A 72,089-nucleotide genomic window follows, 5' to 3' on the forward strand; every position below is an offset into this window, starting at 1 on the left:
TTTTGTGTCCTCACTCCAACACTTTTGGCCACTGATTTGGAGCATGACTGAGGTCTACCCTTTTGGTTTAAGTCCATTGTGTATGCTATGTATATTGCATTGAGTATGCCACCATTGCATTGAGCATGCTAATTGACATTCGCATTGTAAGCATTAGCATTGTGCATGCCATTAGCTTTGTTAAGTTAATCATATTACATTGCATTGAGTATGCCATGTAGTTGCATGTTTGCATACTTAGGACATATTGCATGTTTGCCATGCTTGTGTGCATTGTTGTTTGGATTAAGTATTAATCCGAGCACGAGAAACGAGGGACGTTTCATATGTCAAGTGATGAAACGTGCCTCAATTCTCGATCGACGACACTCTTGATGACACATGATAGAGTTTTAGGCTTTATATGTTTATTTGTGCATTCATTTTACATTGATTTGCACGAGTTGGATCTTTGGCCATCATGCATCGGGATGCGTGATTAATGGTCATGGATCCAATTATGCCTCTCCCTTGATGTTTCGAGGTGATATGGGGTGGCATAGTGAGTACATACCCTTGGGAGACCCTCCATTTTCTCTATTTTGCGCTCTGCAGCAGCTTGGTGTCCCAGCACATCAGTGCCCGGCAGTGCCTTGCAGATGGCCGACAGTCCTTCATTCTTGGTCGGCAGTGCCCACTCTTGGTCGGCAGGATGGTCGGCAGTGGCTTCCCATGGCCAGCAAGCCACTGGTGTATTCCCCAGACTGGTTTTGGTAAGGTTCAGCAGGAATTCCTTGAGGACACCCTGCAGACAGAGCCTCTAAAGAGCAACCGGAGAGCTTTTCAGGGCGGCAACCGAGCATGCATCCTCTTCTCCCCCAACCAGAGCTAGAATAGCATTGTTTACAGTTTTGCTTACTTGTTAGTTAGCATTCGAATTTGTAATTTAATTAGTTAATTTGTTAATTAATAAAGTTTTGTAATAATTAGTTGTAGCTAGTTATTCATTTGGTTATGTAATAATTAATTAGCCTGTTAGTTAGTTAATTAGTGGGTTTGTATTATTTATTCGGACCCTCCGTTGAGAGGGCATATGTTGTAATAAAGGTGCGTGTGTGTGTGCATGTCTTCCAACCCCTATTTCTTTCTCCCTTTTACTTACCCGCTTTCAATGGTTAGTTTAGGGTCATTTTCAAATTAGCATCCTTATGCTATGCATGTTTGCATCCATTCATCTGTCTTGCATGCACCGGGCTCGGCGCATCATACTAACTGCATCATATTTCGATTCCAATTTGAATACATGATTATCAATTGTTGTATCTCACATGCCATTTTAGAATAGCTGAGCCTATTTCTAGTTGCATTTTGCATGTGTTGCATTAGCCATCTCAACATGAACTAGGATCATGCATTGATTACTAACTAATTTATGTTTTGGCTTGGAGTACACTGTGAGTGTTTACGCTTTAGCATATTGCATGTGTGTGAGTGTTGCCATGATAGCATACTTGCCATGAGGCTATTTGCTTAATTGATATAACTGCCTGAATGCCTGTGGGTGAAGGTTGGATTACCTGAATTGGGGCAATTCATCAAATCCGCATTTTAACCTACTTACGAGTAGCAAACTTCAAACCATTTTCCAAACATACGGATATGCAATGCTTTGTTCCAAATTAGGTGATCTAGTCTATACTTGTTTTACTGTGCGCATCACATAGTAATTCTAGCTAATTAACCGGAATAAGAACACATGTGTTTTCAAAAACAAGATATCATGTTTAGTACAGGCTGATCTTTGATCAAGCTGATCTTTGATCAGGAGAGCGGGGGTGCTCATAGATGACCTTCCCCAATCGTACCCAAGTTTCTGAGCCGAGGCAACTTTGGTGATGACAGACACGTGGCCTTAGGCACGAGTCAGGGTTTCCTAAATTTCCAAAAAATAAAATATTTAGGTGGCGACTCTGTATCTGGCAAAGCAGTCCATGTTTGGAACTTCTTTATAAAAATCAATTTTCCAAAATGATTTGCCAGATTTGGACTCTTTGGTCATTTATCGGTCTCACATCGCACATTGTGAGATTAAATTCAGAACCGTGACATTGAGTCCGAACTGTAGTAGCTCAGAACAAAACGAGATTCGTGCCTTCGCAAGAAGCGCGGATATCAGAGATTTCCCGGGAGCGCGTCTACAGTTTCTGGCTACTCTGCTGGGGATTTAGAGAGCTTGACTCGAACTCATGACATCTTGTTTTGATTACAGTTATGTGTCTCTTTGCATTGCATTTGCATTGGTGCGCCTAGGACACCGTGTTTGCCGTATGCTATTCCTGAACGGTTTACCAGAGGCTTGCTTGGAAAAGCATGCCATAAGGCTGACCGGTTGCGGGCTCTGCCACGACGGGAACACAAACCCCGGTTTTACCGGGGCACCCTTTTTGACCATTCGACCTAGTGCATATTCAGAATCCATAGTGACTATTCCACACTAAGACAGGTGACCGGTTGAGGCTTTGAAAGCCGGGGGACTGAATAAACAGCAAGTGCTCGCGGTTGCTGCAAAAACTGTCAATGACACCTTCCCCGCTCAGACTAAGGGCAGTTCAAGCCAAGGGGAGAACCGGGAGAAGGGCCGTCACTGGAAACGATCCTGTCAGATCTAATCCTGCACCTGGAAAAGATCAGTACCTGCTGACCACTTTGCTAGTGTGTCCAATAAAAATCCGCAAACCTCGAAGTATTTACCTCGAGGTCGTAGGGTCTTCCATGCCCTCTACACGCCTTTGTCCAAGGTACTTCAGATCCTTGCTAAAAAGGGGAATCTTAAACCCCTCGAGCCTCGACCTCTCCCTAATCGTCTTCCACCTAGCCATGACGCTACCCAGTACTGTGCGTGCCATCAACAGACCGGTCATACTACCGACAATTACTTCCGTCTTCGCCACGAAGTACAAGATTTGATTGACAATGAGGTTATCCTCCCACCTAGCTCAGCAAAGTCCGTCATCACTGGGTCAGTGAACTTCGAGGATAATACAAGTATGTGATCAGGGAATGAACCACCTGCAGGCGGCACTCGGTTTACTTCAGATGTGGCGTATGGCACGCACTATTTTGAGCATTTACGAATGCCAATTTTTGTACTTTCTAACTTGGGTATTCAGTCAGTTTTGTTATCTTGTATATAGTCAGTCTTTTTGTACTATGTCAGTCGGGTTTGTCTTGTTGTATCGAGTTAGTCTTATTGCATAAAAGTTGGGTGATTCCGGGGTTGTTACTTCAGATATCACTATTTTGTTTTGTGTTTGTCTTTTGCTTTCTTTTGGGTCTGTTTCTGCCGTGGAGCCAGTTGCACTAGAAGATATGAATGAAATAGTAGTGATTTTCACACTCTCGTATTTGCTTCTGCCTTGTGAGGGTTTGCCAAAAGTCTTGAATGAAACGACAGTGCTTTTCACCTGCTCTTTTGTCCCTTGAAATCATTACATTGACCTAAGTTTTTCAAAAACTTTTTGAACATCGTGGTGAAAACAAAGAGGAAGGAATTCCTCAAGATTTGCAAAATTTGATTAATTGAGAGAAAGAGAGGCATGCTAAGCCCTTAATGAATGAGATCATGTTTGTTAACGTGAGTACTCAGAAGGATCCTGGCTTGATCCAGATTGGTTCTACATTGTCTTCAGCGCGAGCGACTAGTCGCTTTCTTAAAAGATTTCAAAAAAAAATGTTTTGCGCGGTTCTGCGAAAACCTCTGTAGAATCGCTCTTGAGATTGTGCAGCCTAGGATCACTCTCGGCCTCGAGACTCGACCCCTCACTTTCAAACCTTGAACTTGGATTTGAAATGTTCAACAGTCAACCACAAAGTAAGGCTTGTATGGCCAGATTTGAAGCAACCCATGAACTAAGGGCAATAAGGTTGTTTGATGTCAAAGGAGGCCCGCCAGGCCAGATTCGAAGCACCCCTTGGACTAAGGGCAAGAAGGTCAGATATAATCAACAGAAAGCTTGCAAAGCTAGATGAGAAGCAGCCCTTGAACTAGGGGCAAGAATATCAAATGTGCTCAAAGAGTCAAAAATTCGGACATTTCTCAAGATAACGAAGATCGGCAAGAATGCCAAATCCCAAAAGGAAGGAAAGAAGAAAGTTTTTGCTGAAGGACAACCAAGTTCCTATCCACAACACTAGGGGTAATTCAGCCCCCATTGGATGGACTCCTACATCATCAGCGAACAGCAGCCATTCTCCTGGATTCAGATGGCTTCGAGATCTCAAACCATTCAACATGGACAAGTTACACTTTTACCCTTGAGAGGCTCGCTGGGTCGAAAACCTAGAAGGGCGACCCAGGCAAAAGTTAGAGCAAGAAAAAGAACAAAAAGAACAAAAAAGAAAAAATGCAAAGAATGAAAAAAAAAAGTGAAGAAAATGAAAAGAAAATGAAAAAATAGAAAAGAAGAAAAGAAAAGAAAAACAAAGCTCGCAAGGTTGAAAACCCAGAAAGGGCGGCCTTGGCAAAAGTTAGAGCGCAAAAGGAGAGGTTAATACCCGAGTGTACCTTAACCGGAACTACGTAAGGCTTGATTCCCATGTTTGGGATACGTAGGCAACTTCATCTGAAGTCCAGCCATAAACACTTCCAAATTGATTGTGTCCATGTAATGGCTCTGATCATCTTTGTCTTCTCTGTATTCGAGAGGTCGGTTGTGATTGCCACCTTGAGGGCTAGTTACGGTGTGCTACGGTACTATTCAAACAAGGGCAACTTTCCGTTGCCATTCAGTGTGCCACGGTACTATTCAAACAAGGGGCAACTTTCCGTTGCCGTTCAGTGTACTGTGGTGCTATTCAAACAAGGGGCAACTTTCCGTTGCCATGCAGTGTCGTTCAGACAATGGGGCAGTTCTCCATTGTTTTGGATCCGAGGTTGTGCATCTCAAAGGTAGGTTCCGTGCTCGTTGAGCAGTGGCCGTTTGCAAAAATAGTTTTTGAGAATTTTTACTGAGGTTGACTAATTTTCTCGAAAATTACTCCATTTTTCCAAAACTGGACTGTAACTTGGACCCAAAAAGGAAAATTTTCAATGCTCATAACCTAACTTGCATGATTTTAAATCAGAAAATCGAACAAGTGTGTTAATCTAACTCTCATATTGGTCAAAATTGTTTTAGTAGACAACAAAAACAAAAAATGGTCAAAATGATGAACTAGGGGCACAGTTGAGTCAGGTGTTCTGTCTTTTCCCCATTGTCAACATACTTGCCAGGAAGGGCACTCTACCTGCCAAAAAAGGAGATTTGGACTCTTTGGTGATTTATCGGTCTCACATCGCACATTGTGAGATTAGATTTAGAACCGTGACATTGAGTCCGAACTGTAGTAGCTCAGAACAAAACGAGATTCGTGCCTTCGCAAGAAGCGCAGATATCGGAGAGTTCCCGGGAGCGCGTCTACAGCTATGCAAGTGCACAAGTTAGTGCGAGTGAGGGTAAATGCACAAAATAGTGCCAATGCAGGTGCACAAAACAATGAGAGTAAGGGTGCACAAGACAGTGCAGTACAAAGTGCATAGGATAGTGCGATGTAAGGTGAATGCACAAAACAATGCTATGTAGGATGAATGCACGAAACAATGCGATGCAAGTAGAATGCACAAAACAGTGCAATTTGGGGTGAATGCACAAGATAGTGCTCTGTGGGATGAATGCACAAAACAGCGCGATGCAAATTGAATGCACAAAACAGTGCGATATGGATGCACAAGACAGTGCGATGTGAGGTATGTGATAACCCTGTTCCGTACTATGCTAATTAGTCCTTATTATGAATATGATTATGCGCTTGATATGTTTATGGGTACTATTTATATGAAAATATGTGGTTTTGAATTTCTTTCTATTCACCGTATGAATATCTGTTTGATTATCTGCTTTGGAAATTAAATTGAAGGCCTTATCGGCCACGAAATCGGAAATTGACTACGCCATTGTGATTAGCGTAATTTTTAGAGCCTACGGTGAAATTTGATTGAAAATCAGATCAGATTAAATTGATTTAATTGATGAATTAGTGCCCAATTGTTTATTATTATTAAATTGATTTAGTGGGACTTGTAAAAAAGGGGCAATACACACTCAATTCCTCTCCTTGTTTCATCTTTTGGCTGTTTTAGCTCTCTAGAGGGGGAGAGACCCGAAATTAGGGAGAGAGAGGGGAGAAAATCTATGTTTTGGTCTTGAAGCTTGGAAGTCTTGAAGTTAAACTCAAGAATTAACCATAGATTGGGAAAATTGGGCTTCTAGGTAAGCAATTGATTTTGAATTCATGAGTTTAATGTGTAATATTGTGAATTCAAGTTTGATTAATGGTCAAGAACATGAATTAGTTTGATTATAAGGAAATTGAGTTGTATTTGTTGAATTTAAAGTCGATAGATGCATGCATGTAGGAAATTACTATGAATTTCCATATTTGAGCACAATGTGTATGATCCATGTTGGGTTTTTGGTTTAAGTCCATGTATTTGATCATCTCTTCACCAATTAAGTTGAGGATATTGTGTATATTTCACATGCAAGTGTAAACCATGGGAGTTTGAATCTTGCATGTTTGAATCTAGTGTGTTGGTGATGAGTTTGAGTTAATTTGAGACATGCATGTGATTAAATTGTGAAATTGAGCTTCATTGTGTTGTAATTTGGTGTTTATACCATGTTAGGATATGTATATGTGAAGTTTAAGCCAAAATAAAGCATTTGCAACCTTTCAACATCAAATTGAAGCTCAAGAACATGTTCTGGATTTTCCAGAATTTTGATGTCCGCTCGAACGGGGAAACCACCGCTCGAGTGTGAAATTCGTGTTCCCAGTATTTTCTGCAGACATGGTGTCCGCTCAAGCGGGGAAGTACACGCTCGAGCAGGGATCCATGTAGAGAGGCCTTCCGCTCAAGCGCCAGAGTTCGCGATCGAGTGTAAATTTGACATATCAAGCACTTTTGCAAGCCTCGTGGGTCCGCTCGAGTGAGGAAGTCCACGCTCGAGCGGGGACCCTATTTTTTGAAATTTTGAAAATGCATTTTGTGTTCCATTTTCCATTCTCTTTCGCTTGCAAACACTCTTAGGCATACATTGAGCATTATAAATGAGTTAAAGAGATAAGAATGAAGCCTAAAGAGGAATATGTGGATTTAAGAACGGATTGCATTGTTTGTGACCCTTTTGTGTTCATGGAATGTGTAGGGTCGAGCTCCATGGAAAACCAACCAACCGATCACTGTGAGTAATATCTTAACAAAGATATCTGAAATATGTTGTTGTCCAAATTACTTACTTCTATGTAAGTTTTATAAGTTCGTTGATTCAATTGGTGGACAATGTTGCTATGCCAAATGAATAGGCCAGGGGCCAGTTTGATCTGAATGATAGAGTGAATGGGCCAGAGGCCGTTTTGACAAGAATGAATGGATGGGCCAAAGGCCGTTTTGACATGAATGAATGGGCCAAAGGCCGTTTTGACAAGAATGAATGAATGGGCCAAAGGTCGTTTTGACATGAATGAATGGGCCAAAGGCCGTTTTGACAAGAATGAATGGATGGGCTAGAGGCCGTTTTGACATGAATGAATGGATGGGCCAGAGGCCGTTTTGACATGAATGAATGGGCCAAAGGCCGTTTTGACATGAATGAATGAATGGGCTAGAGGTCGTTTCGACATGAATAAATGAATGGGCCAAAGACCAGTTTGATACGAACAAATGAATGGACCAGAGGCCAGTTTGATCTGAATGATAGAGTGAATGGGCCAGAGACCATTTTGACAAGAATGAATGGATGGGCCAGAGGCCGTTTTGACATGAATGAATGGGCCAAAGGCCGTTTTGACATGAATGAATGAATGGGCCAGAGGTCGTTTCGATACAAATAAATGAATGGGCCAAAGGCCAGTTTGACATAAATAAAAATATGAATTGGGCCCAAGGCCGTTTGAAGCATGTTGTTCTACATACTGTTTGTATAACTCCTTTATTTGATATTATTCATTGGACTTTCGCTCACGCTCATTCATGTGTTTGTAGGTGAGCCAAGAGAAGTCCAAACCCAGCCCCAGTGAAGTCTGTGAGGAACAACAAAGGTTTTGAAGAGTCATCCCTTGCGTCTCACGCACGAGACCCGTCTTCGCCTTTTTGTCATTCTGTTTTATTTTGGGTCATGTGGGCGAAGTCTTTGAATATGTTGTATACAGTTTTCTTGGGTTGACTTAGACTTATATGATCCTGTATGTACAGAACCTTGTGTAGTACATATTTTGTTGTGAGTTATTAATATGCATATGTATGGTATGGTTTGTTATGATATGCCATGTAAGCACAGCTCTATGGACAAAGTTTTAAACTGCTCCGTTTGGCGCCCCCATTAACTCTGTTAACATACATTTTGGTTTGGTTTGAGGCCGTAGGTAATCTCATGATTACTGGCCGGTTATGTCCTCAACCCACGGGGGCAGGTTCGGGTCATGACAAGGTGTATGAACAAAACAGTGCTATATGGGTGTACAAGACAGTGTTATAAAAGGCGAATGCACAAAATAGTGCGATGTAAGTGCACAAGACAGTGTATCATGTACCTTATGGAATAAGTGTAGGGCAACTTGCCACAATTTATTGAAATATAACTCAAAAACACTGTGGAAGGTGACTCAATGAAACTGTGTTTTTACTAGTACAAAACAAAGTCAAGAACAGGAGCAACTAATCATGTAATTCAAATCAATCAGAGTGTATGAGCATGCATGCATAATCCAAAGCACATGTATTAATCAGAGGGAAGATGACAATGCTGAGAGAGTTTTGAAATGGTCGAAGACAACTTTCGAAAGCTGAATGACATCAAAATCATCATAGGGGTGAGCTACCCTAATCTAGGGGAAAATGCCCGGCAAAGGGCTTTGAACGGACTGAGAGAAAGGTTGGGTTTATGCCCCTTGTTCAATTGATGGTCTGATCAGATGTATAGAAAATTGCCCCTGGTGTCTAGTCACTGGCCACCTTTTTTAACATTATGTAGGCACGTGTGATGGCGATCATCAGATCCCAGAACAGTTGCCAATCAATCCGACTCATTCTTCTCTTCTGTTCTAGCATGTTGAGAATCTACTCCAATCCTCTCCAAAGTAGTGACAGATTCCTTACATACACTTTGCAATGATCATGAATGTGATGCCCCTTGTATGGGCACTCTCAGCTTGTTTATAAATTCCACACATGGACTTGTTTTTGAGTTTGGAGCGAACATTCTTGTATGGAATTTTGACCATGCCACTTTGTTAGACTTTGAGTGACAGACAAGTTGTGGTGACTCGATAAAGAGCACTTCTAAGCGACAGACACGCTATGGTGCCTTGATGAAGAGCACTTTTGAGCGACAGACACGCTACGGTGACTTGATGTATAGCGCAGACTGAGACAAACACTAGGCACAACACTACAGAACTCACAACTAACCCAAAAAAAAAAACCCTCAAGGTAATTAATCATTCACAGTGCCCCTAGTATTACTTATGCTCCCTTTAAAACTTAATTTCGCAAAACCCAAGTTTCGATTCCTTTTTTGCTCAAGTTAGACATTCTACTAATAAGTTCAATTATTGAAAATTTCTCCACTCGTGGATTCATGCTAGTTCTTTCTTACCTAACGCAAGTATGATATACATAGCAGTCAATGTAGCTCATGGATTAATGCGAAGCTGACGACGTGAATTGGGCAAGGTGATTGGGTTGAGATGAATAAGATGGACATGGTTGAGACAGAACTTCAGGATGAAGTTGCCTACGTATCCCAAGAATGGGAATCAGGTCAACGTAGTTCATGGCTGAGGTTTACTCGGGTTGTTGACACTCTCCTTTTGCGCTCTAACTTTTGCCAAAGTCTCCCCTACGGGTTTTCAACCTTGCGAGCTCTATTTATTTGATTTCTTATTTTTCATGCTTTAACTTTTGCCTAGGTTGCCCTTTCGGGTTTTCGGCCTAGTAAACCTCTCAAGGATAGCATTACAACATTTGTTGTGAATTAGATCAATAGTCATCCTTGCCCTAATACTGGAACTGGCCTCGCCTTGATTTTAGTTTGGTTCTCCATTCTCTTATGCATCTCTTTGTCCTTTTCTTTCTCTCCATTTTCAAAGTTGGTTCTTTTTGCAATGTAGTACTTCCTCACATTGGCTTCCCCAGATTCAGACTCAAGTTTCCTTCCTCACAATTGATTGGATTTCATTCCAATGAATACCCCTGTCTTGATGGTGGACTTCTTTTACTTTTCTTTTTCTTTTCTTTCTTTTTTATTTTTTTTCTTCTTTCTTCTTTTTTTCCTCCTTTTGGCTTCTTTTATCCATTTCTTTTTGAAGTAATGAAAACACCAGGGGAAGAAATTCTATAATGCTAAGGTCTGAAAGCCATCATGTGCTTTGCCAAAATGATCGCCTAAAGGTGTAGAGAATTTCTAGGACGGTGTAAATACCATGCACAATTCTGAACCTATCATCGCAATTTTGCAAAAGAAACAATTTATGTGAACTTATGAAGGACTTTGCGCCGATAATTCAGAATCCCCTCAAACCATTTGGGGGATCCTTCTCAACACTCAAGCTTATTAACGAAATCTCATTCAAAAAATAGTTTCAATGTTTTCCCACTTTCAAAACATCACACAGGAATTACTATAGGCACAATAAAATGATCAGAAATTTGACTCCCGCTTTCTTATTTAGAAAAACGAAGACCTGAGGGTACACAAAAGCGACTCAAGGGAAATGACGCCACTGACGCAACAACGCAAGAAAAGACAAAGAAAATAAAACTTATAACTCAACTATTTACAGGACACAACTCAAAACAAAATCAATACGCTTGAGACAAAAAGGGTTTTCACTTTCCTAGTCCATCTGTAAAATTCAAAAAAAAGCTTCAAGTAGCCCATGGGAAGGTCCAAACCTACCTTCAATTCAGTAATACGGACATCCACACCCAGTAGGATTGATTTCAGACTTTCAAACTGAGTCTCACATATTTAACCTTACAACTACCCTGGTTGTCCCCACACATCTCTTTGACCAAAACAATTTCTTTTTCACACCATGCCCTTAGTTCAGCAGGCCCTTTTTCAAAAGCTTTCAACAATTCGCCTAGCTGAGACTGAGGTTCATCATTCCAACCATCATTGTTGGCATCAGTTAAAAGAGCCCACAGCTTTATTTCAACATCATCAGATTAAGATTAAGTAAGTTTTCCACCTCTCCAAAGAATTTGTTCCTTTTGCTTTTCTTTCTCAGAATTTTTAAGGAGGTAGAGATTGGAAGATTCAGGAATGAAAACAAAGGGTTTGGGCTCATTGGTGGATATGATATGCTGGCTAGGGTTAAGGTTGGTCGTTGGCAAGCCATAGGTGAGATTTATATTATGAGGTGGCAATCTATTGCGGTCAGGGAGAGGTTTATTAACAGCTTTGGGATTTTCAGGCAGGGTGATGACCTTATTGTCAATCAAGTCTTGAATTTCATGGCGAAGGCGAAAACAACGGTCAGTATGGTGACCGTAATGCTGATGAAATGTGCAATATTAGGTAGGGTCATGTCTAATTGGGAGAGGATTAGGGAGAGGTCGAGGATTGAGAGGTTTGAGATACCCTTTTCTCCGTCAGTACCTTAAAAGTAAGGGTTGGGCTTATATGGAAATGGGCAATGGCTCTTTTTTGGGAGCAGGAAGCATCAGTGTTAGAAACATTGGCAAATGGGTTGGCGAGTGTTGGTTGGGTATTCATGGGCTTGGGACTGGAATCGTAATGGGTGTTTCTGGTAAAGCATCCATTTTCATTGTTTGACCATCCCTTGTTTGCCAACTTGTGATTCAAAGTACCCACAACCTACCTTTTCTTATTAAATTGATCCATAGTAACCCCCACTTGAGCATTGGTGTGTTGAGTGGCAAAAGTTTCATCCACAACCCTTTCAGCAATTGCAAGGACTTGCCGTTTGTTCAAGCCTTTGGTTTTTAGAGCTTCGACAACCCATCAGAGATGTGCACAAGGGTCAATAGCTACCCCAGACTCATTCTTGCTACTTGCTTCGGCCCTGTTTGCTTTTAATTAGCCCATTCCACTTTTAGCTTGTTCTAAGATTGAAGAATTCTTTAGTACAACCTCCCTAGCATGAGGTGTGGTAAAGGATGGGGTCGGAACCCCAAAGGTTAAATCTGCCACCGTTCCTTGAAGATCTTCGATCATTCCTAACATCTTAGCAATAGTGGGTATGGTCATTTGGTGCTCTTGGTACATCTGAACCGAATTGGGTGTATCCATCATGCACAAATCGGTATTTTTAAAAATCAACAGCTCTGGCTTGGGCAAATGGGATGGAGTGATATATATATTAGGGTTGAAGGTAGGAGGTAGTGCATAGATGAAGTTATGGTGAAGAGGAGGTGCTTGGTCATGGATGAGAAGTGGGTTAGTGATAACATTGGGTTTTTGAGGTGGAGCTATCGTCTGGTTGTTGATAAGATTCTGAACCTCGTGATGAAGGCAGTAGCAACGATCGGTACCGTGACCATGTTGTTGATGGTATGCACAGTATTTGGTGGGGTTATATCTAGCAGGGAATGGGTCAGGAAGAGGTTGGGGATCAAGGGATTTGAGATACCCTCTTTCCATCAGGACTTTTAGTGCGCTGCTTAGGCTCATATGGAGGGGGTGAAAGTTCTACATTGAGCTCGAGTTGAGCTAGTTGTTTGTGGGCTGATATTGGCAAAGGGGTCAGCAGTTTTGGGATCGGTGGCGACGGTATTGATTTCAGTGGGTTTGGGAATAGTGCTACTGCTAGCATTGGTACTCCTGGAAAACACCCTCCTTGTTGGTTCGCTTGTTCTAGGAATAATTCCTTTGTTAAATGCGCTCTCAATCTGAACCCCTAATTTATGAAAATTTTTGAAAGTGAATAGTGGAGCAACTATTAACTTTTGTAACATATTAGGCTCAAGGTTTTTCACCACTATCCGTACTTGGTCCCTCTCAGAAGGTTGATCTATCATTTGTGCTGCCTTTGCTATCCACCTTGCAACAAATTCCATAAAAGGGTCTTTAGGATTCTGGTGCGTCGCTTCAAGCTCTTAGGTGGTTATCTCAATTTGGGTATTGTGAGAGTACTGATTGACAAATGCCTCAGCCAAATCTTCCCAATTCTGCTTCACTTTATCCTCCAATTTGGCATACCAAGTAGCTGCTATACCCGACAGGGTTCTTCCATACAGAGAGAGTTTCTAAGGCTTAGTCTGACCCGTCAGTTTCAGAACGTCCGAGCTTGTCCCATAGGATCTCCAGACCCATCGAAACGGTCAATGTGTGGCATTTTGAATCTGTTTGGGAGTCTTACAGCAGCCTCGGTGTACCCATCCTCAATTATGGGAATAGAGTTAATTCCATGTGCCTTTTTGAATTGCTTCTCAAGGTCGGGTTGAAATCATTAATATCAATGGGAAAAAGCCCTTCATTAGGCTGCACCGGGGGTTTGAAAAGTCGAGCTTGAGCCAACCCTTCCCGAGGATCTAGATCCTACAAATCTTCAGCTAGCGGAGGTGGGTCAAAGTTCGGCTGGAGGCCTGGGACCGGATGTGTAGTAGATGCCCCAGATGGGCGTTGTATTTCAACAATGGTCTCATCCTGTATGGTAATTCTCTGGTTTAGTGTATCTATGGTTTTTTAAAAGGCTGTTATCATGGCCACAACTTCTTCTGGACTTTGTGCCATCACGGGACTGCTGAGTTGGCAATTGGGGAAATGGATGGATATAAACTAAAAGCTGACTAACAAGGATTTTGTCCCAGTTACACTTGATGTATCTGAATTGGATTCATCTACACAGGTTTGACTGGATTGGGCTTTTTAGAATGGGTCTTTTGGCATTGGATGGATTTTTTCTGAGTTGGCCTTTGGGGATCAGATGGACTAAACCTTTGTTGAGTGGGTTAAGGCTTTCCAAGTCTGATTAGGTTGGGCCTTTGCTGAGTTGGGTACTACTCCTTTTTTGGCTCAAACAAACCTAGCAAACAAGTGCCCCATCAGATCAGGATACCGGGTATGCTAATCAAAGAAAAGATATAATTTTTGGCCTAGTTATGATTTTGTCAAAAATTCACCCACTCTGATACAAACCCCAGATCTTAATGCTTAAATCCCACCATATCAAACACAAACCCCTAGATTTTGACCCAAATTTTGATTTTGATATGACCCTCAAGTTTTGAAAGGAATCACCTCAAGATTAAGACTCTCCAAGGATTGCATCACACATTGCCAAAGATTTCAAATTTTGTACAAAAGCATTCAAAACACCCCTACTAGAGGTTAGGGTTTCCCTGTCTTAGCTTTGGCATGATCTAGAGTTCCACTATTCAAACAAGTGGTTTCACAATATCCTGAATAGGGGTGAGCCTCATGGCCTAGTTCGGAATAGTCACAATAGCATACTATATGCCCTAGGCCAATTGGTCCAAAAGGGTATCTCAGCAAGATTACCTAATATACCTCTCACACCTAACACCGAAAACTGAAATGAGGATCAAGCAGTATAGCGATAGTCCAGATCCAAGGGTTGTGTTTCCAATATGGCATAGCCCACGACCGGGTAGCCTTTCGGCAAGCTTTTTAAGCAAGCCTCCGACAAGTCGTCCACGAATAGCAGATAGGAAGCATAGTGACTTAAGAGGACCAATGCAAATGCAATGCAAAGAACATATATGTGTAGATAAAAATTTAACATCATGAAGTTCAATTCAAGTTCTCTAAATCCCCAGCAAAGTTGCCAAAAATGGTAGCTTGCTTTTCGTGCTCCTCAGAGTGGTTTAGTCTCCTCGGATACAATAGCCCTACAGTTCAAACTCCCGTGGTTCTGAATCCAGTTTCACAAGCGCAATGTAAAATAGAAAAAAATCAAATGAGAGTCTGAATTCGGCAAATCTTAGAAAATTAATTTATCATCAGAGATGCCAGAAATGGGCTGCATTGCTAGATTTTAGAGTTGCAACCTAAATATTTTTGGAAATTTTAGGAAACCTGTAACTCGTGCCAAAGCCCACTTGTCCGTCATAACCAAAGTGTCTTTGCTCGGGAACTTAAGTATGAGAGGGGAAGGTTATGAATTGAGCACCCCACTCACTTGATCAAAGATCGGCCTCTACTAATCATGATGTGATTTTTATGTACATTATATGCTCTAGTTCCGATTATTATGCTAACTTACTATGTGAGGCACATAAGTATATACTAAGTCACCCACTTTGGAACGTTTTGATTTCAGGTTTGTTTGAAAAGAGTTTTGAACATGTGCTACTTGAAAAAGCAATCTCATATGCACGCTTTATCAAAATCATCCCAACTTAAGCAAATTAGTCTTCATCCACACGCATTCAAAGAGATATATCAAATAAACACTTAGCCACATAGTAATTTTCCTGATATGGCAGCACAAACACTTATGCAACATGCTAAAGTGAAAATGGTCACCTAGTACTCAACCAAGACAAGCTAAAATAGAGCAAAATAGTTAGAAAATACATGCTTCTAATATGCAAGTGACTAATGCAACACATACAAAATGCAACTACTAGGCCGGGTTTATTTAACATATCATATGGATTAACTGAAAGCATGTGGTAGCACACGTATTCAAGTAAGTGGGAAATGACAACAATGTTAGAATAATGAACCGAACCTAATGCATGCAAAAATGGATACAAATTAGGGTAATGATATGAGAATGGAAAATATGATGCTACTAGATAAGCATATAAATAAAAGGGAGAAATAAATGGCAATCGGAAAACATGCAAAATATTACAAGTATTACAAATTTGCCCTTGCACAAAAGGGTCTGAATGAATGTCCTAATTAACTAATTATTACAACACCAAATAAATGAATACATTAATTAGCTATTACAAATTCAAATGAAGCCAACTAATTAATTACACATACTAATAGTAAACCGCTAATTTAATGAACTTAAATGGGAGATGAGGAGCCACACGTACACAACCAAGAACATCCTCCCGGAAACCTCTCTGTTTGTTGCCAGAATAAGTTCTGTTTGCATTAGAAAATTATTCTGTTTTGGCCTCTGATTTTGCTCTGTTCTACCACAAAAATGCCATTGCCTATATAAAATGGTGGCTGACCGGCCTTGAAAAGTGGTCAGCCGGCCACTGCTTTTGAGGGATACCCTGCTACCACAGAACTGAAACAGAGCAAAAACAGAGTGTTTTCAGGAGATGTTTATCCTCTATGCCCTTCCCTATCATGAAGATGATCGAGGGACGAGTAGATTCAATTCACAAATCACCAATTGTCGCAAATTTTTTGCATGATGATCTACGAACTGATAGGATAAAAGCACAATAAAATGAAACAAAAGACAAATAACACAAACACCCTATTATGGAGTTACCTCAAGGAAAGGGAAGGACATTGCTTCATGAATATTAAACATCACTAAAAGTATGCAATGGTCCACGGCGCAAAGGGTTCAATATAATGTCTGATTGAACCCAACTTAATTTTTTTACCTTTTTACCTCTTTTTTACTCCAATTTTATTAGCCTTTTTTTATTACCTTCTATTTCTTATCTTTTATTCATTTTTGTCCAAAAATGATAATTACGTCTACTAAGTCCAAGAGCAATAAAGAATAGCAACCATTGGCTTAACTCGAGAAATGAGCTTTTCAAGCCCTTTTCGGCGGGGAAATTATAAAAGAAGAATCAAACTCATTTACACGCGATATTGAATTCTAAGTCAAACCCAAAATGAGTGATAATGACTAGTTAAACTAAAAACGAGCAATAATGATTAATCAAACTGAAAATGAGCGATAATGACTCTAAATCCAAACTTGATAATAAGCTATAATGACGTTTTCCTTGGTGATTTCCAAGTGTTTAACTAGAAAGTTAGTCCCTTAGGAGTAAATGCACCGACAATAAAGGGAAGTGTCAAACAAGAGATTGTGCTTAGCATGAGAGAGATGTAATGCCGTCGTAATGAACCTCCAAAGAGATTAAACCATTAAGCATGGAAAATCTCTTTCTTATGCCATGAACATCAATCTTTTGTTTGATTCAGCTATTTATCAAAATAAACAAAGAATAGAGGGAGGTTGCAGAAATGATTACAATGGTATGAACATGTAGGGAAGCTTTAAAAAAATGTGCAAGAACAGACTATCAACTCAAATGGATTGAAAGCTATATCTATGAGTACTTACAACACATCTACAATATTCAAAACATAATTTAACACACAAAACAACACAAAAACAGTGCTAAAAATTAGGTTTTTGAGGTGGAAAAAGTGATGAAAAATATACTAAAGCCAAGAGGTTTCAAACAATCAACAAGACCAAGGAAGGGTGGCTAACCCCTCCTCTTTTTTGTGATGTAAAATCACATTTTTGAGCTACAATAAACTTTGAAAAACAGTATGAAAAAGAAAATAAAATAGATAGGAAAGTTGGTATAAAAGCTCAAAGTATACCTCTTTAAAGAGAGGATGATCTTCTAGTTCACAAACCACAAGTTGAACACTCTCAAGAGCTGATATTTGTGTTCAAGAATCTCAGCAAGAGGCCTCAAGTTTGGCTTAGGAAGTGTATGTATGGTGTATGTATATTGCAAGAGAGAGAGGTAGTGTGTTAAGCAAGCTATAGGCACTTGGCAAAATTTTCTAACCTCAAACCATGAGGAAGGGCCTTGTATTTGTAGAAAAACAGGTTCTCACGTCGGAAATATCTCCAAAAAGACAGTTAGTGCAAAGCTTGCACATGGGGACAGCTGGCTGTTGGAAAATATCTGTTGTCCCTGAACATGGCCAGCCGGCCATGAGGATGTATAGTCGGCTCAAAAAGTGGCCTACCAGTCCAATTTTTGACCGCCTATCAAACCCAGTCGGGCCCAAATACCTACGGCCGGGCCAAAATAATGAAAGGCTGGGTCTAAAAAGGCACTTTGGAATAGTTTCATTAAAACCTAGCCAGATCTAAACAAGCCATGACCAGATCTTAAAAACCAGTCCGCATCAAAAAAAACTGCTCTTAAGCCCAACTTCAAACGCACATATTTCTCTCATCCGGATTCAATTTTAGGTTATCCTTGAGTCTAAATTGAAGCCCCAAAAGTTTACTTTCCAGTGATGGTGGCCTCACATCTAAATTCTAAGTCTTCAAGGAGATATTACTAATTTGGTGGAGGCTATTCATTCTTTCTTAACGATTTGATGCTTAACGTTTTCCTAAACTAGTTTTCTTCCAACCCCTCCTATTTCCTTCAACTCCAAACCTATAAATAAAATGTTTTAAATATTTTCCAAAGAGTTCACCTCCCTTCCATTTATTTTCACTTTGTCCTTACTTGGTTTACTAAAAAATGCAATATTTTAAATGAAATACGAGCCTCGGAACATTGTAGAAACATTTGGAAAATATTTTGAAAAGAGGATTTTAAGGTTTAAAATAGTTTTGGTCAAAATGGAGTGTAAGGTTGGGATTAAAATCTCAAAATTGAATTCTTTTATAGAAGATTCAAATGATTGCACAACATAACATTTCATCATCCAGTGTTCAGAATGAGATGCCAAGTCTTAAGGGCGGTTGAAAATGGGATGTCCACAGCGGCCGCAGTAGGCAAGTGCAGACGCACAAGCTATATGCAGTCGGGCAAGGCATGTGCGTACACACACTGCACACGTGGGTGCACATGCTGCCCTGGGGTACTATGTCATCCATGCATGCACAAGTGTGGGGTTCCATACCTTTGACTTGCTTGTGACCCAAGTAAGTCTGAATTGCCTCTACATCAATGTTTTTGATAAAATGATCACGGATTTTGAAAATTACCATCAATCAAAATGCAACAGTGCTTCTCTCTCTCTCTCTCTCTCTCTCTCTCTCTCTCTCTCTCAGGACAAAAGAGTTAGTTTTAGGCTAAAAATGGGTTTAGAGGTAAAATAGTTATTTTTACAAAATGATGAGTTTTGGCTAAAATGAGATAATAAAGCAACTTATAACAACTTCAAATATTTCTAGGAATGATGTAATTGCTATTTCATCATCGAGAAGCCTGCAAGTGCCCGAAATCTTAGGATTAGTCAAAATGGGATGTCTATAGTTATGCAATGAATTTTAGTTTTATTTGTTAATCAAACTTGGCTGATGTATACTTATCTTTGTTTGTTAAATTTTGATGGGTCAAATTTGTTCATAGGCATAGGACTTTACATTTTTATAATATTCGGTAACATAGGTCTGAAAATGTACAAATTGTTTAGTAACATATGTTCGAACATAGGTAATTTGTTCAACAACACAGGTCCGAACATGGCAGTAGACAGATCGACAACGGAGAGAGATCAATGGTGAGAGATCAACTATGAGGGAGATTGACGGCAGAAAGATTAATGACAGAGATAGGTCGGCTATGAAAGATCACTTATAATAGAGATCGATGGCAAAACGATCGACAATGAAGGGAAGCTTGAGTTCAACGGTGAGAGTTCAATAGTTAAGGGTTTTGGGAGATAGAAGATTTTTAAAGAAGGTGCTAAGGGGTATGCATTTTGGTATGTGTGATGTTTTTAAAATGATATTTTTGGTATTATTTGGGGGTTCTTAGAAATTTTTAGGGTTTTGAATTTTGTAGGAGGGGGTCCAAAGAATTAGGGATCCAAAGTATTAATTGAGGTGCTAATAGCAACACACTATCTTAAAAACCCCCCACCTTCTCTTTTTATTTTTTATTACAAATGTCCTCTAACATAATATACCATTTTTATCTTCCTCCCTAACCCCAAAAACACTAAATGTAACCCTACCCCACCCACCACCACCACTTGCAGCCATCCCCTTGTATTTTTCCTTTCTTCTTCTTGGTTGTAAAATCAATTTTGAGTTTATCTTTGCCTTTAGATTTATGAGTTGATTCCAAAAGATTAGGCTTCTTTTTCAAGAAAGATTTTTTAAATTGTTTTACAAACACATCCGTAATCTTGGAATCAACCTCACAATCCTCATCAGAATCCTTTCCAACTTTATGAGCACTACTAAAAGCAATATCATCATTTTGTTTCTTTTTGAAATTCATGTGTGCCTCATAGGTTTGGAGATTTCCAACCAAATAATCTAACTTGAGGTTGTCAACATCTTAAACCTCCTCAATAACAGTAACTTTTGGTTGAAACCGATCGAGCAAGGACCTCAAAAATTTTCCACATTCTTGGATTTCGATATTTTTTTCACCTAAATTGAAGCTGGAATTTACAATGTCACTCAATTTTGCATAAAATTCATCAAAGGTCTCACTATTTTTCATTGATAGGTTTTCGCAACTAGACGTGAGCCTTTGAAGTTTTGAGCATTTAACCAAAGGAGTGCCCTCATGAATAGTTTGTAAAATATCCTAAGCCTCTTTGGTAACTTCACAATTGCAAATACGACTAAACTCTTCTGGTGTGACAGAGCAAGAGATAGAATTGATAGCTTTACTATTCCAGCGACTATTCTAGTAATCAGTTGTGTCCCACTTATCAATTGGTTTGGGAAAAATTACTCCATCAATGGTAATCGTCGATTCGGCTCACCCACATATAACGAATTGCCAAACTTTTTCATCAATAGATTTAATTAACATTCTCATCCGAGCTTTCTAAAAAAAATAATTGGATTCGTCAAGTAGGGGTGGTCGAACCATAGAATTCCCTTAACGAATTGAGCCCATTATCACAAATCAAACAAGATCTTACTCCAATAATTTTGAAAAAATAAAAATTGAGCGACTTATTCTGATACCAATTAACATAAAAAACAAAAACCATGGTGGGAGGGTGGATACCAGTTGTGAAGGGTAGAGGAAGAGCAGGACCATGGAGGTCGAGAGAAAGTGCAGGAGTGTTCACTGTGTTTGTGGATAACCTACCAGCATCGTTGAACCCTAAGGGTCTGTTCAATCTGTTTATAAAGTTTGGAGTGGTGAAAGATGTGTTCATACCACAAAAGAGATGAAGGGTAACTAATACAAGGTTTGGCTTTGTGAGATTTGACTGTCATGTGGCAGCCAAAATAGTTGTACAGAAGGCCAATGGCCTGTGGGTGGATGATCGACCACTACAGGTAAAACTCGCAGAGTTTGGGAAAGAAAAGGGAGTTGTTGACGATGTAAGGCTACCATTGATTAACCAAGTGCGGAGACCAGTGGCTAATGCCATTCAAGGTGGAGAGGTTAGAGCTGGGGTTCGTGGCCTTAGAGATAAGAGATCATATGTAGAGGCTGTGGAAGGAAAAATGAAAGGGGAAATAGGGAGCATCTTTCTAAAGGCAGAGGAGGCAGGAAATGGATGGTTGTTTAAGAGTATTATTGTAAGATTGAAGGCTCAATATGCTGATGTTAGCTTGAAGAAGGAATTGGCAGCAATTGGAATGGAGGATATCATGGTGAGGGAAAGTGGGGAAAAAGATATGGTCATCACATTCAAATCAAAGGAAGAGAGGGCATTGAAAATATCAGCTATTAAGGAGCTGATTTCGGATTGGTGCGAAGATATTGCTAAAGGAAAACCTGGGCAGGTACTAGAGCAGGAAAGATGTGTATGGATTAGTTGCTATGGCATTCCATTACATTTGTGGAATAGTTCCAATCTCAGAAAGATAGGTGGGGTCTGAGGGCAGGTGTTGTGTCTTGAAGAAGATATGAGTCAACCGCTAACCTTTGTGTGTGCAAGGATTAAGGTTTTTACTAAATGTATGGATCCCATAAATTCAATGGTGAGCCTGGAATGCAGAGGGATGGTCTTTCCAGTGAGAGTTTGCGAAGAACAGGTGGTAACTGTGAAAACTTTGAAAGTTACATGTAGAGCTCATAAAATTCAAGATGTAGATGAGCTTGGTAGCTCAAATGTGTTGGGGGAACAAAGTAAGGGTAGAGATTGCAAGTAGGAAGAAAATGATGGTGCTGATATGGAGGATGACTCAGCTGCTGATCTGGAGATCGGTTATGAAGTAGACCAAGAAAACAGGACAAGTGGTTGTAGCGGGAGCATGGAGGTGGAAGACGTGGCATACAAGAGGCATGTAAAGGAAGCTCAAAATATTCGAAGTAATGGGAGGCAAGTAATGAGTGATGAGCCCTGCAAAGAAATGATGGAAGTGCAAAACCAGAGGATCGGCTCGAAAGAGGAGATGGTTATCAATCAGAGTTTGGAAATTCAAGTGTGTATGCCAGGTGTTGTTAGAAGTCTTAAAGGGTCAAGTATTCAAAGGCTTCGGGTGAATATAGAAGTGGTTTTGGGCCAGAAATACTAAAGTAGGTGGGTGGGCTTTGTCAAACAGAAACTGGGCTGGGGCAGCAGGAGGTAATTGAAAGGTTTAAATCCGCTGAAGTAAGGCCTTGTGGGAGATTGTCAAGCCTCTCTGAAGCCCAAGAGAAGGACCCTAGTAGTAGATATTCAAGACTTAGAAAGGGGAAGGAAAAGGAAAAGAGTAGTAATAGGAGAAAATCTAACCAGAACATGCTAAGGAGAAGACCCTTCGACATGTTGAGGAAGTATGGGAGCAGAGGTGCTTCATCTAGTAGAGTCGTGCCTAAGGCTGCAGCCTGGCGTGCAGCAGTGGCAGCAATGTCCCTATCTACTTCAATAGAGGGTGGAGTTGATAAAGGGAGGTTTGTTCTGAATGAAACTGAAGCAACTGTAAAAATGGGAGAAGTTCTCGGTATGCAGTTTAATGGCAAGAGAGCTGAACTGGTTAAGGAAGTAGCAGAACTCGAATTGAAGGATATGGAGCGTATTGAAGGAGGGAAGCAAGTTGGGAAATAATGTTCACCAGCAAGAGGGCACATGGGTGTAAACATGGTCAATTATGAAGTTTCTTTCATGGAATGTCAGAGGGTTGGGGAGGAAGGAGAAGAGAGGCAAAGTAAAAAAGCTCTTAAGGGAGAGGAATGTAGACATTGCACTATTCCAAGAGACAAAAAATTCAGAAATTTCAGAGGAAGATGTCAGATCTGTATGGGTTAGGACCAAAATAGAGTTTATGGTGGTGGATGCTGTAGGTTCAGCAGGAGGCTTACTGTGTATATGGGACCCAGATGTATTCCAAGTGAAGGACTGTTGCCGTAATAGAAGATTCATTTTATTATCAGGTACTATCTTTCATCAATTCAATTGTGTTATTCTGAACATTTATGCACCTAATGATGTGGGCTCTCGGGGAAACTGTGGAATTGTCTATTGAAGTTAAAGGAGGAATTTCCTAATCCCTGGTGTTTAGGAGGAGATTTCAATGAGATTAGACAGATTGGGGAAAGGAGAGGGTGTTCTAGGAGAGATAGAGGCATGGTAGAGTTTAATGAGTTTATTGATAAGTGTGAGGTTTCTGAATTACCTTTACTTGGTAGGAGATTCACTTGGTGCAATTCACTTGCTGGTGAGAAGTGGAGAAAAATAGATAGAGTGCTAGTAGACCCAAAATGGCTTGAGGTGTTCAACTTAAAGCTGTGGGGCCTGCCTAGATTGGTCTCTAATCACTGTCCTCTCCTTGTGATGGAGGATGAAAGGGACTGGGGACCTAAGCCTTTTAGGGTTCTAAATGTTTGGTTCTTGCACAAAAACCTTAAGAGTTTCTGGGAGTCCAAATGGGAAGAGGCAAGTGTAGAGGGATGGTGTAGATACCGCATTTTTGACCGACCTTAAGACTCAGACGTCATCGATTGAGCGCTCGATGATTGCACATGTTGTGCTCATTTCGAGGTTTCGGAGTTCTTGGCTGAGAACCTCACCTCCGGACCTCGGAACCCTTTTGTACTTTGACTCGGTCTGCGGACTAATTCTTGTTTTCTCTTCCCAGAGGGAGGGAGAGGCCTTGTAAACCATCTGTCAATGGTCATAGACTACTTTTCGTGGTCGTAGGCCACTGTTCCCGTTTGGAGACTAGTTTCCGATTTTCAGAGCCGTCAGCCGCGCGCCTCAGCTCAGGACCTCTTAACATTCTCCATTTGACACAATTTTTGGAACACACCTTGTTTCCTCTGTCTAGAGGGACACTGTGGTCCGGGAGACCACTTTTTTGGTCATACGCCACTTTTGGTGCTCAACAGCCAGTTTTCGGGGCACCCGACCGCGCGCTTTGCCCCCCAAACTCTCATTTTGCATCCATGTTGGTTCATTTTTGGCATGAATCTTGTTTTCCTTGTTTGGGAGGTGATACAAGGGTGGGAGACCACCTTTTCTCCTTGGAGACCACTTTCTCCCTGCCAGCCGGTTTTCTTGTCGGGAAGCTGGTTTTCTTGGTCTTTGGGCCACATTTACTAGTCTCCCACGACACCACTAGCTTGCTTTCAATCTGGAGACCACCATTTGCCTTGGCCGACCAGTTTTTATCTGGGAGACCACTTGACCTGGTCGGCCGACCAGGGAAAGTGGTCAGCCGACCACATTTTCTGGTCGGCCACCTCCATCCTGTTTTGTCTGTTTGTGTGGATGCCAGTTGTGTCAGCTGGAAGGCACATACTGTATCCTCCATACACGTATGGAGGATCTTGAGCCTTGTTTTTATCTTCTTGAAGAAGCTTTGGCCTTGTTTGTCTATAAGAGAGGCCCTCCCTCTCCTTATACCAGGTTGAAAAATTGCTCTAAGGCATAGCTTATATCTCTCTCTTTGTCTCTATATTTTAGGCTTAGAAAGCGCTTTGTTCTTGGCCTATTGCACACCACCTCATAACCATACACCTCCACCATTGTTACTGAGTTTTTGGAGGGTTTTGAGAGGTCTCAAAAGTTGGGTTTTGGTTCAGAAAAGCTGCTGGTTTTGCTGAGCTTCAAGGGGTAACTCCTTTTCTCTATTTTTAAGCATTGTTTTGATCCTTCTCCTACCCTCATTTGCATGCTTATTTGAGCTTTGTTGTCAACTGAAAAAAGCTTCATATTTAAGTGTTTTCCATGTTTGTTTAAGGCTCTTTTGGTGTTGAGCGTCATCTACCCTCTTGCATGCTCTATTTAGCCTTGTTTTGTGCCATGCCATAAGGCATTCGAGCTAGTCTTTGCTTGGCCTTCCTACCACTAAAATCCAATGGATTTTCAGTGGTGAGAATGTGGCTTTGAGGGCCTAAATCAGAGAGGGGTGACCCTCTCTCTTGTTGTCTTGTTTACTAGCATTTTTGGCCTACCAAAGGAGCATATGTTTATACCATTTGGAGGCCTAGTTTAGGCACTTTTTGGTAACTTCTATGACCTTCCTAGCCTCTGACCATGGCTGGTTTGGTCCCCTTTTGCTTGCTTCTTGCATGTGTAGAGTAATCCCTTTCATGGCTTATCAAAGGAGCGTGTCATTCTTGCATGTATTGGTCTTGTTTCAGTGGGTTTTTGGCCATCATTTGGCATGCCATGACTCTATTTTAGCTTGGTTTGGTAGTCCCTCACATTCTTCATATGCTTGAAGTGTAACTCATGTTCACTAGCTCACAATGCACGTTGTTTTGGCCCTCTATTCTAGCATATTTTGGCCATACTTCAAACTGATTTTGTTCATATTTTGGGCTGCCTTAGCTCTTTCTTGAGGCCTCTTGGTCGAAAAATTCTAGCCATGCATACTTGTTGTGTAATAGCATTGACTAGCTTTGAGTTTGGAGGTCCCTTGCATGCTTAGCTTAAGCTATTTACATGTTTTGGCATCATTGGGCATGATATTTCAGAGCTTATAGGGGTGCTACACTTCCATATTTTCCATGCTTTAAGTGCTCTTTAGAGTTGTGCATTTATGCCCTATTTGCGAGCCATTGCATGAGCTTCACTTTTGTGCCTTTCCAGCCATCATCCCAACTCATTTTGCTACTGTTTTGGGCCTGCATAGGGTCTATTTGGGGTTGGTTTCATCATGTGAGCATCGCTTTGCATGCCTATAGTGTAATGCACTTCACTAGTTTCAATGCTTGAGCCATTCAACATGCGTTGTGTGAGTTGTTTGCATGATTCGGAGTCATTTTAGAGTCATGTTATATGCCGTTTCAGAGCTGGAATATATGCCATTGTACTCCATGTTTAGTCCTTTTAAAGCATGTGCAAAGTTGTATTTTTGTGCCTTAGGCTCGGGGCCATTGTATTGTGCGTGCTGGCATGAGTTTTGGAGCTTTGTTTTCATCATCTATGGCCACTGATTTGGGTGTGGCTGAGGCCCATTCATTTTGGTTTAAGTCCATTTCTGCATTGAGTATGCCATTGTATTCCATAGCATTGAGTATGCCACATTGTCGCATGATTGATCATTGCATTGTTCATACCTTGTTCATCTCATTGTGTATCTTAGTTCTTAGGTGCATTGTGTATGCGAAGTACCACGTGCATTGAGTATGCCATTGTTAGTTCATAGCATTGTGTATGCTAGTTGCATGTTTGCATGTCATCCTTTGCATGTTTGCATCACTTAGTTGCATAGCGTTTAGGTTGCATACTTAAAGCCGCATTGTGCATGCCACGTTTGTTGCATTGTGTTTGGGATAGGAGTTAGCCCAAACATGGGAAATGAAGGATGTTTCATACTCGAAGTGATGAAACGTGCCTCGATTCCCGGTCACCGACACTCTTGACTACACATGATGGAGTTTAGGCATTTATGTGTTCATATGTGCATTCATTCTATATTAAGTTGTGCAATTCGGTTCCTCGGCCATCATGCATCGAGATGCGTGATTGGTGGTCCGAGGGTCGAGGACTATACTCCCTTGAACTTGTACAATGATAGGGAGAGTGGTCGTGCACACATATGTTGAAAATACCTTGCCATACCTCTCTCTTGCTCCTTATTGCAGAAAACCAGAAACCAAGAGAGGAAACTAGTCGGCCGACCAGATTTACTAGTAGGCCGACCACTTTTTTTGGTTTCAACCACAAAAGGTGGTCGGCCATTGGTCTCCCATGCCTATAAGCTGGTCGGCAGCCTTCCCACAGATTCCTAGGGTGGAGTTTCATCTCTCTAGAGCTTTGTGCAAGTTTCTGAAAACAATTGCAAACAAAGGCAAGCCAGGGCATCGCGATGGATTTCCTGACAAGGCGACTCGAGCATGCATGCATCCTTTATCATTCAAGGCAGAGCTGAGGCAGTCCACATTCATGTAGTTTGCATGCTAGTGTAATGGCTTACTTAATTAGTTTGTTAATTAATTAGAGTTGTGTATAATTAGCTGTAATTTATTATTCATTTTGGTTGTGTAATAACTAGCTTAATTAGATTAGCTTAGATTAGCTAGTTAGTGTTGTATTATTTATTTGGACCCTCCGTCGAGAGGGCCAACTGTTGTAATAAGTGTGCATGTGTGTGATGCATGTCTTCCAACCCCACGTCTTTCTTCCTTTTATTTACCAGCTTATGATGGTTAGTTTTAGGGCATGTTTCAATTAGCATCCTTATGCTTCGCATGTTTGCATTCATTCATCGGTCTTGCATGCACCGGGTTTGGTGCATCATACTAACTGCATTGTATTTAAATTTCGAGTTGAATACATGTTATCTGTAGCATCTCATATGCCATCTTAGAATAGCCGAGCCTATCTTAGTTGCATTTTGCATGTGTTGCATTAGCCATCTTAACATGAACTAGGATCATGCATTGATTACTAACTAGTTTTTGTTTTGGCTTGGAGTACTCGGTGAGTGTTTATGCCTTAGCATCCTTGCATGTGTGTGAGTAACTGCCATGATAGCATGCTTGCCATGAGGCTAACTGATTATGTGATATACCTGCCTGAATGCCTGTGGGTGAAGGTTGGATTATTTAAATCAGAACAATTCATCGATTACGAGTTTTAAGCCCACTTGAGAGTAGCAAATCACCATGTTTTCTAAGCCCACTTGAGGGTAGCAAAATCCGCATTTTAGCCTACTTGCGAGTAGCAAACCGCTTTCAAGAACAAACATGAGATGTTTTGTTCCAACTTAGACGATCCAATCTATACTTGTATGCTGTGCGCATCACGTAGCAATTCTAGGCTAATAAACCGGAACAAGAGCACATATGTTTTCAAAAACAAGATATCATGTTTAGTAAAGGCCGATCTTTGATCGGGCGAGCGGGAGTGCTCATTGCATGACCTTCCCCAATCGTACCCAAGTTCCTGAGCTGAGGCAACTTTGGTGATGATGGACACGTGGCCTTAGGCATGAGTCAGGGTTTCCTAAATTCCCCAAAAATAAAATATTTAGGTGGCGATTCTGTATCTGGCAAAGTAGTCTATGTTTGGCACTTCTTTACAAAAATCAGTTTTCAAAAACGATTTGCCGGATTTGGACTCTTTGGTGATTTATCAATCTCACATTACACTTTGCGAGATCATATTAAGAACCATGCAATCTAGCTTGTTAGCTTTGAGTGTTCAAGTCATTAGCATGCCTTATTTCGACCATTTCAGTGATTTGGCATCACTTGTCATGTTATTTCAGTCCATATAGTATGCTTCTATGCTTGCACTTGTGACTCCTTTAATGTTTTAAAGAGTTGGTATGTTGTGCCTCATGAATGTGTCATTATGTATGCCATCATGTTTAGGCCTTTGGGATGCCATCTAAGCGGGTTTTTGGGCTCATTTTGACATGCCATAACTCTATTTTTATTGGCTTAAAACATGTTATGTTTGGTTGTCTTAGGTGCAGTGTAATACCTCTTTGGTAGCCTTACATGCCTCATGTTCTTGCCCCTTTGTCTTAACTTGTTTTGGCTTTGGTCATTGCATGTTTTAGGCTTACTTTGCTATGCTCTAGGACTGTTTTGGGTCATGCTTGCCATATGCCCTTTGTTTTGTGTAGCTTTGGTTCAAGTCCCTTCACTAGCCTTAAGCTTTAGGCCTCCTTTTGCATGCTACATTTGTTTTGTTTGGTTGGTTTGGCATCACTCCTCACATGATTTCAGAGGTTAATGCATTGCCATATTCTCATGTTTATCACATCTTACTCATGCTTGAAGATTGTGCATTATTGCCTAAGTGTTGGACCATTTGCATGTGCATGTTCGTTTTGCATTTCCATGCTCCCAATTCATGACTTTGGCCACTGTTTTGGGTATGGCTGAGGTCTTCCCATTTCGGTTTAAGTCCATCTCCGCATGTTGTTGCATGTTGTCTTGCACGTTGTCGCATGCTAGTTCCATTGCATGTTGTTCCATGTTGATACATTGCATTTTGCATGCTTGGCACGTTGCATGTTTACATGTTTAGGTTGCATTGCATTTGGCATGCTTGTTACCGTAGTCTTGTGTGCATACTTGAGTCCTATTGCATTTGGCATGTTTAGGTTGCTTAACATTGCTTTTCCATGTTGCATTGCATTTGGCATACATGCATTGCATTGTGTTTGGTTTGGGTGTCAAACCAAACACAAGGAGCAAGGAACGTTCGTACTTGAAGTGATGAAACGTCCCTTAATCCTTAGTCACCAACGCTCTTGATCCAACATGATAGAGTGTGAGGCATTCATGTGTTTTTGTGCATTCACTCCATATTGATTTGCACACTTGGCACCTTTGGCCATCATGCATTGAAATGCGTGATTGGTGGCCCGAGGGTCGAGCACTACGCTCCCTTGAGTTCATAACATGATAGGGAAGGTGGTCGTGCACACATTGTCTTGTAAACGCCTTGCCATGCACTGTTTGTCCTGCAAAAACAGCATTCTGCAGGAAGGGATGGCCGGTCGGCCATCTTCAGTGCCGGTCGGCTAACTTAATCTGGCTGAGAGCCTTACAAATGGCCGATAACCATTTTCGAATGACCGGTGGTACTATCTCTTGGCTGATGACATCCCACAATGCTTGGGGAGTGGTTCAGAAGCATTCTTGGGACTTGTGCAGTTTTCAGAGGAGCAAAACAGTGCAAACAGAGGCAACATGTGGCATGGCAACGGGTTTTCGAGCGAGGCGATCGAGCATGCATCATTCAATCATTCCAAGGTGGAGCTGCGGCGGCCTCTTTTTTGTAATTAATTTGTTAATTAATTAAGGGTTTGTAATAATTAATTAGCTAGGGTAGTTGATTAATCATTTGGTTTGTATTATTTATTCGGACCCTCCGTCGAGAGGGCGAATTTGTAATATGTGCGCGTGCGTGTGTGAATGTCTTCCAACCTCACGTCTTTCTCCCTTTTACTTACCTACTTTTGATGGTTAGTTCTAGGTCATGTTTCAATTAGCATACTTATGTTAGCATGTTTGCATACATCCATTCGTATTGCACGAACCGGGCTCAGCGCATCATACTAATTGCATAGTATTTCAATTCCAACTTGAATACGTGTATCGAGTTATCGCATTTCACATGCCACTCTTAGATTAGCCGAGCCTATTCTAGTTGCATTTGCATGTGTTGCATTAGCCATCTTAACATGAACTAGGATCATGCATGATTTCTAACTAGTTTCTTGTTTTGGCTCGGAGTACTAGGTAAGTGCTTATGCTTTAGCATCTCGCATGTATGGGAATGTTAACATGACAGCATGCTTGCCATGAGGCTAATTGCTTATGTGATATAACTGCCTGAATGCCTGTGGGTGAAGGTTGGATTACTTGAATTGGAACAATTCATTAAATCCGCATTTTAGCCTACTTACAAGTAACAAACTTCAAACCATTTTCCAAACAAACGGATATGCAATGCTTTGTTCCAAAGTAGGCAATCTAGTCTATACTTGTGTGTTGTGCGCATCACATAGTAATTCTAGCTAATTAACCGGAATAAGAACACATATATTTTCAAAACAAAATATCATGCTTAGTACAGGCCGATCTTCGAATCGGGCGAGCGGGGGTGCTCATAGATGACCTTCCCCAATCGTACCCAAGTTCCCGAGCCGAGGTAACTTTGGTGATGACGGACACATGGCCTTAGGCACGAGTCAGGGTTTCCTAAATTCTCCCAAAACAAAATATTTAGGTGGCGACTCTGTACTTGGCAAAGCAGTTCATGTTTGGCACTTCTTTCTTAAAAATCAGTTTTCCAAAACGATTTTCCGGATTCGGACTCTTTGGTGATTTATCGGTCCCGCATTGCACTTTGCGGGATTAGATTTAGAACTGTGACATTTGAGTCCGAACTGTAGTAGCATGAAGCCCACGGGCGCGTTTACACTCCTGCACAAGGGCAAATTGTAATAATGTGTGTATGTCTTCCAACCCCCATTTCTTTCTCCCTTTTTATTTACTTGCTTATGATGGATAGCGTAGAGCATCATGTTTCTTTAGCATGTTCCGTGATTTGCATCCATTTGTCTCGCATGCATCGGGTTTGGTTCATCATTCTAACGGCATTGTCATTTATTACTTCCTTGAATACGTGGGCCACAACATGCTATCAAAGTGATTCACATGACATTTTAGACAACTGAACCTATTAGTTGCATTTTTGTATGTATGGCATTAGGCACTTGCATATTGAGAGCACGCATTTTTCTAACTATTTTATTTCTTTTGGCTTGCGTCGGTTGAGTACTAGGTGAGAACTTATTGCTTTAGCCCATCGTATGTGTGTGATTGTTGCCATATCAAGCATATTTTCCATGAGGCTAAGTGCCTAAATGATATACCTATTTGAATACCAATGGATGAAGGCTAATTGCTCAAATTGGGATGATTTGACTAATGCACATATGGGGTCACTTTTTCAAGTGGTACATATTTAAAACAATTTTCAAACAAACATAAAATCAAAATGTTCTAACTTTTGCAAATTAGTTTATACTTGTGTGCAACACATAGTAAATTAGCCTATAACCAGAATAAGAGCATGTAATGTAAATAAGAATCACATCATGATTAGTAGAGGCCGATCTTTGATCGGGTGAGTGGGGTGCTCACTTCATGACCTTCCATTCTTATACCTAAATTCCCAAGCCGAGACACTTTGGTGATGACCGACACGTGGCCTTTGGCACGAGTCTCGGGTTTCCTAATTTTCTCAAGGATATTTAGGTGGTGACTCGTAATCTAGTAAAGCAGTCCATTTTTGACATTTTTTTATTCAAAATTGATTTTCCAAAAGATTTTTTAGATTTGGACTTATTTGTGCTTATCTATTTCACATTGCACTTGTGAAATCAGATTCAGAACCACAGGAGTCAGAACTGTTAAGCTATTGTATCTGAAAGGAGCGCAAAAAGCAAGCTAAAGGGGGAGGCCTTATTTATAGGCTTGAGGAGGCGTGGGAGGAAAGCTAGGGCAACCCCCATCGCTTCCTCTGCCGCCCTCCCACTGAAAATGCACCAAGATTGAGTTACCAAAAATAACTCTATCATACTTGGATGTGCGCATGCACAAACCTCGTGCGCACGCACAACTAACATGCGCACTCATAACTAATGTGCTTATGCATGTTTTGCCTTGGTATACGTGTCATGTGGGGTCCCATGCCCTTGGCTTGCCTGTGGCCCAAGTAAACTTGAATTACCTTCTGGTGAATATTTTTATAAAACTAGACACTAATTTCGGAAAATATATTTGATCAAAGCACAACCGAGCCTCTCTATCTTTCTCGGGGTTGAAAAGTGGTCATTCTCAAAAAGGTAGTTTTTGGCCAAAACGGGTTATACAACAACTCCAAACAACTTCAAATATTCCAAAGATGAAGAATTACAATTTCATCATCGGCTTGCAAGGGCTTGAAATCTTAGGGTCCGTCATAATGGGGTATCTACATCTATACTCCACCATCATTGATTTACCACCATCGTTCCCCAACCAAGCCACTATCACTGATCTACACTCTACATTTTTTATCTTCACTCTACTGTTACTGATCCATCGATCCAGTTGTTTTAATGGTGAAATCGACTCCAACTAACTTCAAACTATAATAGTATTTTAGATTCTGTTCCTCATCTCTCTCTCTCTTTCTCTCTCTCTCTCTCTCTCTCTCTCTCTCTCTCTCTCTATTTGTCAAAACAGATCTACTATAAATAAATTTATCAGTCTATCTTGTTTTGTATGTGTAAGAGGAGGTGTCTTGTGAATAAGTGAGTGTAAGTGAGTGAATTGGTCAGATTTGGCATATGTAATTTTTTTTCAAATCACCCGATGGTAAATTTATCGCTGAAATGTTCAATGAAAATTATTGTTGAATGTATTAGTGATAAATTTATTAGTCTATCTTGTTTTGTATGTGTGTATAAAAGGAGGTGTCTTGTGAATAAGTGAGTGTGAGTGTGAGTGGGTGAATGGGTCAGATTTGGCATATGTAATTTTTTACAAATCACCCAGTGATAAATTGATCACTGAATGTGTATTTGATTATTTTGTTGATCTTGTATTGATCTATGATAGTGAAGACTGATTGTGAGACCCCTAAATTTTGTAAATCCTACTAAGAATCATACTTTTGAATTATTATAATAAAAGCCCTTAGTTCCCCGTTTATTCGTAAAATTAACCCTAGAACTGAAAACGTATCACGGATGAACCTATACAAACCCTAATTGATCCCGATAACTTAGAAATCATTTCTAACACTCTAGTATTAATTATTTAACTCTCAAATTTTAGATTAGTAGCTTGAAATCCTAATTTTTTATTTTTATCATTTTCATTCAGTTATGTGTCTTTTAATTCAAAGCGAGATCATTTGAACAAAATTATTTTTCCTAACATTATTTTAATTAATACTACACTTGAAATAGATATTCTAATTAATTCCAAGCCCACACATTTTATTTTAATTACATTTTGAGCCCAAATCATTCTTTATACATATAAAAGTACACCCTCAATATTATAATCTTTTTTCAAAATATCTACAATATATATATAAGAGTTTGTATACAAATAAATAAGAAAAATTCCCTCAAATCTATATCACATGGCCGGCTGCCCTATGAATAAACATTGTAGTGTCCTTTTTTAAACAAATTTCATGAATTTAGCAAAGACTTTTGACTAGGACCCCAAAATCTAGAAAATTTGTCTTGTGCTTGTAACTAGCCTAGTTCTAATTAAACATAACCCAAACTAGAACTTGTTTAAGTACACAATTAGAGCCCTAATCACCCCTCATTCCATTCCATCCTAACTAAATCCAACCCTATTCAATTGAATTGGAACTAAGGACATTTTGGACTTTTCACTATTCTTTTCTTTCTATAAGTACACCAATCCTCTCTACACTTTTGAGCACAAAACACACTCACACACTACATATTCAGCTGAGAAAGAGAGGAGAGGAAGAGAAAAAGAGAGAAAGAGAGCTTTGGTGGTAGAGGAAAGGAAAAAGAAGAAGAAGAAGAAATTGTACAAACTCTTCAACTAGGCAAAAAGTTAGCCACATCACCATCTCTCCTTCTATTTCCTTTTTCAAATACATGTTATTATAGATTTAAAATCATATTTTCAGATGTTTTGTAATGGTGTTCATGTGTTCAAAGTTAATAAATTGGGCTTTAATCCTTCTTCTATTTATATTTCCTCGTAATAGATACAAAACTACCTTTTTCTTTCCATATCTCACATTATTTCCAAAGGCATACCATCACTCTAAAAATCTGAGTTATTAATACATTATTTAGTATGTTTTCATCACAAAAGGAGTGAAAAATTTCCCTTAGTTGGCCTCTTTTCTCACCAGTCTTCTTATTTTGAGTATTATGCATGAAAAATCTATTTTATAACCAACTTTTGAAAATTCTAGAACAATTTAGAAACATCTTCTGGAGCTCAGTTTTATGTCAAAAACTTCCTTAAAGAGTTATCTTTCAATTAAAATTGGTTTTATTGAAAAAGAGTGGACGGTTTGTAAGAAAATCAAATATTCGTAACGGTCGACAAATCTAAACAACATTGGAGTGTTTCTTAAATCACTAAAAATCTAGAAAAGCTATTCCATTTCTGAAACATGTTCTGAAAACTAGATTAAATTCTCTATGAACCATGGGAAGGCCGAGTTCGGGAAAAATCTAAAATAGCCCTTTTGATTATAATCTTTAAGTAGTACTAAATTTGGAAATTCTGTTTGACAGTGGTATTTTATGCTCTTGTGTTCATGAATATGCTTATTAATACATGGTTATGTCTTGGCATGATATTAAATATGTCATGGGTGTATACCTTTTATTTTAGTCCTTCGATGATGCTTACATTTATGCAACTTTATTCTTTTGTTACTTGCTTGTACTAACTAACTTAAAACGTTAATCTAAATAGGAAACTTAATGGGGTGGCTAATGGGGTTTCGATCACATGAGTATTGTTATGAGATGATGTTCAAATTGAATTGGTTAGCAGGACGTGTTCCCTTTTGAAAGTTAAAGTCTTGTGCAAGTGGTTATTTCAGAACCCTTGAACGGAGCGGTTGTATTCGGACCCTAGGTGGTTTTGGTGCGAGGAGGGAATGGGCAAGGCCCTATTATACCGTCTCTTTTGAGGCCCTGCGGTTTGTGCTACGTGGTATATAACCGTTGTTAGGCATCCGAGGTAAGGTCTGCAGTAAAACAGCAAAAATGGGGCATAGCGAATAATCCACGTCTGATTCTTGTGGTTGGGAGGATAAAATCTCTTTAAGGGATTTATAGACTACTAACAACTAACCTTGTAACCCTTGTTATTTTCTTGAATATCATGTTTCTTTCCCTATTGTTGTAATTGCTATTGTGTATTGAATTGGGAAAAAGGGACATGGTGTGTGTGCATTTACTTGGCATTCAAAGCTCATGGCGTTTCATGCCAGGTATCGAAGAAACATATGAGGCTGACAAAGAGCCAAAGACATTTCAAGACTTGTGTCTGTTTTAGAGGAAGTTAGCAGCCATTTTGCTTATGAGTCTATTCGTGCTTTTATTTTTATATTGTAATAGTAATGGAACTCATTTTGTAATTTAAGATTTGAAACGCTGACATTATTATTTGCTTCTGTAATATCTTTGCGTTACTTGAGACCTTGTGTTAATACCTCCTAAGATCTGTCAAAAGAATAGCTTGCTATCTAAGGCGGTTGGACTTAGAAGGGAGACTCTATTGACTTCTCCGACCTTCTTGGGATCTTACTTGGCTATTGACCAAAAGATTCATTAGTGACGTTTCCTACTCTTGTAACCTTAGATAAACCCTATATTTATTTGTTAATATATTTGCTGATGTTTTTGATTTTTGGGACATTACACTGATGTGAACATTTTTTTGGTAAAGTTTTATTTTTTTTCTTCTCATCTCTCTCTGGAATGCCCCAGATTTTATTAACTGAATCCATTACCATATGTCGTTATTTAAATCCATTTCTATACAAAACATGTGAAAGCGATAAACAATAATTAATTCAAAGTAAGGAAATCCTATCTCGTTTATACATATGATGCAAAAATAATTACAATTACATAAACATGCCCTTAGGCTTATAAATTACATCAAGGAAATGGTTTAACCCTTCATACAGTAACAACATTTCGCCTACATCCGCCTATATATAAAATGGCCTCGTGGCCGAAAACAAGAGAGCTTCTCAACTCCAAAGAATTTCCATCTCTGCACCTGAAAAGTTATCAACAACGTGGGTGTAGACACCCCATTTTTTACCATCCTCAAGACTTGGACGTCATCGTTTGAACACTCGATGATCATCCATGTTCGTGTTCATTTTGAGTTCCTCAGGGTCTCGGCTGAGCGCCTTGCCTTGGAGCCTCTCAACTTGTCTGTTTTGTGCTTAGTTGTGGACCAAGGGCTTGTAGCTTTGCTTCTAGGGGAAGAGGGTGGCCTCTCGGCCAACCCAACAACCCATCGGCCAAGGCTTATGTCCATCGGCCATCAGTGGTGACCGGTCGGCTACACTGATGGCCGATCGGCCTCGTTAATGGCCGGTCGGCCACTGATAATGGCCGGCGGCAATTTTTGTGCTTTTTCAGATATTTTGTGTGCCAGCTATGCCAGCTGTTGAACACTGAAGCCATCCTCTATACATATGGAGGGATGGAAACAAGCTTTTAGCTTGTCAAGGAAGCTTTGGCTTGCATTTTCTATATAAAGGGAGGTCCCTCCCCCTTGAGAGTGGTTCAGAAAATTGAAGAGCTAAATTTTCCTCTCTCTCTAGAATTCTCTCTCTCTCTCTCTCTCTCTATATATATATATATATATATTGTGCTATATTGTGCCGTAAAGTGTGTTTTTTTCACATATTTGCACTAAAACACCTAGTCAAACACCACTACCTTGGAGCTGAGGTTCTTGAAGGTTTGTTTGGAGCTCAAAAGCTGGTCTTGGCTTAGAGGAAGACCTGTCTTGCTGCTGTTCTTCAAGGGTAACAACTTGTCCCTCTTAAGCTTTGTTTTGATTAAGTGTTTGATCACCTTTGCATGCAATTTTAAGGCTGGTTTTAACCTCTTAAAAACTCTGATTTTAAGGCTTTAAAATGTTGATTTGAGTCTTGTTTGGTTAGGGGGTGTTTCCCCTCTTTTGCTCTTTGGCTTGTAAAGCCTCTTGAGCCACCTTTCTTAGCCTTTGTAATCACCTTTGTTTGGCCTTTCTACCACTGAAACTCAGAGAAATTTTAGTGGTAGAAGGTTGGTTATGAGGCTCAAAATAGGAGGGGGTGGTCCCCTCTCCTTGTATCTTGTTTGTATGCATAGATGGCCTACCAAGTGAGCATGCTTTTCTACCCTTTTGAAGCTTGGTTTAAGCATGTTTTTTGTGACTTTTTGGACCTTCTATAACTCTATTTTAGGCTGGTTTAGTCATTGATTGCTTGCTTCTTACGCTTGTAGTGTAATCTTGTTTGATAGCCTTGAGTGCCTAAAGGGTTAGTCCATCATTCTAGCATGTATTAGCTCTGTCTTAGCATGTTTTTACTAATGTTTTAGCATGCTTTAACTCTATTTTGAGTGGCCTTGGTCCTTTGAGGCTTGCCCTGTATGGTTGTAGTATAAAGGGCCTTGACTTGCTTTGAGTTTTGAGGCCTTTAACATGTGTATGTGATGAGTGCATGTTTTGGCATCATTTAGCATGTAATTTCAGTGTATATAGTGTAGTCACACTCTCACATGTTCCACTCTTTCAATGCTTTTGAGAGTTGTGCCTTATGCCTTACTCGTGAGTCAATTTGTATGCATGTTTGTCTAAGCTTTGGGGCTTCAATTCTAGCATATTTGGCCATTTTTTATTGCATGTCTCTAGTGTTGTGTCCTTCACTAGTTTCATTGTATTTGGCCCTTAGCATGTTATACATGAAGTATTTACATGTTATTTGCACTGCTTGTGTTTGGATCGGACGTTAATCCAAACACAAGAAATGTGAGACATTTCATACTTGAAGTGATGAAACGTGTTGCATTTCTTAGTCGCTGTCCCCCTTGATTGTGCATGATAGGGTGGAGGCCTTTCGAGTCTTGTGTGCGCATTCATTGAACTTGTACAAGCTTGGTCCTTTGGCCATCATGCATTGAGATGCTTGGTTGGTGGCTTGAGAGCCAAGTACCACACTCCTTTGAGCTTGAGACATGATAAGGAGGGTGGCAGTATGCACATTTCCTTGCAAATACATTGCCATGCCTCTGTTTGCTCTCTGTTGCTGTGAAAGGAGGAATTTCAGGGAATTAATGGCTGATTGGCCACAAGTACTAGCCGACCGGCCATCAAATCTGCCGACCGGCCACCAGTTTTGGCCGATGATCACCAACCATGACCGATTGGCCATTAGTGTGTTCTTGAGATGAAACAGAAGCAATCTGGAGGTTGGCACAATTTTCAGAGGACTAAAGATGTGCAAACAGAGGCATCTAGAGGCAAGGTGGTGGATTTTCGGGGCAAAGCCAACCGAGCATGCATGCCTCCCTCGCCCGCGAGGCCATTTTACCGCTTTACTAGCTATTTATTCAATTCGGTTTGTAATAATTAATTAGCTAGAATAGTTAATTAGTTGATTAGCTTAATTAGCGTAGCTAGTTAGCTTATTTATTCGAACCCTTCTTCGAGAGGGCGCATTGTTGTAATAAGCGTGCGTGTGTGTGTGCATGTCTTCCAACCCCACGTTTTTCTCCCTTTTACTTAACTACTTTTGATGGTTAGTTTTAGGGCATGTTTTGATTAGCATCCTTATGCTTACATGCGTGCATCATTCATTTGTATTGCATGCACGGGGCTCGGCGCATCATTCAAACTGCATTATATTTCAATACTTACTTGAATACGTGTTGTAAAGCATGTTATCAAGTTGCATTCATATGCCATCTTAGATAGCCGAGCCTATTTAGTTGCATTTTGCATGTATTGCATTAGGCATTTTAACATAGTTAGGATCATGCATGATTTCTAATTAGTTTTCTGTTTTGGCTCGGAGTACACTGTAAGTGTTTACGCTTTAGCATCCTTGCATGAGTGTGAGTGTTGCCATGATAGCATGCTTTCCATGAGGCTATTTGCTTATATGCTTAACTGCTTGAATGCCTGTGGGTGAAGGCTTGATTGCCTGAATTGGGACAACTCGATGATTATGAGTTTTAAGCCCACTTTGCGAGGTGGCAAAATCATGTTTTTAAGCCCACTTGAGGGTGGCAAATCCACGCTTTAGCCTACTTGCGAGTAGCACTTTCAAACCATTTTTGAAAAACAAACATGAGTTGTTTTGTTCCAATTCTCGCGATCAAGTTTATATTGTATGCTGTGCGCATCACATAGTAAGTTAGATTAATAACTAGAATAAGAACACATGTGTCTATACAACAACATATCATGCTTAGTAGAGGTCAATCCTTTGATCGGGCGAGCGGGGGTGCTCATTGTATGACCTTCCCCTCTCGTACCCAAGTTCCCGAGCCGAGGCAACTTTGGTGATGATGGACACGTGGCCTTTCGCACGAGTCAGGGTTTCCTAAATTTCCCAAAAACAAAACATTTAGGTGGCGACTCTGTAATCTGGCAAAGCAGTCCATGTTGGGTGCTTTTTTCAATTCAAAATTGCTTTTCCAAAACCGATTTGCCAGATTTGGACTCTTTGCTGCTTATCAGTCTCACATTGCACTTTGTGAGATTAGATTCAAAACCATGACAGGAGTCCGAACTATAGTAAGACCAAATTCGCGCCCTCTCCGAAAGGGGGGCGCGCGAAGAAAGTTGGGTCTACAGTGGGATGAACATATAGTCTAGTAGATATCCCAATGATTCTAAACAATAGTAATACATGGATAGATGTGATCATGAATGCTCCACATAAATACATATATCGCTAGTGTTTACTTTTGATATCCAAAATATACATATACATAGTTACTCTTTTCTCAAAAGTCATTCTTTTTCATTCAAGAAACAATCAAATCCTTAACTTTCCGTTTATTCTTAGAAATAGAGGAAAACAACACTTTCGACGTTTGAAAACTATTTTCACAAAATCCTCAACTCTTAAAGACAAACCAACTAAAATGAGTCAGCGGTTATATTACAATTTAAGATAATGCAACCACATAGGTTTTAAGTAACTCTCAAAAATTAACACATCATGCAATTCACTATAAACACTATGACATACTCCAATTCACAACACTCTCAAAGACATCTACCACGTTTTATAGTCTTAAGCACAAGGGCAAATGGAGTACCCACAATATATATACCCAAAAGCGAACAACGATGTTATCAACACATACTCCCATGTTTTACAGACCATTGGCACGAAAGGCAAATTGTGCACCCTCATGACACAATACAAAGATGAAAATAAACTAAGCAATGTTAACATATAAGACAACCTGGCTTTATCAAGCCATAACCATCCACTTTACCAGGTGCTTGCTGGAGGGAACTAGGAACCCATCATTCGAAGCGCAGTCACTTTACCAGGCACTAGCTAGAGGAAACTTGGGACCCATCATTCAAAGCGTATCCTTCTTTACCAAGCGCTAGCTAGAAGGAAATTGGTACCTCTCATTCGAAGCACTACCAGGTGCTATCCAGAAAGAACTTGGGACCTCAATTTAGCACCTTCATCATTCAACTCTTCATATAACATGTTGTTCTAAATTACACAATCTAACATACAACATTTAGCACATATAATCTATCTAGCAACAATTACTACCATTCTCCACCGATGGCTAAGAATAAAAATCTAACAACACAATACTCATAAAAACATACTCAACAATGCCAACATTCAATCCAATGTATAGGCCCGTTTCATTTCTCAATTTACAAAAGAATTTACAATCATCGCTTAATTTTCAAAACCAAACCCGTTGTTTCCAACCCTCAACAAATACACGCTAACCAATGATTCGTAATCACATACCAATACCTTTTTTAATCATTATGCTTCCAATTCATTAATAACAACACATGCCTCAACATTTATACATTACTAGTTAATTCCATTTCTCAAAACCAATGATAAAAATTAAGGTTTTCCAACTCTAGCATCCTAAACATACTCAATTAACACATAATTTCTATAATCAAACCCCAAGCACAATATTAAACCCAATAATTTCAAAACCCTAACCCACCCATATGCTTTGAGAAATCACATATCAAAATCATGCCTTTAATGCAATAAAATCTACCATACGTCTATTTATAGCAAGTATTTAAAAGAATCAAACAAATCCCTACCCCTTGAAGCAAAGAGGAGAAACTCGAAAATCCACCAAGCAATGAAAAAATGATGAGCTCAAATTCAAACCTTCCCCTTGGCGAGCCCAAAATTTATGCCCAAGGACTAGAAGTCAAAAGTGGCTAGAAATACATGAAACCAATGGGCAAAGAGCTTGAAAGCTTGGATACAGTGGACTGAGAGAGAAGAAATGCAAAAAATGAGGGTTTTCATGCGCATTCAACACTTAAATAGACGGACCATCGCTAGCGTGATGTCCACCATCGCGGGGCGTGTATAACACAGTCGCAGGCATAACCAACCTAGCTGCGGGCCATCTCGTGGGCGCCAACGATTGCACAAAGGAGATACCAGAAGGTTCAAATTGTCATACCCCAAATCTGGGCATGGCCAGCCATGGCCCACAGGGCCTTAGCCTAAGGCATACATAAGCCTAAACACAAATCCATAATCATATAGAATAAATGTAATAATAGACCTGTAATAAATAAACCAAAACTCAATTTGGTGACATGCCACAAGTATAAACGGAAAAACCAACCCTAATCAATATCATTCAAACCAATGGGACACAAACAACCCACATAACAAAATAACCCGAAATGAATCTCAATCAAAAAGTATGCAAAAAATTGACATAACAATCTAAAAAATAAACATTATGCAAAATGAATGTCCTAGAGGTCCATGCAATTGAGTCCCCGCTACACCATGAGTCCACTCTAAGTCCCTCTATCACCTTCAAATGATAAACAACTAAGCCAATTGATAGCTTGTAACACTATGTACTTCTTGGACGAGTGGGATTGCTCTTGACACTACTATTATTGTACTTTGAGCTTCTTTGGTTCATTTTGAGATATTGATTGAGGTGGTATCATAATGGTAAAATAAGATTGAACCAAAAACATTGATTCAGATAATTGTCCCATGAGTAGTCTTCACTCTTTTTCCCATTTCTCTTCCCATACTTTGAATTTGGATATAAGGTTAGAACCATTGGAAAGTGTGTTTTTGGGGCTTTGATTTAGACACAAGAACGACCTAAAACGGAGTTCGGATGAGGGAGTTATGCCTGTTTGAAATTTGGATGCCTGTTTGAAATTTGGATACCTGTGTTGGAAGGAAGTCCTCTCAAGTGAACTTTTGACCCATCAAGTGTTGTAGACACCTCATTTTTTACCACTCTTAAAACTTGGGTGCCTCATGTTGAACACTCAATGATGAATTGTTATACTATCCAAATCATTCAATTTCCTTAGCAAAAGGCTTCGATTTTCAAGCTTCAAAGCCAAAACCTTGCTCCTCCTTCAGAACAAAACCTAATTTTTTCTAGCCTGACTACTCAGAGGCTTACTAGTCAAAAGGTGGCCGGCAGACCAATTTTATTGACCGGTCGTCCCCTTCCTTGGCCAGCCGGCCATGTCTAGCGGCCAGTGGATATTTTGCTGCCAGTTGTCCCCCCCATGTGCATGCCTTGCACCAGCTGGCTCAATACAGATATTTCCGACAAGGGAACCTGTTTTTCTATAAATAGATGACCACCCCTCAAGGTTTTAGGTCAAAAAATTTTGCCAATGGCCAAAAACTTGTAAAACACTCTCCCTCTCTATCTTGCAATATGCATACACTATACATACACTTCCTAAACCAAAATTTTGAGGCTTCTTGCTAAGATTATTGAGCTAAAATTTTAGTTCTTGAGGGTGAACAAAAGCACATCCTCTCTTCAAGAGGTATAGTTTTTGCCATCTTCTCACTTATTTATACTACTCTTTTCTCCTCTTTTATTACACTGTTTTGGACTATTTTTTAGGGCTAAAACTTGTTATTTAAAAGCTACCAAAGGTGGAGGGGTTAACCAATCTTTCCTGAACCTTGGTCCATAGCTTATATTCTTGTGTTTCCCACTTGTTTCTTTACTTTTAGCTACTGATTTTCCGAATTTTCAGAGGCTAAAACATGTGATTTTAAGGTTTAAAAAGTGGAGGGGTTGGCCACCCTTCCTTAGGCTTGCTTACTAGCTTGATTCTCCTCTTTTTTTGGTTTAATTTTCCTAGCTTTCCAACATGATTTCAGCACTATTTTTGTTGTTTTGGGGCTTTTTTAATTGTTTACTTAGTTTATGCTTTGAATACCATGCTTATATTGTTGTAAGTCCTCATAAATTTGGTGGTTTAGGCCATAGACACCAATCTATTTGAGGCTTTCTTTACATAATTTCCACGTAAATATTCATATTTGTCATCATCATATTTGCCTAATTATCTCTGCAGCCTCCCTCATTTCTTTGCTTTCTTTGCTTTCTTTGATTAAGAGATGTCTTTAGTTTGTTGCTCAAGGCATGAGAAAGAGACTTTCCATGCTAAATGGTTTAATCTCTTCAGAGGTTCATTACCAAGGCATTATATCTCCTCATGTTAAGCACAACTCCTTGTTTGAAGCATCTCTTTATTGCTTTTTGCACTTAATGGACATAATGATCACTTTCGGACAAAAATGAATAAACAATGGCAAGGTAATGCAAAAGAGGCTAATAAAATTGGAATAAAAATAGTGAAAAGGGCAATAAAATTAAGTTGGGTTCAATCGGACGTTATATTGAATCCATTGATTCTTGAATCATTGCATACTCTTTAGTGATGTTAATGATTCAAGAAGCAATGTCTACCACTTCCTTTGAGGTAAATCCATGTTAGGGTGTTGGTGGTCGTTTATTTCCATTTATTAAGCTTTTGTCCTATCGGTTCATAGATCATCATGCAACAACTTTGTGACAATTGACGGTTTATGAATCGAGTCTACTCCTCCCTTGATTAGTGTCATGATAGGGAGAGGTAGAAAGGATAAACATCTCCTGGAAACACTCTATTTTTGCTCTGTTTCCATTCTGTGGCAGCACGGCAGTACCCAAAAACAGTGGCCGACCAGCCACCTTTCTGTCTAGCAAACCACTTCTTGAGGCCAGCTAGCCACATTTTGTTATGTAGATAGTGTCATTTTTATGGCAGAACAGAGCAGAAGCTGGGACAAAAACAAAATAATTTTTTGACTGCAAACAAAACAGATTCTGGCAACAAAACATAGAGGTTTCCGGGAGGACGTTCTCATTTGTGCGCGTGCGATGCGTCATTTCCCGTGGTCCTTTAAAATTAATGCTTTGATAGTAGTATGTTTAAATTCATTAGATTCGTTCAAAATTGTAATAGCTAGTTAAATTAGTTAATTTGGTGTTGTAATAATTAGTTTAAATTCGAACATTCAGACCCTCTTGTATAAGGGCACACTTGTAATATTGTGTATGTCTTCCAACCCCCATTTCTTTCTCCCTTTTATTTACATGCTTATCGTGGAAGCATCATATTTTGGTTTCATCTCTTTACCATGACTTGTATCCATTTTTGCATGCATAGGGTTCAATTCATCATTCTAACATTGTCATCATTTCTTAATCACTTGAATATGTGCACTACCGCATGCCTTAAGTTGAGCCACATGTCATGTTAAGAAGCCAAATCCGATAGTTGCATTTTGTATATGTTGCATTAGTCACTTGCGTAGTAGAGCATGCATTTTTCTAATTGTTTTATTTCCTTTGGCTTGCCTCGGAGTACTATGTAAGTATTTCTTGCTTTAGCATATTGCATGTATGTTTGTGTTGCCATATCAAGCATATTTACCATGAAGCTAAGTGCTTATTTGATATACCTCTTGAATGCCTGTGGATGAAGGCTATGTCGCCTAAATTGGGATGATTTGATTAATGTGCATATGAGCTCGCTTTTTCAAGTAGCACATATCCAAAACTCTTTTCAAACAAACATAAAATCAAAGTATTCCAAAGTGGGTGAAATAGTCTATACTTGTATGCCTCACATAGTAATGTTAGCATAATAATCGGAACAAAATCATATAATGTACCTAAAAATCACATCATGATTAGTAGAGGCCAGTCTTTGAACGAGTAAGTGGGGTGCTCAATTCATGACCTTCCCCTCTCATACCTAAGTTCCCGAGGCGAGACACTTTGGTTATGATGCACAAGTGGCCTTTGGCACAAGTCACAGGTTTCCTTAATTTCCTAAAAATATTTAGGTAGCAACTCTAAAATCTGACAATGCAATCCATTTCTGGCATCTCTAATGATAAATGGATTTTTCAAGATTTGCCGGATTTGGACTCTCATTTGTGTTTTTCTATTTCACATTGCACTTGTGAAACCAGATTCAGAACCACGGGAGTCCGAACTGTAAGGCTATCATATCTGAGGAAACTAAACCCCTCTGAGCAGCACGAAAAGCCAACTACAGTTTCTGGCGACTCTGCTTTAGACATTAGAGAACTTGACTCGGACTTCATGATGTGAAATTTTATCTACATATATATGTTATTTACATTGCATTTGCATGGTATTCGTAAGTCACTGTGTTTTCCAGTTGCTATTCCTGGACGGCTTACCGAAGGCTTGCCTAAAAAGCTTGCCAAAAGTCTAGCTGGTTATGGGTTCTGCCATATTGGAAACACAATTCTTGGATCTGGATTATCGTCTTATCACTTGATCCTCCTTTCACTTGTTGGTGTTAGGTGTGAGAGGTATATTAGGTAATCTTGCCAAGGTACCCTTTTTGACCAATCGGCCTAGCTGCATATAGTAAAGCTATAGTGACTGTTCTAACACAGGACAGGATGCTCACCTGTATGTAGGATTCTGTGAAACTGCTTGCTTGAAGTAGTAAAACCCTAGATCATGTCAAAGCTAAGATAGGGAAACCTTAACCCCTCATAGGGTGTTTTGAATGCTTTTGTGCAAAATGTGAAATCTTTGGAAATATATGTGATGCAATCCTTAGAGAGTCTTAATCTTGAGGCGATTTCTTTCAAGCTTGAAGGTCATATCAGAATCAGAATTTGGGTCGAAATCTAGGGGGTTTGTTTGATGTAATGACCCCAAAATGCGTATAAGAAGTCATCTTTATTTAACTATGAGATGATGTGTTTTAATTTAATTATATCTATTGGAATTGAAGCATTATCTGTTGAGTTACAGATTTAAAATTGAAATTACCGACCGTTATGGGTTCAGAAATTAAAATTGAGTACTTGGGTATGTTAATGGGAATTTTTAGAACTATTTGGAAAAATTAATTGGAATTCTAATTTGTCTGATTCGTTAATGCACGTTTGGGTGGTTAATTTCATACTGCAAATTGAAGGCCTTAGAGGCTTCAGAAACCAGAACAAAGGACATATTCATGATCAACGTAATTTTTAGAGTCATCTGAAAAGTTTAATTGAAATTTAATTTCGTACGATTCATAAGGCCACGTTTGGCTCTCCCTTGTGTTGATCTTGTGTGTGTATATTTATATAAATAGAAGCCTTATGAGTTGTTGAACTCATCTCTTTGAACCAAAAATATCTAGAGAAAGGGGAGGCCACGTGAGAGAGAGAGTTCTTGAGAGAACTCAAAGAAAAAAAAGGAAGGAAAGCTTGGAGATTGAAGAGATTTAAAGGGGAAATTCAAGGATTTGGGTTAAGGTATGTTGTTTTAAGTATTATCTTTGTAAATAATTCAATTACTTCATGAAATCAAGGATTAACTTGGAAGTTTAAAAGGTAAATGAACTAGTGTTTTGGGAGTTTGGATGAAATGGATTGAATTCAAGGAATTGAACTTTGCTTTCCTTAAATTTGTTTGATTTGGGTCCAATCTTAAGAATGATTCGTGGAATAACAAGCTTTGGTGTGAAAAGCAACCATATGTAAGATGTATTTTTATGATTTTGGAGTATATATTTTGGAAGTTTGATTATATAGAAAAATGGGACTTGAATTTTAATTTGAGGCAAAGATTGATTTGTTTGAGATGGGGTTACACTTGAATGTTGATAGTTTATCACCTTGTGGGTCAATTTTACATGTTTTGGGGTGATGTATGTTTAGAACCAAGCTTAAAAAGGGAAAGAACCAAGTGTTGGAGCAAGAGCTATTTTCAGACTGTTGTTTTTTGCCCAGACCGCATGAGCGGCCACAGGTACCGCACGAGTAGACATGAAGAAAAAAAAAGAGGTTTTCATCCTGCTTTTGGGCACTCGAGCGGCCGGGTTCTTCCGCTTGAACAGAATTGGGCCGCATGAGTGGCCAAAGTTGGCGCACGAGTGGCCAACCCTGTTTCAGCTTATACCTTGTAACTTCGAACAAGCATATCTTTTGCATCCGGACTCCGTTTTGAGTGATTCGTGAGCCTAAAATCAAGCCCCGGAAGTCTAGTTTCCAATGGTGGAAATCTAACTCCCAAATTCTAAGTACAGAAATAGTTATGCCCAAATTAGTGACGACTATTCACTTTCTGTTTACTAAGTTTGTACCGTTGTTTCGCCTGAACCTTTCTCCTATCGATTCCTCCTATTTTATAAGGCATGGATTATAACCTATGGAGGACTAATGAGTCTAGAACCCCACAGAGATTGGTGTTATTCTCATAATCTTCTATGTGCATTATGTTTATAGGTCAAGACGAGGTCATCGTTCCACCGCTATCAGAGACCTACCACTATGAGTAATAGTACTGTAGTTGTACATTTACCTACCGTTAATAATTCTTATTATTAACGCTCTGTTCATCACATGTTAATTATGTTAACTGTTATAAATGATTGGAAACTGTAGATTGCCTATGTCTCTGCGTGAATTAATACTGTACAAAATGTCGACAGAAAGAAATTGTGAATATAAGCCCCACCTACTAAGAACATGATGTTTTGAATATCTTACGATGGATCATCGAAATGGCTAATCGGATAGAATTATGGGTTGCTTTATATGTTAATAGTTATTGTTAATGATTTGTTATATGTAAGACAACTATGTCAACTTGTGATAAACCATGGGGAAATTTATGTGCACTATTGTAAACGGTATTCCTATGAGTCTGGGGTTATTCTGTTCTGTTTATTCGTTCCGTTTATGCTATGACATGATATGAATTGTTCGGTCTTTAAGACCTAATTCTTTTTTGGTATGGAACAAAGTGTTGTACGGAACTAAGTGCTGCAATGCAAGTCACCTCTAGAATCCATGCGAGACACCTCTTGAGTCCATACATATGTGAACTAGGCCTATGGCCAATCTGGGACATCTGGACCTATGGTCGTTCTGTATCTGTTAGGCCTATGGCCGTTCTGTATCTGTTAGGTCTATGGCCGTTCTGTATCTGTTAGGCCTATGGTCGTTCTGTATCTATTAGGCCTATGGCCGTTCTGTATTATCTGTGGGCCAAAGGCCGTTCTGTAAGATTTGTGGGCTTAAAGTCGTTCTGTATCATATCTGTGGGCTTAAAGCCGTTCTGTATTATATATGGGCCCGAGGTCATTCTGTATAATATGTGAACCTAAGACCGTATTGAAATATAGTTATGGATAAGACCTGTATATGGTTGGTATCTGTCTATTTATTTTATCTAAGGTTTTGCTTATGCAATTAACCTTCTTAAGTTGCTATTATTCACTGAGCCTTGCTCATTCTGTTTTATGTATATTTCTGTAGGTGAGCCATCGGGGATTGACACTAGAGTTGTACTAAGGTTCGCTTGTCTGCCAAGTCACCTGGGGTATGTCTCCACGGGGAGGCCTTAATTTATTGTTGGGAGTCTTATAAATTATTAAGTCTTATGTAAGAGTGTGTGAGATCTATATGAAATCTGTGATTGTATAGGTATATTTGGAATGTATTTAAATGCTCAAATCCAATTAAACCATCATGTATGCACAAGCTCAATGGATGTTGTCTTTTATTGATATTGCTTCCGCCTAAGGCCCCATATATGGTTAAATATTATTTTAAAATTCTGTTTTGAGGCCTATGTACAGGCCGGTCATGGACCAAACTTTTAGGGGCGGGTTTAGGTCGTGACATTTGATATGGTGGAAAAATATCAGAACCAAAACCAAGGCCAAAAATTGTATCATGCTTTGTTTTAACCAGCATACCTGGTATCTTGATCTGATGGGGCATTTGTTTTTAATGCTACGTTTGTCTTAGCCAAAAAAGGAGCCGTACCCAACTTAGCAAAGGCCCAGTCCATCCAATCCTAAAAAAAACCCACCCAGCAAAGGCTCAGTCCATCTGATTCCCAAAAGAAAAGATCCATCCAATGCCAAAAGACCCATTCTAAAATACCCAATCCAGTCAAACCCATCTAGACTAATCCAATCCAGATACATCAAGTGTAACCAGGTCAAAATCCTTACTAGGCAGCTCTCAGGTTACACCCATGCATTTCCTTAATTGCCAACTCAATAGTCCCATGATGGCACAAAGTCTAGAAGAAGTTGTGGCCATGATAACGGCCTTTCAAAAAACCATGGATACACCAAACCAGAGAATTACCATGCAAGATGAGACCATTATTGAAATGCAATGCCCATCTGGGACATCTACTGTCCATCCCATCCTGGGCCCCCAACCGAACTTTGACCCACCTCCGCCAACTAAAAATTTGCAGGGTCCAGATCCTCGAGAAGGGTTGGCTCAAGCTCGAGTTTTCAGACCCCCGGTGCAGCCTAATGAAGGGCTTTTTCCCCTTGATATTAATGATCTCAACCCAACCTTGTTAAAAATTGCAGACCTTGAGAAGCAATTCAAAAAGGCACATGGAATTAACTCCATTCCTGAGATTGAGGATAGGTATACCAAGGCTGCCGTAAGGCTCCTAGATAGATTCAAAATGCCATACAATGACTGTTTCGATGGGTCTGGAGATTGTATGGTGCATATCCGACTTTTCTCAGACGTCATAAAACCGGTGGGTCTGACTAAGCCTCAAAAACTCTCACTGTATAGAAGAACCCTGTCGGGTATAGTAGCCACTTGGTATGCCAAGTTGGAGGATAAAGTGAAGCAGAACTAGGAAGATTTGGCTGAGGCATTAGTCAATCAGTATTCTTACAATACCCAAATTGAAATGACCACCCAAGAGCTCGAAGCAACCCATCAGAATCCTAAAGAACCTTTTGTGAAATTTGTTGCAAGGTGAAGAGCAAAGGCAACATAAATTATAAATCAACCTTCTGAGAAGGACCAAGTGCGGATAGTGGTGCAGAACCTTGAGCCTGATATCTTACAAAAGTTAATAGTTGCTCCACTGTTCACTTTCAAAAAAATTAGGGGTTCAGATTGAGAGTGCATTTAACAACGGGATTATTCCTAGAACAAGCGAACCAACAAGGAGGGTGTTTTCCAGGAGTACCAATGCTAGCAATAGCACTATTCCCAAACCCAGTGAAATCAATATCGTTGCCACCGATCCCAAAGCTGACAACCCTTTTGCTAATACCAGCCCACAAACAACCGACCCAACCTGAGCTCAAGGAAAAACTTTCACCCCTCTCCATATGAACCTAACCAGCACATAAAAATCCTAATAGAAAGAGGGTATCTCAAACCCCTTGATCCCCAACCTCTTCCTAACCCACTTCCTGCTAGACATAACCTCACCAAATACTGTGCATACCATCAGCAACGCGGTTATGGCACCAATCATTGCCATCGTCTTTGTCATGAGGTTCAGAATCTCATTGACAACCAGACAATAGCTCCACCTCAACAGCCCAATGTTACCATCAACCCACTTCACATCCATGACCAAGTACCTCCTCCTCACCTTAACCTCATCCATACACTACCTTCTAGCTTCAACCGCAGTATATATATCACCCCGACCAATTTACCCAAGCCTGTGATGTTTCATTCCAGAAAGCACAAACTTGTGCATGATGGATGTACTTCAATCCCAATCATCTCAAACCCCAAAACTTAACAATAGCCCATTTCCAATCCAACCTACGTGAAAGAGTCCAACCCAACCTATTCATCAAGACCAAGTTGGGTCAAATACACTGCGGGCACCAATGGACGAACCCGCTACTCCTGAATTGTTGAGCATGATTGAAGATCTTCAGAGAACTATGGTAGATTTAGCCTTTGGGGTCTGGGCTCTATCATCGACCACATCATATGCCAAAAGGTTCATGTCAAAAAACTCCCCAATCTTGGGGTGAGCTGTAGTTGGAAAAGGCCAACCCAAAGCTATCTCAAGTCTAGGTGATGACATATCAACAACAAATAAGCCTCGGTGGGACATTATTAATGTGGCAAGAGCAAGGCCGGGACAAGTATTGATCCCTATGCACATCTTTAGTGGGCTTATAAGACTTTGAAGGTCAAAGGGTTGAACAAGCAGCAAGTGCTCACAGTTGTTGCAAAAACTATGGATGACATTTTTATCGCTCAGGTTGAGAGCATTTTAAATCAAAGGGCAAACAATGAGAAGAGATGCTTTACCAAAAACACCCATCCTAAGTTCAGTCCCAAGCACATAAATACTCAGCCAACACCCGCCAACCTATTTGCCAATGTTTCTAAACTTGATGTTTCCTCCTCCCAAAAACGAACCTTTACCCATCTCCATATGAGCCCAACTTGTGCATTGAAGGTACTGATGGAGAAAGGGCATCTCAAACCTCTCGATCCTCAACCTCTCCCTAATCCTCTCCCACCTAAACATGGCCCTACCTAATATTGCATATTTCATTAGTAGTACAGTCACCATATTGACCGTTGCTTTCGCCTTCGCCATGAATTTCAAGTCCTGATTGACAATAAGGTCATTACTCCACCTAAAAATCCTAAAGCTGCCAATAAACCTCTCCCTAACTGCAATAGATTGTCACTCCATAACATAAATTCCATCCATGGCTTGCCAACAACCAACCTTGACCTTAGCCAGCATGGTCAAAAGATGTGTGGGGATAACCGGGGTAATTGTGAGGCTCAATTGGTGAGACTCAGTTTGAAAGTTTGAAATCAATCCTACTGGGTGTGGATGTTGGTATTGCTAATTGAAGGCAGGTTTGGACCCTCCCGTGGGCTACTTGAAGTTGTTTTTGAAATCCGCAAATGGACTTGGAGAGTGAAAACACCTTTTGTCTCAAGGATTCTGATTTTGTTTTGAGTTGTGTCATGTAAATAGTCGAGTTTAGAGTTTTGTTTTCTTTGTCTTTTCTTGTATTATCACCTCAGTTGAGTCTCTTCTTTTAAGTGGCTCTCGTGTACCCTCAGGTTTTCACTATTTTCAATAAGAAAGCGGGAGTCAAGTTTTTGATCATTTTATTGTGCCTACAGTAACGCATATGTGCCCTTTTTAAAATAGAAAAGCTTTGAATTCTTTTTTTTTTTTTTAAATGAGATTCTATTAATAAACTCGAGTATTGAGAAGGATCCCCCAAATGGTTTGAGTGGTTCTAACTTATCGGTGCAAGGTCCTTCATGATTTCAAAAAGTTTAAAGTTATTTCTTTTGCAAACTTGCAAAGATAGGTTCAGAATGGTGCATGGTATTCTACACTGTCTTAGGGATTCTCTTCACCTTTAGGTGACCATTTTGTCAAGCACAAGACGGATTTCAGACCTCACAATCATAGAATTTCTCCCCCTGGTGTTTTCATTACTTCAAAAAGAAATGGGTAAAAGAAACCTGTAGACACCCCATTTTTGACCACCCTTAAGACTTGGGCGCCACTAATGGTTTACTTGGTGATGAAAGTTGTGCAATGCAAAGGTTCGATTTCTTCGGCAAGAGGAGAGTCAAATCCTAACCTCACACCCCATTTTTGGACTAAACCTATTTCGAATGGTTTTTAGACCTTAAAACCCTCTCTTTCAAAATATTTTTGAAAAGAAGTTTCTACGATGTTCTGAGGCTCGCATTTTGTCAAATGTTGCGCTTTTTGGTAAACCGAGCAAGGACAAAGTGGAAATGAATGAAAGAGATATGAAATCTTTGGAAAATATTTCAAAACACCTTGTTTAGGGGTTTGGATTTGAAGAAAAGAAGAGGAGAGGGAAGAAACCAAGTTGGGGAAGAAGATGGGCATGAACCGTTAAGAGAGAGAACTGGGCAGCCCTCGGTAACTCAGGCCTATCCTTTGGTATACTTGGATTTAAGCTATAAGTCCACCACCGTTGGAAATAAGACTTCCAGGGCTTCATTTTTCACTCAAGAATATCCTAAAGATGAGTCCAGATGGGGGAGATATGATTGGTTGAAGTAGGGCATCAATTCGGTTGGACTGAAACTGAGCAGTCTTCACTAAAAGAGGGATATCTCTTAGCACACTTGGAATTTTGAGGTGAGGCTTCCACCATTAGAAATCTTACTTCTGGGGCTTCAATTTGGACACAAGAATGACCTGAAAAGGAGTCCATATGAAGGATTTATGCCTAGTACAAGTCGGGGACTAGGGTTAGTTTTTGCCGTCGGCCTCTATGGGAGTGCATCGGCCACAATTGGAGCTCATCGGCCATAAGTCAGCCAAGAGTGAACCTAATTGGCCACAAATGGTGGCTGGTCGGCCAACAAAGTGGCCGGTCGGCCAGAAAGGCCAGAATTGGTAGATATTTCTCCTTCAGCTGTTGTACACTGCTCCAGATATTTCCAATTGAGATATTTTCGGCCAGAGCTTGTATTTTTGCTATAGATGGAGGCTATATCTCACATATTGCAAGGTCAGAACATTTTGAAGGCTTAGAGAAAATTTGAGAGCTTCTCACTCTAGAATCCTCTCTCTCTAGAAGCTTTGTGAGCAAGTTCTCCCCTCTCTCTAGAATTCTCCCTCTCTCCTCTTGTTTTAGGCTTGAAAGTGAGAATTCCTTACATATTTGTATACACTTCCTTCATCAAAGTTGCATGTCATTAGGCTGAGGTCCCTTGGAACTTATTTTTGGGTTGTTGAAGGGTCATTTGAGCCAAGAAATTGGCTGTTTTGCAGCTGTGCATCAAGGGTAAGAACTCTCTCCCTTTTACCTTATTTTGCATGGTTGCTTGGCCATCTTTTCACACTACTTTGGGGCTGTTTTTGGGGTGGTGTTGAACTACAAAAACCTCTGTTTTTTCTCTATTTTTCAATCCTAAAAGTGTTGGTTTGTGCTTTGGTTGGCTAGGGGGTTGTCCTCTTTTTTGCTCCTTGGCTTGTAAGGCCTTTTGAGGTAACTTTCAAGCTTTTCAAACAAATTATTTTTGGCCTTAGAACCACTGAATTCCAGAGGAATTTCAGTGGTAGAAAACTTGTTTTGAGGTCCCAAATAGGAGGGGGTGGTCCCCCCTCCTCTTGTCTTGTTAGCATGTGTTGTTGGTCTATCAAATGAGCATGTATTTCTCCCTTCTTGAGGCTTAGTAAGAGCACTTTTTCGTGACTTTTTGGACCTGATATAACTCTGTTTTGGGTTGGTTTGGTCACCTCTTGCATGCTTCATTTACTTGTAGTGCAATCTTGCCCATTAGCCTAGTGTACTTGGTGTTTTGACCCTTCATGCTAGCTTGTCTTGGCTATACTCCATACATGTTTTAGCATTGTTTTGACATGCTTTAGGACTTTTTTGGGTGTTCTTGGCCTTTTGGGCCTTGTTTTGTATAGCTATAGTGTAAATGGCTTCACTAGTCTTGAGTTTTGAGGCCACTACTATGCTATATTTGTGATGTTTGCATGCCTTGGCATCATTTGGCATGGTATTTCAGAGCTTATATCTTTTCCATACTCTCATGCTTATCACTCTTTAATTGTGTTTAAGAGTTGTGCCATTATGCCTTGTTTGTGAGCTAATACATGAGCATATCTTTCTTGCCATCTATGTTGCGAGTCTAACATGTTTTTGCTACTAGTTTAACCTGCCTTAGGTCTGTTTTGAATGGTTGAGGCCATTTGAGCATTACTTAGTATGGTTGTAGTGTAAAGCCCTTGACTAGCTTTGTGTTTCAAGACACTTGACATGCTTTCTTTGAGTTATTTGCATGATATGGCACCATTTAGCAAGTAATTTCAGTGCATATAGTGTAGCCACACTCTCATTTACTTCACTTCTTCATAGCTTTTGAGGGTTGTGTATTATGCCTTGCTCATAGGCCAACATGTGTGCATGTTCTTCTAGCATTTTGAGCTCCCATTTCAGCATGTTCAGCCACTGTTTTGGCATGTTTAACCTCTGTCCGGGGTTAGTTTGGTCATTTAGGCTTAGTATTGTATGCCTATAGTGCTATGCTCTTTGCTAGTTTCAATGCCTTTGACTTCAAACATGTCTTGCATGCATCATTTTCATGCTTTAATGTCATTTAGCATCTTATTTCAGTGCTGAAATGCATACCATTGCATGCCATTTTTCATTTGTTGTATCACTTTGAAAGTGGTCTTGAGCCCTTTGTTGGTTTGAGCACGAAATCGAGGCGTTCATGCCTAATAGTTTTAGCCTTCTCTTGAAGGTTTCTACTAACCAATGGCATGATGCTTCTTTCATGCTCAAGATGCTTGTGGCTTAGTCCGTCTTTCCATTTAGAGGACTTCTCACTTTTGGACTTAACCGGTTAAATGGCTTATCGGTAATCTAAAATGAGTAAACAAATTGAATTGAAGTAAAACATGCCAAGATAACATGTTTGTGTTGCATTGCATGTGTTTGGATCAGACGTTAATCCAAACACAAGAAATGAGAGATGTTTCATACTTGAAGTGATAAAACATGCCTCATTCCTTAGTCACCGACACCCTTGATCGTGCATGATAGGGTGGAAGTTTCATCAAGTCTATTTGTGCATTCATTGACTTGTACATACTTGACTCTTTGGCCATCATGAATTGAGATGCGTGATTGATGGCTCGAGAGCCGAGCACTACACTCCTTTGAGCTTGAGACATGATAAGGAGTGTGGTGGTACACACATTTCTTTGCAAATACACTGCCATGCCTCTGTTTGTGCTCTGTTGCAGCAAAAGGAGAAATTGCAGGAAGCAGTGGCCGACCGGCCATCAAAGCTGCCGACCGGCTATAGACACCCCATTTTTGACCGTCCTCAAGACTTGGACGTCACCGTTTGAACACTCGGTGATTATCCATGTTTGTGTTCGTTTGGAGTTCCCGGAGGTCTCGACTCGCGCGCCTTGCCTCAGGATCCCCGAACTCAACCGTTTAGTGTCTGGTTTTGCACCAAACACTTGCATCTTGCCTTTGAGAGGCAAGGTGGGGTTTGTAGACCATCCCCACCCACCACCGGCAGTGGCTAGATGCCACCGGCTGGTTTTTGCTGCCACCGGCAATATAGTTTGCCGGCCGGCACTATTTGTTGCCGGTCAGCATTATTTGTTGCCGACCGGCACTCTTTTTGGCCAAGATGGCATTTTTGGCCGGCCGATTGCTGTTCATCTGCTTTTGCAGATATTTTTAGACAGCTGTCCTGCTATTGCATCCCTCCATACACGTGTATGGAGGGATCCCCCTCTTGCAAAGCTTGTCTTGTAAGCTTTACAAGACAATATAGAGAGAAGCTCTCTCTAAGGCAAAAAAGAGAGGCTTGGTTAGAGACTTAGGATTTTTTTGAGAGCAAGAACAGCCATTGTTAGGGTTTGAGTTCTAGGGTTAGAGTTAGATACACACTCTATCTCTCTTTCCCTCTCTTTTGTTCACTAGGTGCTTTGTGTCTTACTATTGCACACAAACACCTAGTGTTTCACCTTCCTCTTGGATTTGAGGTTCTAAAGAGTTTGTTTTGAAGTTTTGGTGTTGGATTCAAGCTCAAGGAAGCCATTGGAGCACCATTTGTGAAAGGGTCTTCAAGGGTGAGATTCTAGCCCCTTTTTCCCCCATTTTTGCATTGATTTTATACCTACCTTAGAGCTGTTTTTGTGATTATTGTATAACATAAAAAAGTTCTGTTTTTAGGCCCTATTTATTGTTTATTAAGAGTGTTTTGTTGTTTGAGGGTTGTTGACCACCCTTAGGCCTCAAAAGGCCTCATTTTGAGCCATTTTGTGTTAGCTCCGGGATTTTGGTGTTGAGATCTCTTCACCACTGAAACCTTGAGGGATTTCAGTGGTGAAGATGATGCTTTGAAGTCCCAAGAAGGAGAGGGCCACCCCCTCTCCTTGTTGTCCTTGAAAAGGACACATTTTGGCCTCTTAAGGAAGCTTATGCTTGAGTGTGTGTTGAGCATGTTTGGTTTGTTTTTCATGCTTATATATCCATAATATAACATGATTTCAAGTTGGTTTTGGAACTCCATGCATGCTTAGCATAGTTGCCATGTAATGCCTTGTTTATGCCTTAATGTGCCTTAGGTTGTTAGCCTTTGTTGGAGCATGTTTTAGGCTTAGTCTTGTGAAGATTATGTGCTTATTTTGACATGTTTTAGGTCTGTCCATAAGTGTTTGGGTTGATTTTAACATGCATTATATAGCTCCTTTGTATTTGGGCTTGTTGGCCTTGAGTATGTGCATGTGTAGCATGTCATCTTTGCATTGTTTTGGTGATTTGGGATCATCCTATATGCCATTTCAGTCCCATTTCCATGCTTGTTTGATTACCTTGCATGCCTCTTTAATGCCTCATAAGCTTGTGTAGCAATGCTTCATGTTTTGGTGCCTTTGCATGCCTTTGTTTTTGAGCCATCTAGATGCCATCTAAGTGGTCTTTTGGGCCTTATGTTATGTGCTAAAACTCTGTTTTGGGTCAATAAGCTCATATCATGTTTAGTCTTGTAAGTGTAGTTCAATGCCTCGTTGATTCGCTTTGAACACTTAGGCCATTTGGTGCATGCTTGGCTTGATTTGTTGCTTGGTTTGGCACCATGTATTAGCATGATTTTCAGAGCTTATGTTGCATGCTTTTAGTCCATGAATGTCTCTTTCAAGTGTGCTTGAATGTTGCTTGCTTTGTGCCTAAGTGTTGGGTCTTAACATGTGTGTGTGTGCATGTGTGCTTAGTATCCATTTTAGGCATTTATGGCCACTGTTTTAGGCCTTATTAGAGCTGCCTAATTCATGTATAAGTCCATCTTTCCATCTATTTGCATTGCCATATGTATGCTTGTATGCTTGCATAAGTGCCTTGCCATGCCATGTTGCATTCTTAGCTTGTATGCCTAGGTTGCATTGCATCTTGCATGCATGCCTTGTTCCTTGAATCGGTGATAGGAATTGGGCCTAGTTTGTTTGATTGGTGTGCATGCATTTGAAATCAAAGTTGCATACTTGGTTCCTTGGGCCATCATGCATGGAAATGTGTGATTGGTGGTCCGAGAACCGAGGCACATGTCCCTTTGAGTCATTACAATGATAAGAGACATGGTTGGTGCATACATGCTTTGAATTGTGCTGCCATGCTTTGCCTTGCCGTCTGTTGCTGTGAGTTGCAGGTTCTGCAGGAATACTCTGCCGACCGGCAGTGTAATGTGCCGACCGGCAACAATTTCTCTGCCGACAGATTCAATTTTGTGCCGATGGCCATACCACACTGCCGGTGGCAATCTCAATCAGCCGGTGATGATCCTCTCTGTCTAAGGGATCAGTCCTGAGGCTTTGACAGCCTCCAGAGGAGGAAAGGAAGGAAAACAGAGGCAGCCCATGCATGGTGGCGCGCTTCCCGGGGCATTTTCCTGTTTTAATTAATTTATTTAATTTGTTAATTAAATTAGTTAATTTGTAATATTAATTAGCTTGCGTAGTTAATTAATTTGTAATATTTATTCGGTCCCTCCGAGCGAGGGCAAGTCTGTAATAAGTGTGTGTGGGTGGTGTGTATGTCTTCCAACCTCACTTCTTTCTTTCCTTTTACTTACCTGCTTTAATGGTTAGTATTAGGACACGTTTAATTTAGCATACCTCATGCTATGCATGTGTGCATCCATGCATTTGTATTGCATGCATTAGGCTCGGTACATCACGCTAATTGCATCAATACTTCAATTCCCAAACTGAATACGTGATAATTGTGCATTTTCACATGACATGTTTAGGATAGCCGAGCCTATTCTAGCAACACTTTGTATGCGATGCATTAGGCACTTAACATGGACTTGGATCATGCATGTTTGCTAACAAGTTCTTTGTTTTGGCACGGAGTACGATGTAAGTATTTTCGCTTTAGCATCTCGCATGTGTGTGAATGTTAACATGACAGTGTGCTTGCCATGCGGCTAGATGCTTATGTGTTAAACTGTTTTGAATGCCTGTGGGTGAAGGTTGGATTGTTTGAGTTGGAAGAACTCATTGAAATCCGTGTTTTAGCCTACTTGCGAGTAGCAAATTCCAAAGCATTTTCAAAACAAACGGATATGCAATGTCTCTTTCCAAATTAGGCAATCTAGTCTATACTTGTTTGCTGCGCGCATAACATAGTAATTCTAGGCTAATAATTGGTTTAAGAACACATAGCGTTTTCAAAATTGGATATCACGGTTAGTAGAGGCCGGTCTTCGGACCGGGCGAAAGGGGGTGCTCATAGCTGACCTTCCCCGATCGTACCCAAGCTCCCGAGCCGAGACAACTCCGGTGATGACGGACATGTGGCCTTCGGCACCGAGTCAGGGTTTCCTAAATTCCCCCATTTTAAAATATTTAGGTGGCGACTCTGTATCTGGCAAAGCAGTCCATGTTTGGCACTACTTTTTTCAAAAATCTGTTTCTCAAAACGATTTGCCAGATTTGGACTCTTTGGTTCAGATTAAGAACCATGACACAAATCGAGTCCGAACTGTGGTAACCCCAAATGAACGGAACGGGACTCATCCTCCCGGGGCGTTCGGGGGACGTCTACAGTTTCTGGCGACTCTGCTGGGGATTTAGAGAGCTTGACTCGAACTCGTGATATCCTGTTTTGATCTCATTTATGTGTTTCTTTGCATTGCATGTGCATTGGTGCGCCTAGGAACACAGTGTTTGCCATCTGCCATTCCTGAACGGTTTGTCGGAGGCTTGTCTTGTCAAGGCATGTCCATAAGGCTGACCGGCTATGGGCTCTGACAGTATGGGAACACAAACCCCGGTTTACCCGGGGTACCCTTTTGACCATTCGACCTAGTGCATATTCGGATCCATAGTGACCATTCCAAGCTAGGACAGGTTGCTTACCCGATGCTAAGTTGTTTGGAACCGCTGTGTGCATAGTGGAACCCTAGTTCCTGACAAAATAGGACAGGGAAACCCCACCCCAACATAGGGGTGATTTGAGCTCTCTTTTACTTGCTATGTGCTTTTAGAGTGTATCTCTACAGGAACGCGTATACCAGTTTGCGAGTTTGAGTATCGGGCCCGAAGGCGCCAGAATCAGTATTGTTGAGAATCAGTTATCAGGAATCAGTTATCCGCGGGTATCAGATTCAGTATTTTGGGAACAAAAATCTGGGAACAGTAATCAGCAGTAGGGTACAGTTGTTTGGCTACACCCGTGTTTGATCAGTTTGGGCTGAAATGCTGTCTGTTTTTCTTTCAGTTCAGAGAGTTGCAGAGTTGATACAGAACAGTCAGTGTCTCCCCTTGCTGAGGCAAGATTTATGGCGACACAAAGTTCATAAGAAATTGTGGTTATGACGGCTGCATTGGAGCAGGGAACCGCTCCGCAGAGTGAGGCCAACATCAGCATGTCACACCCGCCCAGGTCGCCCGTTGTGCACCCGGTTTGGGCTCCTCAGTTATACCAGGCTCGTGAGCCCACCACCTTCGAAATGATGGGAATGATAGGTGACCTCCAAAGGTCTGTGGCAGACCTCGCCTATGGAATATCGACTTCACCGCCAGCGGCGCCGTATGCCGGGAATTTCGTACCACAAGAGCCCCCGCTACTGGGGCGGATTGTGATAGAGCTCAGCCAGCCAGAGGTGGCTTCCGGCTATAGCCACGACATGCCAGCATCAACCCAGACCCTTGATCAGGCTGAGGCCAGGGGAAAGGACAAGGCAAAGGTAGACGCCGACCCTATTGAACAACTACTGTGGGCAGTCGAGGCTCTGAAAGTCAGAGGAATGAGCAAACAACAAACATCTACAATAGTGACCAAAGCTGTAGATGACGCTTTCCCCGCTCCAATCAAAGGCAGTTCAAGCCAGGCAGAAAACCGGGATGGGCCCCGTCATGCCCAGACAATCCCTGTAGTTCCCAACCCTGCACCGGGAAAGGTTCAAAAAGCCAAGGCAGCGCCAGCTGATCCTTTCGCCAGCGCATCTGGCAAGAATCCTCAAACTGCAAAGTACCTGCCCCGAGGGCGCAGGGTCTTTCACGACCTCCACATGCCTTTGTCTAGGGCATTGTTAATATTGGCGAAGAATGGGCATCTTAAGCCTTTGGAGCCCCGGCCACTCCCGAAGAATCTCCCCACCACTCATGATGCTACTTTGTACTGCGCGTACCATCAACAGTCCGGTCACAGTACCGATGGATGTTCCCGCCTTCGTCATGAAGTGCAGGATTTGATCGATAACAAGGTTATCCTACCACCCACCTCAAGCAAGCCCGTCACCACTCAGTTGTTGGATTTCGAGGGCTCAGATACTGCGAGTATGTAAAGTGAACCGCCTGCGGGCAACATTTGGTGTATTTTGGATGAAGCGTCTGGCACGCATTTTTGAGCATCGGTGAAACCGAGTTTTGTAAATCCTGGCTTGGATATCGAGTCAGTCTTTTGTTTTGAGTCTGTCTCTTTGTCTTGAGTCAGTCTTTTTTGCTTAAGGGTCTGTCTGGTTGTATCGAGTCAGTCCCCGTTGTATATAATACCAGGCGATTCTGGGGTTGTTGTCCCGAACACCGTTTTTGTTTTGTAATTATTATCTGTTTTTGTCGTGAGTCTGTTTCTGCCGAGGAGCCAGTTGCACCAACAGAGCCGATTGAAACAGTTGTTGCTATCTCAACTTCATGCTTACTTTCAGCATAAGTACCAGAGAATTTGATCGGGCTGACAGTACATCTCGCCTGCTCTCCTGTGCGCCAAACTCATTGCATTAACCTAAGTTTTCCAAAAACAAACTTTTTGAACACTGCGGTGATGAAGACGAAGAGGAAGGAATTCCTCGGGTTTTGCAAAATTTTGATCATTTTGAGAGAAAGAGAGGCGTGCTAAGCCTTTTAATGAATAAAATCATGCTTGTCGGCGTGAGTACTGAGAAGGACCCTGGCCTGATCCAGATTGGTTCCACACTATCTTCGGCGCGAGCGATTCGTCGCTTTCTTAAAAACTTTCAAAAACAAATGTTTTACGCGGCCCTGTGAAGACCTGTGTGGAATCGCTCTTGAGATTGCGCAGCCTAGGATCGCTCTCAGCCTCAAGATTCAACCTATTTGTTTTCTGAGTTTGAACCCGTTCAGAACGTTCAGAAAGTTCAACGGACAAACGCCATGAAAGGCCCGTGTGGCCAGTTTTGAAGTAGCCCTCGAGCAAGAGGCACCAAAAGCCAAATCAGAAGGAGTGGATCTCGCCGGAAGAAGCTTGTGGAGCAACCATGATGGATTCTTCTGCAAATCGGTGCAACAGTCGTTCTCCTGGACACAGAGAGGCTTCAATTCCAAAAAAAAAAACCATTTGGCATGGACTTGCTACACTTTTATCCTTTGAGAGGCTCGCTGGGTCGAAAACCCGGAAGGGCGGCCCAGGCAAAAGTTAGAGCAAGAGAAAAATACAAAAAAGAAAGAAGAAAAAGAAAGAAAAAAAAAGAGAAAAAAAAAAGGAAAATTAAAAAAAAGAATGGAAAAGAAATAGAAAATGAAAAGAAGCTCGCAAGGTCGAAAACCCGCATTGGGCGCCTTGGCAAAAGTGAGAGCCAAACAAAGTGAAGGTTAAAATACCCGAGTGGACCTTAGCCGGAACTACGTAAGGCTTGATTCCCATGTTTGGGATACGTAGGCAACTTCATCATGAAGTCCAGCCCCCAACGCTTTCATAAGCGTCTCAGTCCATGCAATGGTTTCGATCTCATCCCCAAAGTCCAGTGGGCAACACCCTTCAAGGTGATTGTGTCCATATATATGTTGTGACCGTCTTCGTCATCGCTGTGTCCAAGAGCTCGACCACCGCCAATGAAGACTGTCTGCGGATTGCTGCGGCACCATCCCAAACTAGGGGCAACTTTCCGTTGCCACAAGCCGTCGTGAGACGCCATTCAAACTAGGGGCAACTTTCCGTTGCCTCCCACCCCCCTTTAAACCAGGGCAATTTTCCATTGCCTCCGATCCGAGGTTGCGCATCTCGAAGGGTAAGTTCTGTGCTTGTTGAGCATCAGCTGTTTGAAAAATAGTTTTTGAAAATTTTTACTGAAGTTGACTATTTTCTCGAAAACTATTCCATTTTCCAAAATCGGACCATTGTCTTGGACCCAAAAAAGGAAAATTTTCAGTGCTTGCTGCCTGACTTGCACGGTTTTCAAGTCAAAAATCGAACAAGTACGTTAATCCGACTCTCGTTTTGATCAAAACCGTTTTAGTAGAAAGCAAAAACAAAGAATGGTTAAAATGATGAACTAGGGGCACAGTTGAGCCAGGCGTTCTGTCTTTCCCCCGTCATCAACGTACTTGCCAGAAGGGCGCTCTACCCGCCGGAAGAAATAGCCGTGAGCTAACGGCATTGGGCTTGAACCCACACCGTTCTATTTATCCATCAATCACCCCGGGGAGGGATGAAAAATGAGAGAATGAAGAATAGAGAGGTGTAAGTTGAGAGAAAAGTGAGGAAAAGGGTTTTGAGAGAAAATCCGAGCTTGAGAGTCGAGTAATGTGAGGATCACAAATCAGAAAGGGTGGGAAACAATACCCAGTTTGAACTGGCTCCTCGTGGTCCGAGGTCCCCCATCTTCGCTAACGCGTCTGTGTGTCGTGTTTCTTTGATTTGACGGTCTCGTCTTTTGTTTTTAGTCTTTCCCGAGCATGTCTCGTTGTGTTTAGGTCGTGTACCTATATTTGACTCCTCCCTGCTATGTTCAGTTGTAGGCTCGACATCCCGGTTTGAAAAACCCTCATTCGATTTCAAAAATCATTTATGCGCAGAATGCTGTGCCATTCTCTATATTTGAACGTGTTTCGACTCCAACCGGTTCCATCTTTGAGGTCCGTCCTGTCAAATTGGGCTGTTTGTTTGAGAATTACCGTGTGCAGAATGAATCGAATGTTGTGTTATGGGTTGTATGCAGATTAATCCCCAGTAGAGCAAGGGCTATGTGTCCAGAATCAGGCAGTGGGTTGCTTGGGCGTATTTTGCTGTCAGCTGTTTAGTTATCTGATTATTACAGTGCAAGTGTTCAATTTTCAGACAACCAATCAGTTCCATTTACATTGAGGTGTAACATGATGAGATGCGATGCAATGCATGAAATGTGTAAATGTAACACTTTTTTTAAGCAAAAATCTGTTCATTTCATAATCTTTTTCAAATGTACAAGTTTTGGAAACAAAAATCTGCCTGCGGCAGTACAAGGTAATCTATCTACCAACAAAAAAAAGTACAAGAAAGAAAAGATAGCAAAAATCTGCATCTATATCCAGCACTCCGAGGGGCCGTCAGTCCGTCCTAGTCCTCTTCCTGGACGAGGGTCCAGGAGCATCATCAGCGTCGTCATCAGAGCCCGAACTAGAACCGTCTCCGGTCTCCTCCTCCGATGACTCTACCTCCGCCTCTGACTCCTCGTCATCATCATCGTCCGGGACTGGAGCTCGCGAGCTGCTCCCAACGTGAGTACGCCCTCCCCTGGTACGGGGAAATATCCTGCCCTCCTCATCTCTCCCCTGAGCAGGGACGGAAGGTCCGGCCGGAGCACCTCCCGCCATGGGAATCTGGAAAGGAGGCTGAAAAGGTACACAAAAGCGAAATGCATCAGTATGCCGTGAGCAGTTTATCAGTGTAGAATGCAGTGTGTGAGTACAGTGTATGAATGCCGTGAGCAGTTTATCAGTGTAGGGTACGTTGCAGAATACAGTGTATGCAGTGTATCAGATGCTGTGAGATCAGTGTATCAGATGTTGTGCCGTGCGTCAGATTATGCAAAGCAGTGTATGAATGGTTTGAGGCCAGTGTTAGAAGGACATACCGGTATGCTGTAGACGGCTAGGAGGTCAAAAGTCCGCTGGAGCATCCCCATCATCGAGGCATTCATCGCCAACGACTGACGGGTGTACCCCGAAGAAGCCTGCAAAAGTATCAGACACATCAATATTCTGTGGAATATCAAGTAAACTGAATTGAATAACTGTAGAAAATGCAGTAGAACATACCGGCGGTAAGTCGGGGATGTCAATGAACTCGTGACCAGCCGGTGGAGGGGCGAAGGGGATCTGATAGGTCGACCCACCCTGCCCCTGGAAAGTCAGTACAGCAGGCAGGGCAGGCCAGCCAACTCCTCGTCCTCCCTGCACTCTGCCCCCTACCACGGACCCGAGCCCTCCTCGAAGATCCAGCCCCTGCTCCCGCTCCGGCCCCAGCCGCCGATGCTACAGGCCTGGCCCCCTCTGCTCGACGACCGCTCAGGGGGCGCATCAGGTACGTCCGCACGTACTCCTGATAGTCGCCGGTGCCTCGGAAGCCGGCCTCCTCCCAGCCGATGGAGTAATCATCCAGCTGCTCAGTGGTCAGCCCCTCGGTCTCCCTCATCTCTGCAGGAGGGTGAGCCGGGACTATCTGCTCAGGTAACCCGCGGGTCTGGCGTAGAAAACGCTCCCCCAGGTACCAAGCCCGACAGACCGGGCCCTCAAGCAAAATCCGGAAACGCGAGGTCTCCTCAGCACCAGGGAACCGACCCCGCATCGCCGACGGCAAGGAAGCCCATGGCCGCCAAGTGATCTGAAAGTGACAGACAGTTTGTTATCTACTGTTATTGAAATATGCAGTGGGAAAGCAAAGCTAAATAAACTGAAAGTAAAGCATACCTCGGCCGGGGTTATGGTGTCGAAATATCGGCGGAAGAAGCCGAATGTCTCCCGTGGTCGCCGGGTGCATCTCCCGTCGAAGCGACTCGAGAACGGGACAGCCGGAGGAAGCTCCGCGACTGGTACGGGTGCAAGCCTAAGGAAGTAGGCGTAAACCCACAGCTGCGAAACAGATGTCAGTATGACCATCAGATAAAGCAGAATATACAGAATAAAGCAGAAGTGGCAGAGCCGTGTGTTGTGTATTGTATTGTGTGCAGTGTACAGTGTGAGCAATGTACAGTCAGTGTGAAACAGAATGTATGTGTGTGCCATGTGTACAGTATACAGCAAGTGTAAAGCAGATTACAGTGTGTGCAGTGTACAGAGTACAGAGAATATCGGACAGAAATGAAAAGCGGAGAAGAAATGTACCTCCCAAGCCCGCCAGTAGCCTCCAAGCAGCTGGCCGCTGCCGCGAGAAGCTGAGCTCATGTACCCGTAAAGGGTGGCCAGAGCAGCGCCGCCCCAATCGTAGTGCAGAATATCCCGGACGTCCACCAGTGTGCTGAGAAGACAGAGAGGCACGGTGTTCGCCCGGTCGGCGAAGATAGTAGTCCCGAACAGGAACATGAGGAAGCCGCGAGCATACCTCTCCTCGTCCTCCGGGGTCATCTGCGCCTCCTCCTCCAATACGGGCTGGACCCAAAACTGTACCTCGAACCAGGAATACCGCACAAAACCTGGACGAGCTAGTGGCGGCGCCTCCCCCAGCAGATAAACCTGAGCGGCGGTCCACTCATCCATGTCGGTGTCAAAGGGGATCGGATCACCCCCTACCCCGATGCCTGTGAGCATCGAGAAGTCATAAGGGGTCATCGTCATGTCCCCTGAAGCAGAAAAGTGGAAAGAATCGGTGGTGTCCCACCACCTCTCCGCCAAAGCAGCAAGAAGAGGTCTGCATGTGGACAACCTAGAGAGCCCTCGGCAGAAGGTGCCGAAGCCCGCCCGGTCCACGATGCGTTGGACCGCATCAGGGAGCTCATCATACCACTCCCGTGCACCAGTATTCCCATACCCGCGAATGGTATGGGAACCCTCCTGCAAACAGAAAATGACAATTGCAAGACAACATTCAAAATGCAGTTTTGAAAGGACAGATATGGCATGTATGCAAGTTTGTCAGATTCAGGCAAATACCGGGTGCCGGTGTGCTTGCAGTGAAATACGTGTGCTGTGTCAGCGTGTTTGGGTGTTTCAGAACAGATATAGCATGCATGCAGGTTTGACAGATTCAGACAAATACTGGGTGCCAATGTGTATGCAGTGAAATACAGTGTGTGCCGTGTGTTTGGGTGATTCAGGGCTAGTGCAGTGTGTCTGCATGTGTCAGTCTCAAACAGATATCAGTTGTATGTATGTTTACAGTCAACTACGGTCTATGGCGTATCAGATTTCAGCAGTTAGAGAATACAACTAACTATGGCAGTTTTGTATCCTACATTGCAGAAAGTAAAGCAGAAAGAAGGGAGTTACCTCGGAAGTGCCGAATGAAAGGTGGGAGGTAGGCTCACGCAGCAGTAGCTCAGGCGCCACATGCCTCTCAAAGCTCCGGAACTGACGCAGGCCGTCTGGGGGCAGAACATGGATCGCCAGCCGGTAGGTCGCCGGGTCGAACGGGCGCTCGCTCAGTGGTAAGAGCTCGACCCCGGGATCCATCTCGTGGTCCGGGGGAGTCCCGCCACGTGGAATGTCGTCCGCCATGTAGAGAATGATGTGAAAATGGCCCGGAAAAGGAAAACCGGGTCGGAATACGAAGAGTCAACCAAAAAGTCAACTCCCGAGAAGGTCGGAAATGGCCGGGAAGGCCGAAATGTGAAAAGGCACGGAAATGAAGAGGAAAGTGAGGGGAACAAACCCCGAAAAGGCGAGAACGCCAAACGAGGCACCGAAACGAGAATGTGATCGGTCGAAAACGTCCGAAACGCGAAGAGAAACGCGAATCTGACGACGAAACGGGCGTAGAACGCGAAGAAACGGAGAAACGGGAAAGAGAAACGCTCTAGAGAGAGAGTGTGAGAGTTTTCGGCGGCCAAGGAATGAGAAAATAGGGTTTGAAACCCTATTTTATAACACCCAAGGTGAAAAGTCAAAACTGCCCCGCACCAGCAACTGTTTGCCGGTCGGCAATGTTTTGTGCCGGCCGGCACTTTTTTTGTGCCGATAGAATTGTTTTTGTGCCGATGGCCAGCCGATGGCCTCATCTTTCGGCCGTTGGGGTTCCCACAGCCTTGTTTAGGCCATTTGAGTTGTTTTTGGTCTTCATAGCTCAAGAAAGTGCAAGAAAGTGCATCTCCGACGCTCAACCGGCCTCCGTTCTGACCGCAGACCGTGGCTTCAGTGCGTGGCGCTCGAATTCTTGCAAGGTGTATCCTTTTTGTATCCTTTTAAATTCAAAAGTTGCCCCATGTGTGTTGCACGAGTTCATCGCACTACTTCTGTGCATTGCATCGCGCTGTCATGCGCCACACATTTGCATTGTTATGCACGTGTTACATGCGTTGCAACACGCACCCCTTTGCATTGTCGTGCACATTTCTCATGCATCATCATTGCATTTCCATTCCATGCATTGTCATGCATTCCGGAATACGTGCGTTGTTGCGCATTTAAGCCCGTTTACATTCCGTGTGGCATGCGTGTCACACTTGGCATCGCACTGTTTTGTGCATTTCAAACCTCGCGCTGTTCTGCGCATCGCACTGTTTTGTGCATTTCAAACCTCGCGCTGTTCTGCGCATCGCACTGTTTTGTGCATTTCGAAATTGTTCGCGCTGTTCTGCGCATCGCACTGTTTTGTGCATTTCAAACCATCGCACTGTTTTGTGCATTTCAAACCGCGCGCTGTTCTGCGCATCGCACCGTTTTGTGCATTTCGAAATTGTTCGCGCTGTTCTGCGCATCGCACTGTTTTGTGCATTTCAAACCTCGCGCTGTTCTGCGCATCGCACTGTTTTGTGCATTTCAAACCGCACGCTGTTCTGCGCATCGCACTATTTTGTGCATTTCAAAATTGTCGCGCTGTTTTGCGCATCGCACTGTTTTGTGCACCTCACTTGCATCTTGCATGTATCCATTTCGCGCTATTTTGTGCATCTCATTGCATTTTGCATGCATTCCATCGCACTGTCCTGTGCACTCGCGTTGCCTAACGCATAGCGCTATTTTGCGCATCATACCATCGTGCAATACGCGGTCTGGCGAGACCTTAAACACGTACGGTCTAGGAGACCTTAAATCCTTGGGAGGTGCGAAACCTCCGGTGCATTGATGTGCACGTTTTTTTTATTTGGCATATAAGTCCATTTGCATCAACTTACATTCCATACGGCATGCGTGCCTCATTCTTGCATTGTCATGCATATTGCTAACAATATTGTACCTATTAAGTTTGTTTTCTTTTCAGGAACGATATTGTATGTACGGTTCATTTGAGGCTGGAGCGACCAGACGAACCGGACAGGTATTTAGCGGTCTGGCGAGACCTTAAACACGCACGGTCTAGGAGACCCTAAATCCTTTGGAGGTGCGAAACCTTCAGCGCATTGTCACGCGTCTTGTAAATACCCCCGTGGTCTGGCGAGACCTTAAACACGCACGGTCTGGCGAGACCTTAAACACGTACGGTCTAGGAGACCTTAAATCCTTGGAAGGTGCAAGACCTTTAATGCATTGGTGTACACACTATTGCTTTGTACATATCTTAAGCCGCGTGTTGTCGCGCATTCCATGCAACATGCATTTCATACATCATTTGCATTTCAAAAAAAACAAACAAACAAAAACATGCATTGTCATGCATACATTTTGCATTCCGGTCTAGGAGACCTTAAATCCTCTAAAGGTGCAATTCCTTTGGTGTTTGTCGTGCCCGAACGACTTTCGGTGGTCTGGTAAAGCCACCTGTCTGTGTTTGCGATGAGTTCCTAGAAGACCAACTGGGACAGTGGAAACTAGAGTTCGAACGGCTTATGCCTAGAACGCAAAGGTTCGGGAGTTCCGAGACTAAAGTCTGGTTTAAATACCCAGGGGTTTACCCTCGGCTTGAAATCTGTATGGAAGCCCCATAGGTTGAGGCGGCATGTCTACGCCTCAGTTCTGGATACTGAACCAACCTAGTATATCGCCCTGTTGGTAAGATAGGGAAAGTTGCAATCATAGTCATTGCATCATAGTGCATTGTCATGCATTTGCATTGTAGCTTGCATGCATCCATTGCATTTTCCCCAGTAGGTCGCATTGCACTGCATTGTCATGCATGTTGTAAATATCCATTCCATTGCATATTTGTAGATATTGCATTGTAGTTTGCATGCATTCATTGCATCACCTTCCGCCTATGGCTTGCGCCTTTCCAGGTTGAGCTTGGTCTGGTATGTGCCCTTACTTTTCATGTTAAAACACAGTTCTGCATGTGTATCGCGCCGATTCCACACTGATATGTTGGTTGAGGGTTGCGGCACCTTTTCTGTGTTACACATGGCTCGTATGTGTCCATGCCTTTCCTAGGCAAGATTTGGTTTGGCCTGCGTGCCATATCCATTGTATCCATATCCACTCCATTGCATATTTGTAGATATTGCATTGTAGTTTGCATGCATTCATTGCATCACCTTCCGCCTATGGCTTGCGCCTTTCCAGGTTGAGCTTGGTCCGGTATGTGCCCTTACTTTTCATGTTAAAACACAGTTCTGCATGTGTATCGCGCCGATTCCACACTGATATGTTGGTTGAGGGTTGCGGCACCTTTTCTGTGTTACACATGGCTTATATGTGTACATGCCTTTCCTAGGCAAGATTTGGTTTGGCCTGCGTGCCATGTTTACATATTACATTGTAGTGTAATTTTTGCATCCGGCATTAGGATCGTAATCCTTTCTCCAGCGAGTCGTTTCCCCACTTATGTCAATTCCACCCAATACTTGTTCTTGCGTCTGTCTACAATACTCATAGTTCAGTTGACCGTTCTATGGTAGACAGACTTGTTATCTCCATCAATCTATTTGACATAGGTGTGGTTTCGAACCGTTCGTGATTGGATCACGATTCAAATGCTTTGCATGTAGCTTGCATTGTTTCAATTACATTGCATCTTCATTTGCATTATTTATACATTGTTTTGTATATATTGCATTTCGTTTTGCATCCATTTTGCATTGTCATGCATGTTGCTAACCATATTGTACCTGTTAAGTTTGTTTTCTTTGCAGGCATGATATTGTATGTACGGTTCATTTGAAGCTGGTGCAACCAGACGAGCCGCACAGGTATTGTATCTCCCGAGTGAGACGTATTGAGAATTCCATAATTCTCTTACATCCTTTCTGCATTGTAGTGTAGTTTGGTATGCTAGCTTAAAACTGTCGCATGTTTGCTTCATTACAGCTTTCTTTGCATGATCATAAGTTATGCTCCGCTCCGTGCATTGTCTTGCATTTTGCCCCAGCCTTCGGGCGCATATCTTATTTGTCTTGCATGTTTGTCTAAGTCTTCGGCCTTGTCAAAAATGGGTCGTCTCTGGGCTTTGACATTCACTCCCGTCATTGTTATGACTTTCGAGTTCTGTCAAAGAGGGGCAACTGTAGACACCCCATTTTTGACCGTCCTCAAGACTTGGACGTCACCGTTTGAACACTCGGTGATTATCCATGTTTGTGTTCGTTTGGAGTTCCCAGAGGTCTCGGCTCGCGCGCCTTGCCTCAGGATCCCCGAACTCAACCGTT

At 41.6% G+C, this 72,089-nt stretch overlaps 1 protein-coding gene across 1 annotated transcript; it reads left to right on the top strand.

The window, feature by feature from the left end:
• The first annotated feature begins 22,926 nt into the window (after positions 1 to 22,926).
• Positions 22,927 to 48,299, top strand: LOC145807250 (uncharacterized). The gene is made up of 4 exons (XM_082905204.1): positions 22,927 to 23,209; positions 23,338 to 23,711; positions 48,120 to 48,179; positions 48,279 to 48,299. Exons 1-4 carry the CDS (start codon positions 22,927 to 22,929, stop codon positions 48,297 to 48,299), a joined length of 738 nt encoding a protein of 245 aa, XP_082761330.1.
• The last annotated feature ends 23,790 nt before the right edge of the window (positions 48,300 to 72,089 follow it).

Source organism: Camellia sinensis, chromosome 14 (assembly GCF_055761805.1).
Source record: "Camellia sinensis isolate YWXY chromosome 14, ASM5576180v1, whole genome shotgun sequence".
Classification (NCBI taxonomy): domain Eukaryota; kingdom Viridiplantae; phylum Streptophyta; class Magnoliopsida; order Ericales; family Theaceae; genus Camellia; species Camellia sinensis.

What these genes read in the sequence shown, in the direction of transcription:
- LOC145807250 (XM_082905204.1), top strand. Translation starts at nt 22,927, where the DNA reads ATGAAGTTTCTTTCATGGAATGTCAGAGGGTTGGGGAGGAAGGAGAAG. An exon ending in GGGAGTCCAAATGGGAAGAG is followed by an intron (nt 23,712 to 48,119) that starts GCAAGTGTAGAG and finishes TTATGTTTATAG; the next exon opens with GTCAAGACGAGGTCATCGTT. An exon ending in CCACTATGAGTAATAGTACT is followed by an intron (nt 48,180 to 48,278) that starts GTAGTTGTACAT and finishes TGGAAACTGTAG; the next exon opens with ATTGCCTATGTCTCTGCGTG.